This window comes from Elephas maximus, chromosome 15, assembly GCF_024166365.1.
Source record: "Elephas maximus indicus isolate mEleMax1 chromosome 15, mEleMax1 primary haplotype, whole genome shotgun sequence".
NCBI classification, from domain to species: domain Eukaryota; kingdom Metazoa; phylum Chordata; class Mammalia; order Proboscidea; family Elephantidae; genus Elephas; species Elephas maximus.
This window is the reverse complement of record NC_064833.1, coordinates 93554562-93626650: the sequence shown is the minus strand read 5'-3', so window position 1 is coordinate 93626650 and position 72089 is coordinate 93554562.

Sequence of the window (72089 nt, the reverse complement as noted above, 5' to 3'; positions counted from 1 at the left end):
CGTTTCATCTCCATTTGGCTCTATTCGCCTCTATACAACTCTATTCTGCTTTACTCTATTCTACTCTACTCTATTCTATCGTATTCTTCCTGTTCAGTTCTATTTTACTCTATTCTATTTTTCTCCCCTCCCCTCCCCTCCCCTACTCTATTCCATTGGATTCGACTTGACACATTTCGACACGATTCGACGCGATTCAGCTCAAATACAATTCGATTTGATTCGATGCAATTCGACACGATTTGACGGGATGCGACAGGATTCTCCGTGATACAATACGATTAGGCACAATTCGGCTCGATTTGTCTCGTTTCGCCTTGATTCAGCTCCGTTCGGCTCCATTCGGCTCTAATCAGCTCTATTTGGCTCTTTTCGACTCTATTCAACTCCACTCTTCCCTATTCTACTCTCTGCTATGCTTTCTATCGTGTTCTGTTCTGTTCTATGCCGTTCTATTCTACCCTCCCCTCCCCTACTCTGTCCAACTCTAATCTACTCGATTCGACTCTTTTCAATTCTCTTCTCTTCCCTTCTATTCTTCTACTCTCTATTCCACCCTATGCCACCCTACCCTACCCTAATCTATTCTATTTGACTCTACAGTACCCTACTCAATTCTACCCTGCCCTACCCTCTTCTGTTCCTTTCAGTTCTGTTCTATGCCGTTCTGGTCTATTCTATTCCTTTCTATTCTATCCTGCCCTTCCCTACTCTAATCTATTCTATTGCATGTGATTTAATGCGATTCCACGAAATTTGATACAATGCGACTCTATTCTCTTTTATTCTATTCATTTCTATTCTACCCTATCCTACCCTACCGTACACTAATCTATCCTTTTCTATTCTGCTCTGGTCTGTTCTATTCTAGTCTTCTATTCTCTCTATTCCAACCTACCCTACCCTAATCGATTCCATTCTATTCTGTTCTGTTCTACTCTATTCTATTCTGTTGTTTCCTACTCTATTCTATTCTGTACTACCCTATCCTACCGTCATCTATTCTATTCTATTCTGTTCTGTTGTATTGTATTGTATTGTATTCTACTCTTTCCTGTCCAATTCTATTCTCTCCTACCGTACCCTGCTCTAATAGACTCTATTCAATGCGATTCGACATGATTTGATGATATTCGGTGCAACTCGAGGCAATTCAACTCTATTCTCTTCTCTTCTATTCTTCTACTGTCTCTATTCCACCCTTGGCTCCCCTACCCTACGCTACCCCACATTACCCTACTCTTGTCTACTCATCTAGGCTACTAGCCTAGGGTAATAGTCTAGACCTCTAGTCTAGTTTACTCTAGTCTACTCTAGTCCACCGTAGTCTACCCTACCCAAACTTACCCTACCTGACTCCATTCGAATCTATTCCATTGGTTCCGATTCAAAGCCATTCAATCTGATTGGGCGGCATTTGATGGGAATCGACAGGATTCGACAGGTATCGAAGCGATTCAACACGATTTGACACGATTAGAGGCAATCCGACAGGATTCAACGTGATTCGACAAGATTCGATGGGGTTCCATGCCATTCGACTTGATTCGACCCAATTCGACGGCACTCGACTTTGTTTGAAGGGATTCAATGCAACATGACACAGATTGACACGATTTAACAAATTGAATGAGATGCGACGGGATGTGACAGGAATCGACCCGATCAGATGCCAATCGAAGCCATTTGATGCGATTCAGTGGAATTCAACGGGTTTGGAACCGACTTGAAGCGATTCGATGCCATTGATGCAATTTGACAGGATTCAAAGCACTTCGACGTGTTCTGATGGAACTCAATATGATTTGACATGATTCGACAAGAATCGACAGGGTTCAACGGGGTTTGAAGAGATTCGTCGGGATTTGACGGAATTCAATGCAATTCAAAGGGGTGTGACGGGATTCGATGTGATTTGTTGGAATTTGTTGGGATTCAATGCCATTCAACGAGACTCGTTCGAGCTGATTCGAGCCGGTTGGAATCGGATGGAAGCGGTTGGATTCGCTTGGAATAGGAGGGTTCAGGTGGGATCTGGTTGGATCCAGATGGACCCGATAGCAACCAGTTGGAACTGGATGGAACGGGATGGATCCAGTTGGAACCGGATGGAACCAATTGGAACCTGTTCGATCTGGTTGGAACTGTTTGGAGACAGATGGATACGGTTGGAGCTGGATGGATCCGGTTGGAAGCGTATGGATCCGCATGGAACCGGTTGGAACCAGATGGATCCAGTTGGAACCGGTTGGATGCAGCTGGAACCAGTTGAAACCTGATGGATCAGGCTGGATCCGGTTGGAAGCGGATGGATCTGGATGAAACCGGTTGGAAGAGGAACGTTCCGGAAGGAACCGGTTGGAACCGGATGGATCCATTTGGAACCAGCTGGAACCGGTGGCATCCAGCTGGAACCACTTGAAACCTGAGTGATCCGGCAAAATCCGGATGCACCCGGTTGGAAGCTGATTGATCCGGATGGAGCCGGTTGGAACCTGATCGATCCGGATGCAACCGGTTGGAACCGCAGAGTTCCGGAAGGAACCGGTGGTATCGGATGGATCCAGGTCGAACCGGCTGGAACCCGTTGGATTCTGCGAGAACCACTTGAAACCTGATGGATCCGGCTGGGTCCACATGGAACCAGTTGGAACCGGACGAGTCCGGTTCCAATGTTTTGGATCCGGTTGGAACCAGATGGGAAAGATTGGAACCGGATGGATCCTGTTGGAACCGGTTGGGACTGGTTGGATCCAGGTGTATCTGTTTAGAACGGGTTGAATCCATTCGGATCTGACTGGATCCTTTTATGTCTGGCTGGATCCGGTTCTATTCGGCTGGATCTGCTTCTATCCACCTGGATTCGATTGGATCCGCTTGGATACAGTTAGGCCCGGTTGGATCTGGCTTGATCCGGCTGGGTCTACTTAGATCTGGTTTGATGTGGTTATGCCCGGCTGGATCTGGTCATGCCCGGCTTGGTCTGACTGGGTCCCATTTGATCCTTGCCTTGCCTTGCCTTGCCTTGCCTCGCTCCATTCAGGTCCTTTCGGCTCGAATCGTGTGGATTCAGCTTGTTTAGGCTCGATTCGGCTGGATTCGGCTCCATTCAGGTTGATTCAGCTCAGTTAGGCTCGATTCGACTCACATTGGCTCGATTCGGCCTTATTCAGCCCTATTCCGCTCTATTTGGCTCTATTCGACTTTGTCCGTATCTATTCCGCTCCATTTGACTCCACTCCCAACAAGTCCACTCTAGTCCACACGATCCTACTCTATTCCTTTCTGCCCTACCCTAACCAACTCTAATCGGTTCGATTCTATTTGACGCGATTTGTCTTATTTCCTATCCATTTGGATTGATTCGGCTCGATTCGGCTCTATCGGACTCTATTCTACTCTACACTACTCTGCTCTACTCTCCTTACCCTATTCTGTTGTATTCTGTCCCGTTCTATTCTCTTCTCTTCTACCCTAACCTACCCTACTCTATTCAATTCCATTTGTCGCATTTCAACATTATTCGACGCGATTCGATGTGACTAGGCTCGAATTGGCTCCAACGGGGTCCATTCGGTTCAAATCGGTTTGATTTGGCTCAGTTCAGCTCCATTTGGCTGTATTGGCTCTAATCAGCTCTATTCGACTCGATTTCTGTATTCGATGCCATTCGACTCCATTCAAAAACATTCAGCTCCACTCCAGCATTCTACTCCATTCTAATCTCTTCTACTCTATTCTATTGTAATCTACTCTACCCTATCCTCCTCTGCTATAATCCATTCTAATAGATTTGATTCGATGCAACACGATTCAACACGAATTGCAGGGATTCGACGCGATTCAAAGTGATTCGACACCATACGATGAGATTTGGCACAATTTGTCTCCATTTGGTTCTACTCGTCTCTATTCGACTCCACTCTACTCTTTCTGTTTTCTTCTGTCCTGTTCTATTCTATTCTGCTCTACCCTACCTTAACCTACCCTACTCTAATCTATTCCATTTCATTTGACAGATTTTGACGCGATTCGGCACCATTCGGTTCAAATCAGCTCAATTTGGCTCAGTTCGGCTCGATTAGGCTCGATTTGGTGGGATTTGGCTCGATTCGGCCCTATTCTGCCCTATTTGGCTCTAGTCAAGTCTTTTTTACTCTATTCATCATTATTCGACTCCATTCGATTCCATGCCACTCCATTCTGGGCTATTCTATTCTACCTGACCCTACCCTGCTCTAGTTCACTCTAATAGATTCTATTCGACGCAATTCAAAGCCATTTGTCTCGTTTCATCTCCATTTGGCTCTATTCGCCTCTATACAACTCTATTCTGCTTTACTCTATTCTACTCTACTCTATTCTATCGTATTCTTCCTGTTCAGTTCTATTTTACTCTATTCTATTTTTCTCCCCTCCCCTCCCCTCCCCTACTCTATTCCATTGGATTCGACTTGACACATTTCGACACGATTCGACGCGATTCAGCTCAAATACAATTCGATTTGATTCGATGCAATTCGACACGATTTGACGGGATGCGACAGGATTCTCCGTGATACAATACGATTAGGCACAATTCGGCTCGATTTGTCTCGTTTCGCCTTGATTCAGCTCCGTTCGGCTCCATTCGGCTCTAATCAGCTCTATTTGGCTCTTTTCGACTCTATTCAACTCCACTCTTCCCTATTCTACTCTCTGCTATGCTTTCTATCGTGTTCTGTTCTGTTCTATGCCGTTCTATTCTACCCTCCCCTCCCCTACTCTGTCCAACTCTAATCTATTCGATTCGACTCTTTTCAATTCTCTTCTCTTCCCTTCTATTCTTCTACTCTCTATTCCACCCTATGCCACCCTACCCTACCCTAATCTATTCTATTTGACTCTACAGTACCCTACTCAATTCTACCCTGCCCTACCCTCTTCTGTTCCTTTCAGTTCTGTTCTATGCCGTTCTGGTCTATTCTATTCCTTTCTATTCTATCCTACCCTTCCCTACTCTAATCTATTCTATTGCATGTGATTTAATGCGATTCCACGAAATTTGATACAATGCGACTCTATTCTCTTTTATTCTATTCATTTCTATTCTACCCTATCCTACCCTACCGTACACTAATCTATCCTTTTCTATTCTGCTCTGGTCTGTTCTATTCTAGTCTTCTATTCTCTCTATTCCAACCTACCCTACCCTAATCGATTCCATTCTATTCTGTTCTGTTCTACTCTATTCTATTCTGTTGTTTCCTACTCTATTCTATTCTGTACTACCCTATCCTACCGTCATCTATTCTATTCTATTCTGTTCTGTTGTATTGTATTGTATTGTATTCTACTCTTTCCTGTCCAATTCTATTCTATCCTACCCTACCCTGCTCTAATAGACTCTATTCAATGCGATTCGACATGATTTGATGATATTCGGTGCAACTCGAGGCAATTCAACTCTATTCTCTTCTCTTCTATTCTTCTACTGTCTCTATTCCACCCTTGGCTCCCCTACCCTACGCTACCCCACATTACCCTACTCTTGTCTACTCATCTAGGCTACTAGCCTAGGGTAATAGTCTAGACCTCTAGTCTAGTTTACTCTAGTCTACTCTAGTCCACCGTAGTCTACCCTACCCAAACTTACCCTACCTGACTCCATTCGAATCTATTCCATTGGTTCCGATTCAAAGCCATTCAATCTGATTGGGCGGCATTTGATGGGAATCGACAGGATTCGACAGGTATCGAAGCGATTCAACACGATTTGACACGATTAGAGGCAATCCGACAGGATTCAACGTGATTCGACAAGATTCGATGGGGTTCCATGCCATTCGACTTGATTCGACCCAATTCGACGGCACTCGACTTTGTTTGAAGGGATTCAATGCAACATGACACAGATTGACACGATTTAACAAATTGAATGAGATGCGACGGGATGTGACAGGAATCGACCCGATCAGATGCCAATCGAAGCCATTTGATGCGATTCAGTGGAATTCAACGGGTTTGGAACCGACTTGAAGCGATTCGATGCCATTGATGCAATTTGACAGGATTCAAAGCACTTCGACGTGTTCTGATGGAACTCAATATGATTTGACATGATTCGACAAGAATCGACAGGGTTCAACGGGGTTTGAAGAGATTCGTCGGGATTTGACGGAATTCAATGCAATTCAAAGGGGTGTGACGGGATTCGATGTGATTTGTTGGAATTTGTTGGGATTCAATGCCATTCAACGAGACTCGTTCGAGCTGATTCGAGCCGGTTGGAATCGGATGGAAGCCGTTGGATTCGCTTGGAATAGGAGGGTTCAGGTGGGATCTGGTTGGATCCAGATGGACCCGATAGCAACCAGTTGGAACTGGATGGAACGGGATGGATCCAGTTGGAACCGGATGGAACCAATTGGAACCTGTTCGATCTGGTTGGAACTGTTTGGAGACAGATGGATACGGTTGGAGCTGGATGGATCCGGTTGGAAGCGTATGGATCCGCATGGAACCGGTTGGAACCAGATGGATCCAGTTGGAACCGGTTGGATGCAGCTGGAACCAGTTGAAACCTGATGGATCAGGCTGGATCCGGTTGGAAGCGGATGGATCTGGATGAAACCGGTTGGAAGAGGAACGTTCCGGAAGGAACCGGTTGGAACCGGATGGATCCATTTGGAACCAGCTGGAACCGGTGGCATCCAGCTGGAACCACTTGAAACCTGAGTGATCCGGCAAAATCCGGATGCACCCGGTTGGAAGCTGATTGATCCGGATGGAGCCGGTTGGAACCTGATCGATCCGGATGCAACCGGTTGGAACCGCAGAGTTCCGGAAGGAACCGGTGGTATCGGATGGATCCAGGTCGAACCGGCTGGAACCCGTTGGATTCTGCGAGAACCACTTGAAACCTGATGGATCCGGCTGGGTCCACATGGAACCAGTTGGAACCGGACGAGTCCGGTTCCAATGTTTTGGATCCGGTTGGAACCAGATGGGAAAGATTGGAACCGGATGGATCCTGTTGGAACCGGTTGGGACTGGTTGGATCCAGGTGTATCTGTTTAGAACGGGTTGAATCCATTCGGATCTGACTGGATCCTTTTATGTCTGGCTGGATCCGGTTCTATTCGGCTGGATCTGCTTCTATCCACCTGGATTCGATTGGATCCGCTTGGATACAGTTAGGCCCGGTTGGATCTGGCTTGATCCGGCTGGGTCTACTTAGATCTGGTTTGATGTGGTTATGCCCGGCTGGATCTGGTCATGCCCGGCTTGGTCTGACTGGGTCCCATTTGATCCTTGCCTTGCCTTGCCTTGCCTTGCCTCGCTCCATTCAGGTCCTTTCGGCTCGAATCGTGTGGATTCAGCTTGTTTAGGCTCGATTCGGCTGGATTCGGCTCCATTCAGGTTGATTCAGCTCAGTTAGGCTCGATTCGACTCACATTGGCTCGATTCGGCCTTATTCAGCCCTATTCCGCTCTATTTGGCTCTATTCGACTTTGTTCGTATCTATTCCGCTCCATTTGACTCCACTCCCAACAATTCCACTCTAGTCCACACGATCCTACTCTATTCCTTTCTGCCCTACCCTAACCAACTCTAATCGGTTCGATTCTATTTGACGCGATTTGTCTTATTTCCTATCCATTTGGATTGATTCGGCTCGATTCGGCTCTATCGGACTCTATTCTACTCTACACTACTCTGCTCTACTGTCCTTACCCTATTCTGTTGTATTCTGTCCCGTTCTATTCTCTTCTCTTCTACCCTAACCTACCCTACTCTATTCAATTCCATTTGTCGCATTTCAACATTATTCGACGCGATTCGATGTGACTAGGCTCGAATTGGCTCCAACGGGGTCCATTCGGTTCAAATCGGTTTGATTTGGCTCAGTTCAGCTCCATTTGGCTGTATTGGCTCTAATCAGCTCTATTCGACTCGATTTCTGTATTCGATGCCATTCGACTCCATTCAAAAACATTCAGCTCCACTCCAGCATTCTACTCCATTCTAATCTCTTCTACTCTATTCTATTGTAATCTACTCTACCCTATCCTCCTCTGCTATAATCCACTCTAATAGATTTGATTCGATGCAACACGATTCAACACGAATTGCAGGGATTCGACGCGATTCAAAGTGATTCGACACCATACGATGAGATTTGGCACAATTTGTCTCCATTTGGTTCTACTCGTCTCTATTCGACTCCACTCTACTCTTTCTGTTTTCTTCTGTCCTGTTCTATTCTATTCTGCTCTACCCTACCTTAACCTACCCTACTCTAATCTATTCCATTTCATTTGACAGATTTTGACGCGATTCGGCACCATTCGGTTCAAATCAGCTCAATTTGGCTCAGTTCGGCTCGATTAGGCTCGATTTGGTGGGATTTGGCTCGATTCGGCCCTATTCTGCCCTATTTGGCTCTAGTCAAGTCTTTTTTACTCTATTCATCATTATTCGACTCCATTCGATTCCATGCCACTCCATTCTGGGCTATTCTATTCTACCTGACCCTACCCTGCTCTAGTTCACTCTAATAGATTCTATTCGACGCAATTCAAAGCCATTTGTCTCGTTTCATCTCCATTTGGCTCTATTCGCCTCTATACAACTCTATTCTGCTTTACTCTATTCTACTCTACTCTATTCTATCGTATTCTTCCTGTTCAGTTCTATTTTACTCTATTCTATTTTTCTCCCCTCCCCTCCCCTCCCCTACTCTATTCCATTGGATTCGACTTGACACATTTCGACACGATTCGACGCGATTCAGCTCAAATACAATTCGATTTGATTCGATGCAATTCGACACGATTTGACGGGATGCGACAGGATTCTCCGTGATACAATACGATTAGGCACAATTCGGCTCGATTTGTCTCGTTTCGCCTTGATTCAGCTCCGTTCGGCTCCATTCGGCTCTAATCAGCTCTATTTGGCTCTTTTCGACTCTATTCAACTCCACTCTTCCCTATTCTACTCTCTGCTATGCTTTCTATCGTGTTCTGTTCTGTTCTATGCCGTTCTATTCTACCCTCCCCTCCCCTACTCTGTCCAACTCTAATCTACTCGATTCGACTCTTTTCAATTCTCTTCTCTTCCCTTCTATTCTTCTACTCTCTATTCCACCCTATGCCACCCTACCCTACCCTAATCTATTCTATTTGACTCTACAGTACCCTACTCAATTCTACCCTGCCCTACCCTCTTCTGTTCCTTTCAGTTCTGTTCTATGCCGTTCTGGTCTATTCTATTCCTTTCTATTCTATCCTGCCCTTCCCTACTCTAATCTATTCTATTGCATGTGATTTAATGCGATTCCACGAAATTTGATACAATGCGACTCTATTCTCTTTTATTCTATTCATTTCTATTCTACCCTATCCTACCCTACCGTACACTAATCTATCCTTTTCTATTCTGCTCTGGTCTGTTCTATTCTAGTCTTCTATTCTCTCTATTCCAACCTACCCTACCCTAATCGATTCCATTCTATTCTGTTCTGTTCTACTCTATTCTATTCTGTTGTTTCCTACTCTATTCTATTCTGTACTACCCTATCCTACCGTCATCTATTCTATTCTATTCTGTTCTGTTGTATTGTATTGTATTGTATTCTACTCTTTCCTGTCCAATTCTATTCTCTCCTACCGTACCCTGCTCTAATAGACTCTATTCAATGCGATTCGACATGATTTGATGATATTCGGTGCAACTCGAGGCAATTCAACTCTATTCTCTTCTCTTCTATTCTTCTACTGTCTCTATTCCACCCTTGGCTCCCCTACCCTACGCTACCCCACATTACCCTACTCTTGTCTACTCATCTAGGCTACTAGCCTAGGGTAATAGTCTAGACCTCTAGTCTAGTTTACTCTAGTCTACTCTAGTCCACCGTAGTCTACCCTACCCAAACTTACCCTACCTGACTCCATTCGAATCTATTCCATTGGTTCCGATTCAAAGCCATTCAATCTGATTGGGCGGCATTTGATGGGAATCGACAGGATTCGACAGGTATCGAAGCGATTCAACACGATTTGACACGATTAGAGGCAATCCGACAGGATTCAACGTGATTCGACAAGATTCGATGGGGTTCCATGCCATTCGACTTGATTCGACCCAATTCGACGGCACTCGACTTTGTTTGAAGGGATTCAATGCAACATGACACAGATTGACACGATTTAACAAATTGAATGAGATGCGACGGGATGTGACAGGAATCGACCCGATCAGATGCCAATCGAAGCCATTTGATGCGATTCAGTGGAATTCAACGGGTTTGGAACCGACTTGAAGCGATTCGATGCCATTGATGCAATTTGACAGGATTCAAAGCACTTCGACGTGTTCTGATGGAACTCAATATGATTTGACATGATTCGACAAGAATCGACAGGGTTCAACGGGGTTTGAAGAGATTCGTCGGGATTTGACGGAATTCAATGCAATTCAAAGGGGTGTGACGGGATTCGATGTGATTTGTTGGAATTTGTTGGGATTCAATGCCATTCAACGAGACTCGTTCGAGCTGATTCGAGCCGGTTGGAATCGGATGGAAGCGGTTGGATTCGCTTGGAATAGGAGGGTTCAGGTGGGATCTGGTTGGATCCAGATGGACCCGATAGCAACCAGTTGGAACTGGATGGAACGGGATGGATCCAGTTGGAACCGGATGGAACCAATTGGAACCTGTTCGATCTGGTTGGAACTGTTTGGAGACAGATGGATACGGTTGGAGCTGGATGGATCCGGTTGGAAGCGTATGGATCCGCATGGAACCGGTTGGAACCAGATGGATCCAGTTGGAACCGGTTGGATGCAGCTGGAACCAGTTGAAACCTGATGGATCAGGCTGGATCCGGTTGGAAGCGGATGGATCTGGATGAAACCGGTTGGAAGAGGAACGTTCCGGAAGGAACCGGTTGGAACCGGATGGATCCATTTGGAACCAGCTGGAACCGGTGGCATCCAGCTGGAACCACTTGAAACCTGAGTGATCCGGCAAAATCCGGATGCACCCGGTTGGAAGCTGATTGATCCGGATGGAGCCGGTTGGAACCTGATCGATCCGGATGCAACCGGTTGGAACCGCAGAGTTCCGGAAGGAACCGGTGGTATCGGATGGATCCAGGTCGAACCGGCTGGAACCCGTTGGATTCTGCGAGAACCACTTGAAACCTGATGGATCCGGCTGGGTCCACATGGAACCAGTTGGAACCGGACGAGTCCGGTTCCAATGTTTTGGATCCGGTTGGAACCAGATGGGAAAGATTGGAACCGGATGGATCCTGTTGGAACCGGTTGGGACTGGTTGGATCCAGGTGTATCTGTTTAGAACGGGTTGAATCCATTCGGATCTGACTGGATCCTTTTATGTCTGGCTGGATCCGGTTCTATTCGGCTGGATCTGCTTCTATCCACCTGGATTCGATTGGATCCGCTTGGATACAGTTAGGCCCGGTTGGATCTGGCTTGATCCGGCTGGGTCTACTTAGATCTGGTTTGATGTGGTTATGCCCGGCTGGATCTGGTCATGCCCGGCTTGTTCTGACTGGGTCCCGTTTGATCCTTGCCTTGCCTTGCCTTGCCTCGCTCCATTCAGGTCCTTTCGGCTCGAATCGTGTGGATTCAGCTTGTTTAGGCTCGATTCGGCTGGATTCGGCTCCATTCAGGTTGATTCAGCTCAGTTAGGCTCGATTCGACTCACATTGGCTCGATTCGGCCTTATTCAGCCCTATTCCGCTCTATTTGGCTCTATTCGACTTTGTTCGTATCTATTCCGCTCCATTTGACTCCACTCCCAACAATTCCACTCTAGTCCACACGATCCTACTCTATTCCTTTCTGCCCTACCCTAACCAACTCTAATCGGTTCGATTCTATTTGACGCGATTTGTCTTATTTCCTATCCATTTGGATTGATTCGGCTCGATTCGGCTCTATCGGACTCTATTCTACTCTACACTACTCTGCTCTACTCTCCTTACCCTATTCTGTTGTATTCTGTCCCGTTCTATTCTCTTCTCTTCTACCCTAACCTACCCTACTCTATTCAATTCCATTTGTCGCATTTCAACATTATTCGACGCGATTCGATGTGACTAGGCTCGAATTGGCTCCAACGGGGTCCATTCGGTTCAAATCGGTTTGATTTGGCTCAGTTCAGCTCCATTTGGCTGTATTGGCTCTAATCAGCTCTATTCGACTCGATTTCTGTATTCGATGCCATTCGACTCCATTCAAAAACATTCAGCTCCACTCCAGCATTCTACTCCATTCTAATCTCTTCTACTCTATTCTATTGTAATCTACTCTACCCTATCCTCCTCTGCTATAATCCATTCTAATAGATTTGATTCGATGCAACACGATTCAACACGAATTGCAGGGATTCGACGCGATTCAAAGTGATTCGACACCATACGATGAGATTTGGCACAATTTGTCTCCATTTGGTTCTACTCGTCTCTATTCGACTCCACTCTACTCTTTCTGTTTTCTTCTGTCCTGTTCTATTCTATTCTGCTCTACCCTACCTTAACCTACCCTACTCTAATCTATTCCATTTCATTTGACAGATTTTGACGCGATTCGGCACCATTCGGTTCAAATCAGCTCAATTTGGCTCAGTTCGGCTCGATTAGGCTCGATTTGGTGGGATTTGGCTCGATTCGGCCCTATTCTGCCCTATTTGGCTCTAGTCAAGTCTTTTTTACTCTATTCATCATTATTCGACTCCATTCGATTCCATGCCACTCCATTCTGGGCTATTCTATTCTACCTGACCCTACCCTGCTCTAGTTCACTCTAATAGATTCTATTCGACGCAATTCAAAGCCATTTGTCTCGTTTCATCTCCATTTGGCTCTATTCGCCTCTATACAACTCTATTCTGCTTTACTCTATTCTACTCTACTCTATTCTATCGTATTCTTCCTGTTCAGTTCTATTTTACTCTATTCTATTTTTCTCCCCTCCCCTCCCCTCCCCTACTCTATTCCATTGGATTCGACTTGACACATTTCGACACGATTCGACGCGATTCAGCTCAAATACAATTCGATTTGATTCGATGCAATTCGACACGATTTGACGGGATGCGACAGGATTCTCCGTGATACAATACGATTAGGCACAATTCGGCTCGATTTGTCTCGTTTCGCCTTGATTCAGCTCCGTTCGGCTCCATTCGGCTCTAATCAGCTCTATTTGGCTCTTTTCGACTCTATTCAACTCCACTCTTCCCTATTCTACTCTCTGCTATGCTTTCTATCGTGTTCTGTTCTGTTCTATGCCGTTCTATTCTACCCTCCCCTCCCCTACTCTGTCCAACTCTAATCTATTCGATTCGACTCTTTTCAATTCTCTTCTCTTCCCTTCTATTCTTCTACTCTCTATTCCACCCTATGCCACCCTACCCTACCCTAATCTATTCTATTTGACTCTACAGTACCCTACTCAATTCTACCCTGCCCTACCCTCTTCTGTTCCTTTCAGTTCTGTTCTATGCCGTTCTGGTCTATTCTATTCCTTTCTATTCTATCCTACCCTTCCCTACTCTAATCTATTCTATTCCATGTGATTTAATGCGATTCCACGAAATTTGATACAATGCGACTCTATTCTCTTTTATTCTATTCATTTCTATTCTACCCTATCCTACCCTACCGTACACTAATCTATCCTTTTCTATTCTGCTCTGGTCTGTTCTATTCTAGTCTTCTATTCTCTCTATTCCAACCTACCCTACCCTAATCGATTCTATTCTATTCTGTTCTGTTCTACTCTATTCTATTCTGTTGTTTCCTACTCTATTCTATTCTGTACTACCCTATCCTACCGTCATCTATTCTATTCTATTCTGTTCTGTTGTATTGTATTGTATTGTATTCTACTCTTTCCTGTCCAATTCTATTCTATCCTACCCTACCCTGCTCTAATAGACTCTATTCAATGCGATTCGACATGATTTGATGATATTCGGTGCAACTCGAGGCAATTCAACTCTATTCTCTTCTCTTCTATTCTTCTACTGTCTCTATTCCACCCTTGGCTCCCCTACCCTACGCTACCCCACATTACCCTACTCTTGTCTACTCATCTAGGCTACTAGCCTAGGGTAATAGTCTAGACCTCTAGTCTAGTTTACTCTAGTCTACTCTAGTCCACCGTAGTCTACCCTACCCAAACTTACCCTACCTGACTCCATTCGAATCTATTCCATTGGTTCCGATTCAAAGCCATTCAATCTGATTGGGCGGCATTTGATGGGAATCGACAGGATTCGACAGGTATCGAAGCGATTCAACACGATTTGACACGATTAGAGGCAATCCGACAGGATTCAACGTGATTCGACAAGATTCGATGGGGTTCCATGCCATTCGACTTGATTCGACCCAATTCGACGGCACTCGACTTTGTTTGAAGGGATTCAATGCAACATGACACAGATTGACACGATTTAACAAATTGAATGAGATGCGACGGGATGTGACAGGAATCGACCCGATCAGATGCCAATCGAAGCCATTTGATGCGATTCAGTGGAATTCAACGGGTTTGGAACCGACTTGAAGCGATTCGATGCCACTGATGCAATTTGACAGGATTCAAAGCACTTCGACGTGTTCTGATGGAACTCAATATGATTTGACATGATTCGACAAGAATCGACAGGGTTCAACGGGGTTTGAAGAGATTCGTCGGGATTTGACGGAATTCAATGCAATTCAAAGGGGTGTGACGGGATTCGATGTGATTTGTTGGAATTTGTTGGGATTCAATGGCATTCAACGAGACTCGTTCGAGCTGATTCGAGCCGGTTGGAATCGGATGGAAGCGGTTGGATTCGCTTGGAATAGGAGGGTTCAGGTGGGATCTGGTTGGATCCAGATGGAACCGATAGCAACCAGTTGGAACTGGATGGAACGGGATGGATCCAGTTGGAACCGGATGGAACCAATTGGAACCTGTTCGATCTGGTTGGAACTGTTTGGAGACAGATGGATACGGTTGGAGCTGGATGGATCCGGTTGGAAGCGTATGGATCCGCATGGAACCGGTTGGAACCAGATGGATCCAGTTGGAACCGGTTGGATGCAGCTGGAACCAGTTGAAACCTGATGGATCAGGCTGGATCCGGTTGGAAGCGGATGGATCTGGATGAAACCGGTTGGAAGAGGAACGTTCCGGAAGGAACCGGTTGGAACCGGATGGATCCATTTGGAACCAGCTGGAACCGGTGGCATCCAGCTGGAACCACTTGAAACCTGAGTGATCCGGCAAAATCCGGATGCACCCGGTTGGAAGCTGATTGATCCGGATGGAGCCGGTTGGAACCTGATCGATCCGGATGCAACCGGTTGGAACCGCAGAGTTCCGGAAGGAACCGGTGGTATCGGATGGATCCAGGTCGAACCGGCTGGAACCCGTTGGATTCTGCGAGAACCACTTGAAACCTGATGGATCCGGCTGGGTCCACATGGAACCAGTTGGAACCGGACGAGTCCGGTTCCAATGTTTTGGATCCGGTTGGAACCAGATGGGAAAGATTGGAACCGGATGGATCCTGTTGGAACCGGTTGGGACTGGTTGGATCCAGGTGTATCTGTTTAGAACGGGTTGAATCCATTCGGATCTGACTGGATCCTTTTATGTCTGGCTGGATCCGGTTCTATTCGGCTGGATCTGCTTCTATCCACCTGGATTCGATTGGATCCGCTTGGATACAGTTAGGCCCGGTTGGATCTGGCTTGATCCGGCTGGGTCTACTTAGATCTGGTTTGATGTGGTTATGCCCGGCTGGATCTGGTCATGCCCGGCTTGGTCTGACTGGGTCCCATTTGATCCTTGCCTTGCCTTGCCTTGCCTTGCCTCGCTCCATTCAGGTCCTTTCGGCTCGAATCGTGTGGATTCAGCTTGTTTAGGCTCGATTCGGCTGGATTCGGCTCCATTCAGGTTGATTCAGCTCAGTTAGGCTCGATTCGACTCACATTGGCTCGATTCGGCCTTATTCAGCCCTATTCCGCTCTATTTGGCTCTATTCGACTTTGTTCGTATCTATTCCGCTCCATTTGACTCCACTCCCAACAAGTCCACTCTAGTCCACACGATCCTACTCTATTCCTTTCTGCCCTACCCTAACCAACTCTAATCGGTTCGATTCTATTTGACGCGATTTGTCTTATTTCCTATCCATTTGGATTGATTCGGCTCGATTCGGCTCTATCGGACTCTATTCTACTCTACACTACTCTGCTCTACTCTCCTTACCCTATTCTGTTGTATTCTGTCCCGTTCTATTCTCTTCTCTTCTACCCTAACCTACCCTACTCTATTCAATTCCATTTGTCGCATTTCAACATTATTCGACGCGATTCGATGTGACTAGGCTCGAATTGGCTCCAACGGGGTCCATTCGGTTCAAATCGGTTTGATTTGGCTCAGTTCAGCTCCATTTGGCTGTATTGGCTCTAATCAGCTCTATTCGACTCGATTTCTGTATTCGATGCCATTCGACTCCATTCAAAAACATTCAGCTCCACTCCAGCATTCTACTCCATTCTAATCTCTTCTACTCTATTCTATTGTAATCTACTCTACCCTATCCTCCTCTGCTATAATCCATTCTAATAGATTTGATTCGATGCAACACGATTCAACACGAATTGCAGGGATTCGACGCGATTCAAAGTGATTCGACACCATACGATGAGATTTGGCACAATTTGTCTCCATTTGGTTCTACTCGTCTCTATTCGACTCCACTCTACTCTTTCTGTTTTCTTCTGTCCTGTTCTATTCTATTCTGCTCTACCCTACCTTAACCTACCCTACTCTAATCTATTCCATTTCATTTGACAGATTTTGACGCGATTCGGCACCATTCGGTTCAAATCAGCTCAATTTGGCTCAGTTCGGCTCGATTAGGCTCGATTTGGTGGGATTTGGCTCGATTCGGCCCTATTCTGCCCTATTTGGCTCTAGTCAAGTCTTTTTTACTCTATTCATCATTATTCGACTCCATTCGATTCCATGCCACTCCATTCTGGGCTATTCTATTCTACCTGACCCTACCCTGCTCTAGTTCACTCTAATAGATTCTATTCGACGCAATTCAAAGCCATTTGTCTCGTTTCATCTCCATTTGGCTCTATTCGCCTCTATACAACTCTATTCTGCTTTACTCTATTCTACTCTACTCTATTCTATCGTATTCTTCCTGTTCAGTTCTATTTTACTCTATTCTATTTTTCTCCCCTCCCCTCCCCTCCCCTACTCTATTCCATTGGATTCGACTTGACACATTTCGACACGATTCGACGCGATTCAGCTCAAATACAATTCGATTTGATTCGATGCAATTCGACACGATTTGACGGGATGCGACAGGATTCTCCGTGATACAATACGATTAGGCACAATTCGGCTCGATTTGTCTCGTTTCGCCTTGATTCAGCTCCGTTCGGCTCCATTCGGCTCTAATCAGCTCTATTTGGCTCTTTTCGACTCTATTCAACTCCACTCTTCCCTATTCTACTCTCTGCTATGCTTTCTATCGTGTTCTGTTCTGTTCTATGCCGTTCTATTCTACCCTCCCCTCCCCTACTCTGTCCAACTCTAATCTATTCGATTCGACTCTTTTCAATTCTCTTCTCTTCCCTTCTATTCTTCTACTCTCTATTCCACCCTATGCCACCCTACCCTACCCTAATCTATTCTATTTGACTCTACAGTACCCTACTCAATTCTACCCTGCCCTACCCTCTTCTGTTCCTTTCAGTTCTGTTCTATGCCGTTCTGGTCTATTCTATTCCTTTCTATTCTATCCTGCCCTTCCCTACTCTAATCTATTCTATTCCATGTGATTTAATGCGATTCCACGAAATTTGATACAATGCGACTCTATTCTCTTTTATTCTATTCATTTCTATTCTACCCTATCCTACCCTACCGTACACTAATCTATCCTTTTCTATTCTGCTCTGGTCTGTTCTATTCTAGTCTTCTATTCTCTCTATTCCAACCTACCCTACCCTAATCGATTCTATTCTATTCTGTTCTGTTCTACTCTATTCTATTCTGTTGTTTCCTACTCTATTCTATTCTGTACTACCCTATCCTACCGTCATCTATTCTATTCTATTCTGTTCTGTTGTATTGTATTGTATTGTATTCTACTCTTTCCTGTCCAATTCTATTCTATCCTACCCTACCCTGCTCTAATAGACTCTATTCAATGCGATTCGACATGATTTGATGATATTCGGTGCAACTCGAGGCAATTCAACTCTATTCTCTTCTCTTCTATTCTTCTACTGTCTCTATTCCACCCTTGGCTCCCCTACCCTACGCTACCCCACATTACCCTACTCTTGTCTACTCATCTAGGCTACTAGCCTAGGGTAATAGTCTAGACCTCTAGTCTAGTTTACTCTAGTCTACTCTAGTCCACCGTAGTCTACCCTACCCAAACTTACCCTACCTGACTCCATTCGAATCTATTCCATTGGTTCCGATTCAAAGCCATTCAATCTGATTGGGCGGCATTTGATGGGAATCGACAGGATTCGACAGGTATCGAAGCGATTCAACACGATTTGACACGATTAGAGGCAATCCGACAGGATTCAACGTGATTCGACAAGATTCGATGGGGTTCCATGCCATTCGACTTGATTCGACCCAATTCGACGGCACTCGACTTTGTTTGAAGGGATTCAATGCAACATGACACAGATTGACACGATTTAACAAATTGAATGAGATGCGACGGGATGTGACAGGAATCGACCCGATCAGATGCCAATCGAAGCCATTTGATGCGATTCAGTGGAATTCAACGGGTTTGGAACCGACTTGAAGCGATTCGATGCCACTGATGCAATTTGACAGGATTCAAAGCACTTCGACGTGTTCTGATGGAACTCAATATGATTTGACATGATTCGACAAGAATCGACAGGGTTCAACGGGGTTTGAAGAGATTCGTCGGGATTTGACGGAATTCAATGCAATTCAAAGGGGTGTGACGGGATTCGATGTGATTTGTTGGAATTTGTTGGGATTCAATGGCATTCAACGAGACTCGTTCGAGCTGATTCGAGCCGGTTGGAATCGGATGGAAGCGGTTGGATTCGCTTGGAATAGGAGGGTTCAGGTGGGATCTGGTTGGATCCAGATGGAACCGATAGCAACCAGTTGGAACTGGATGGAACGGGATGGATCCAGTTGGAACCGGATGGAACCAATTGGAACCTGTTCGATCTGGTTGGAACTGTTTGGAGACAGATGGATACGGTTGGAGCTGGATGGATCCGGTTGGAAGCGTATGGATCCGCATGGAACCGGTTGGAACCAGATGGATCCAGTTGGAACCGGTTGGATGCAGCTGGAACCAGTTGAAACCTGATGGATCAGGCTGGATCCGGTTGGAAGCGGATGGATCTGGATGAAACCGGTTGGAAGAGGAACGTTCCGGAAGGAACCGGTTGGAACCGGATGGATCCATTTGGAACCAGCTGGAACCGGTGGCATCCAGCTGGAACCACTTGAAACCTGAGTGATCCGGCAAAATCCGGATGCACCCGGTTGGAAGCTGATTGATCCGGATGGAGCCGGTTGGAACCTGATCGATCCGGATGCAACCGGTTGGAACCGCAGAGTTCCGGAAGGAACCGGTGGTATCGGATGGATCCAGGTCGAACCGGCTGGAACCCGTTGGATTCTGCGAGAACCACTTGAAACCTGATGGATCCGGCTGGGTCCACATGGAACCAGTTGGAACCGGACGAGTCCGGTTCCAATGTTTTGGATCCGGTTGGAACCAGATGGGAAAGATTGGAACCGGATGGATCCTGTTGGAACCGGTTGGGACTGGTTGGATCCAGGTGTATCTGTTTAGAACGGGTTGAATCCATTCGGATCTGACTGGATCCTTTTATGTCTGGCTGGATCCGGTTCTATTCGGCTGGATCTGCTTCTATCCACCTGGATTCGATTGGATCCGCTTGGATACAGTTAGGCCCGGTTGGATCTGGCTTGATCCGGCTGGGTCTACTTAGATCTGGTTTGATGTGGTTATGCCCGGCTGGATCTGGTCATGCCCGGCTTGGTCTGACTGGGTCCCGTTTGATCCTTGCCTTGCCTTGCCTCGCTCCATTCAGGTCCTTTCGGCTCGAATCGTGTGGATTCAGCTTGTTTAGGCTCGATTCGGCTGGATTCGGCTCCATTCAGGTTGATTCAGCTCAGTTAGGCTCGATTCGACTCACATTGGCTCGATTCGGCCTTATTCAGCCCTATTCCGCTCTATTTGGCTCTATTCGACTTTGTCCGTATCTATTCCGCTCCATTTGACTCCACTCCCAACAAGTCCACTCTAGTCCACACGATCCTACTCTATTCCTTTCTGCCCTACCCTAACCAACTCTAATCGGTTCGATTCTATTTGACGCGATTTGTCTTATTTCCTATCCATTTGGATTGATTCGGCTCGATTCGGCTCTATCGGACTCTATTCTACTCTACACTACTCTGCTCTACTCTCCTTACCCTATTCTGTTGTATTCTGTCCCGTTCTATTCTCTTCTCTTCTACCCTAACCTACCCTACTCTATTCAATTCCATTTGTCGCATTTCAACATTATTCGACGCGATTCGATGTGACTAGGCTCGAATTGGCTCCAACGGGGTCCATTCGGTTCAAATCGGTTTGATTTGGCTCAGTTCAGCTCCATTTGGCTGTATTGGCTCTAATCAGCTCTATTCGACTCGATTTCTGTATTCGATGCCATTCGACTCCATTCAAAAACATTCAGCTCCACTCCAGCATTCTACTCCATTCTAATCTCTTCTACTCTATTCTATTGTAATCTACTCTACCCTATCCTCCTCTGCTATAATCCATTCTAATAGATTTGATTCGATGCAACACGATTCAACACGAATTGCAGGGATTCGACGCGATTCAAAGTGATTCGACACCATACGATGAGATTTGGCACAATTTGTCTCCATTTGGTTCTACTCGTCTCTATTCGACTCCACTCTACTCTTTCTGTTTTCTTCTGTCCTGTTCTATTCTATTCTGCTCTACCCTACCTTAACCTACCCTACTCTAATCTATTCCATTTCATTTGACAGATTTTGACGCGATTCGGCACCATTCGGTTCAAATCAGCTCAATTTGGCTCAGTTCGGCTCGATTAGGCTCGATTTGGTGGGATTTGGCTCGATTCGGCCCTATTCTGCCCTATTTGGCTCTAGTCAAGTCTTTTTTACTCTATTCATCATTATTCGACTCCATTCGATTCCATGCCACTCCATTCTGGGCTATTCTATTCTACCTGACCCTACCCTGCTCTAGTTCACTCTAATAGATTCTATTCGACGCAATTCAAAGCCATTTGTCTCGTTTCATCTCCATTTGGCTCTATTCGCCTCTATACAACTCTATTCTGCTTTACTCTATTCTACTCTACTCTATTCTATCGTATTCTTCCTGTTCAGTTCTATTTTACTCTATTCTATTTTTCTCCCCTCCCCTCCCCTCCCCTACTCTATTCCATTGGATTCGACTTGACACATTTCGACACGATTCGACGCGATTCAGCTCAAATACAATTCGATTTGATTCGATGCAATTCGACACGATTTGACGGGATGCGACAGGATTCTCCGTGATACAATACGATTAGGCACAATTCGGCTCGATTTGTCTCGTTTCGCCTTGATTCAGCTCCGTTCGGCTCCATTCGGCTCTAATCAGCTCTATTTGGCTCTTTTCGACTCTATTCAACTCCACTCTTCCCTATTCTACTCTCTGCTATGCTTTCTATCGTGTTCTGTTCTGTTCTATGCCGTTCTATTCTACCCTCCCCTCCCCTACTCTGTCCAACTCTAATCTATTCGATTCGACTCTTTTCAATTCTCTTCTCTTCCCTTCTATTCTTCTACTCTCTATTCCACCCTATGCCACCCTACCCTACCCTAATCTATTCTATTTGACCCTACAGTACCCTACTCAATTCTACCCTGCCCTACCCTCTTCTGTTCCTTTCAGTTCTGTTCTATGCCGTTCTGGTCTATTCTATTCCTTTCTATTCTATCCTGCCCTTCCCTACTCTAATCTATTCTATTCCATGTGATTTAATGCGATTCCACGAAATTTGATACAATGCGACTCTATTCTCTTTTATTCTATTCATTTCTATTCTACCCTATCCTACCCTACCGTACACTAATCTATCCTTTTCTATTCTGCTCTGGTCTGTTCTATTCTAGTCTTCTATTCTCTCTATTCCAACCTACCCTACCCTAATCGATTCCATTCTATTCTGTTCTGTTCTACTCTATTCTATTCTGTTGTTTCCTACTCTATTCTATTCTGTACTACCCTATCCTACCGTCATCTATTCTATTCTATTCTGTTCTGTTGTATTGTATTGTATTGTATTCTACTCTTTCCTGTCCAATTCTATTCTATCCTACCCTACCCTGCTCTAATAGACTCTATTCAATGCGATTCGACATGATTTGATGATATTCGGTGCAACTCGAGGCAATTCAACTCTATTCTCTTCTCTTCTATTCTTCTACTGTCTCTATTCCACCCTTGGCTCCCCTACCCTACGCTACCCCACATTACCCTACTCTTGTCTACTCATCTAGGCTACTAGCCTAGGGTAATAGTCTAGACCTCTAGTCTAGTTTACTCTAGTCTACTCTAGTCCACCGTAGTCTACCCTACCCAAACTTACCCTACCTGACTCCATTCGAATCTATTCCATTGGTTCCGACTCAAAGCCATTCAATCTGATTGGGCGGCATTTGATGGGAATCGACAGGATTCGACAGGTATCGAAGCGATTCAACACGATTTGACACGATTAGAGGCAATCCGACAGGATTCAACGTGATTCGACAAGATTCGATGGGGTTCCATGCCATTCGACTTGATTCGACCCAATTCGACGGCACTCGACTTTGTTTGAAGGGATTCAATGCAACATGACACAGATTGACACGATTTAACAAATTGAATGAGATGCGACGGGATGTGACAGGAATCGACCCGATCAGATGCCAATCGAAGCCATTTGATGCGATTCAGTGGAATTCAACGGGTTTGGAACCGACTTGAAGCGATTCGATGCCATTGATGCAATTTGACAGGATTCAAAGCACTTCGACGTGTTCTGATGGAACTCAATATGATTTGACATGATTCGACAAGAATCGACAGGGTTCAACGGGGTTTGAAGAGATTCGTCGGGATTTGACGGAATTCAATGCAATTCAAAGGGGTGTGACGGGATTCGATGTGATTTGTTGGAATTTGTTGGGATTCAATGGCATTCAACGAGACTCGTTCGAGCTGATTCGAGCCGGTTGGAATCGGATGGAAGCGGTTGGATTCGCTTGGAATAGGAGGGTTCAGGTGGGATCTGGTTGGATCCAGATGGAACCGATAGCAACCAGTTGGAACTGGATGGAACGGGATGGATCCAGTTGGAACCGGATGGAACCAATTGGAACCTGTTCGATCTGGTTGGAACTGTTTGGAGACAGATGGATACGGTTGGAGCTGGATGGATCCGGTTGGAAGCGTATGGATCCGCATGGAACCGGTTGGAACCAGATGGATCCAGTTGGAACCGGTTGGATGCAGCTGGAACCAGTTGAAACCTGATGGATCAGGCTGGATCCGGTTGGAAGCGGATGGATCTGGATGAAACCGGTTGGAAGAGGAACGTTCCGGAAGGAACCGGTTGGAACCGGATGGATCCATTTGGAACCAGCTGGAACCGGTGGCATCCAGCTGGAACCACTTGAAACCTGAGTGATCCGGCAAAATCCGGATGCACCCGGTTGGAAGCTGATTGATCCGGATGGAGCCGGTTGGAACCTGATCGATCCGGATGCAACCGGTTGGAACCGCAGAGTTCCGGAAGGAACCGGTGGTATCGGATGGATCCAGGTCGAACCGGCTGGAACCCGTTGGATTCTGCGAGAACCACTTGAAACCTGATGGATCCGGCTGGGTCCACATGGAACCAGTTGGAACCGGACGAGTCCGGTTCCAATGTTTTGGATCCGGTTGGAACCAGATGGGAAAGATTGGAACCGGATGGATCCTGTTGGAACCGGTTGGGACTGGTTGGATCCAGGTGTATCTGTTTAGAACGGGTTGAATCCATTCGGATCTGACTGGATCCTTTTATGTCTGGCTGGATCCGGTTCTATTCGGCTGGATCTGCTTCTATCCACCTGGATTCGATTGGATCCGCTTGGATACAGTTAGGCCCGGTTGGATCTGGCTTGATCCGGCTGGGTCTACTTAGATCTGGTTTGATGTGGTTATGCCCGGCTGGATCTGGTCATGCCCGGCTTGGTCTGACTGGGTCCCATTTGATCCTTGCCTTGCCTTGCCTTGCCTTGCCTCGCTCCATTCAGGTCCTTTCGGCTCGAATCGTGTGGATTCAGCTTGTTTAGGCTCGATTCGGCTGGATTCGGCTCCATTCAGGTTGATTCAGCTCAGTTAGGCTCGATTCGACTCACATTGGCTCGATTCGGCCTTATTCAGCCCTATTCCGCTCTATTTGGCTCTATTCGACTTTGTCCGTATCTATTCCGCTCCATTTGACTCCACTCCCAACAAGTCCACTCTAGTCCACACGATCCTACTCTATTCCTTTCTGCCCTACCCTAACCAACTCTAATCGGTTCGATTCTATTTGACGCGATTTGTCTTATTTCCTATCCATTTGGATTGATTCGGCTCGATTCGGCTCTATCGGACTCTATTCTACTCTACACTACTCTGCTCTACTCTCCTTACCCTATTCTGTTGTATTCTGTCCCGTTCTATTCTCTTCTCTTCTACCCTAACCTACCCTACTCTATTCAATTCCATTTGTCGCATTTCAACATTATTCGACGCGATTCGATGTGACTAGGCTCGAATTGGCTCCAACGGGGTCCATTCGGTTCAAATCGGTTTGATTTGGCTCAGTTCAGCTCCATTTGGCTGTATTGGCTCTAATCAGCTCTATTCGACTCGATTTCTGTATTCGATGCCATTCGACTCCATTCAAAAACATTCAGCTCCACTCCAGCATTCTACTCCATTCTAATCTCTTCTACTCTATTCTATTGTAATCTACTCTACCCTATCCTCCTCTGCTATAATCCATTCTAATAGATTTGATTCGATGCAACACGATTCAACACGAATTGCAGGGATTCGACGCGATTCAAAGTGATTCGACACCATACGATGAGATTTGGCACAATTTGTCTCCATTTGGTTCTACTCGTCTCTATTCGACTCCACTCTACTCTTTCTGTTTTCTTCTGTCCTGTTCTATTCTATTCTGCTCTACCCTACCTTAACCTACCCTACTCTAATCTATTCCATTTCATTTGACAGATTTTGACGCGATTCGGCACCATTCGGTTCAAATCAGCTCAATTTGGCTCAGTTCGGCTCGATTAGGCTCGATTTGGTGGGATTTGGCTCGATTCGGCCCTATTCTGCCCTATTTGGCTCTAGTCAAGTCTTTTTTACTCTATTCATCATTATTCGACTCCATTCGATTCCATTCCACTCCATTCTGGGCTATTCTATTCTACCTGACCCTACCCTGCTCTAGTTCACTCTAATAGATTCTATTCGACGCAATTCAAAGCCATTTGTCTCGTTTCATCTCCATTTGGCTCTATTCGCCTCTATACAACTCTATTCTGCTTTACTCTATTCTACTCTACTCTATTCTATCGTATTCTTCCTGTTCAGTTCTATTTTACTCTATTCTATTTTTCTCCCCTCCCCTCCCCTCCCCTACTCTATTCCATTGGATTCGACTTGACACATTTCGACACGATTCGACGCGATTCAGCTCAAATACAATTCGATTTGATTCGATGCAATTCGACACGATTTGACGGGATGCGACAGGATTCTCCGTGATACAATACGATTAGGCACAATTCGGCTCGATTTGTCTCGTTTCGCCTTGATTCAGCTCCGTTCGGCTCCATTCGGCTCTAATCAGCTCTATTTGGCTCTTTTCGACTCTATTCAACTCCACTCTTCCCTATTCTACTCTCTGCTATGCTTTCTATCGTGTTCTGTTCTGTTCTATGCCGTTCTATTCTACCCTCCCCTCCCCTACTCTGTCCAACTCTAATCTATTCGATTCGACTCTTTTCAATTCTCTTCTCTTCCCTTCTATTCTTCTACTCTCTATTCCACCCTATGCCACCCTACCCTACCCTAATCTATTCTATTTGACCCTACAGTACCCTACTCAATTCTACCCTGCCCTACCCTCTTCTGTTCCTTTCAGTTCTGTTCTATGCCGTTCTGGTCTATTCTATTCCTTTCTATTCTATCCTGCCCTTCCCTACTCTAATCTATTCTATTCCATGTGATTTAATGCGATTCCACGAAATTTGATACAATGCGACTCTATTCTCTTTTATTCTATTCATTTCTATTCTACCCTATCCTACCCTACCGTACACTAATCTATCCTTTTCTATTCTGCTCTGGTCTGTTCTATTCTAGTCTTCTATTCTCTCTATTCCAACCTACCCTACCCTAATCGATTCCATTCTATTCTGTTCTGTTCTACTCTATTCTATTCTGTTGTTTCCTACTCTATTCTATTCTGTACTACCCTATCCTACCGTCATCTATTCTATTCTATTCTGTTCTGTTGTATTGTATTGTATTGTATTCTACTCTTTCCTGTCCAATTCTATTCTATCCTACCCTACCCTGCTCTAATAGACTCTATTCAATGCGATTCGACATGATTTGATGATATTCGGTGCAACTCGAGGCAATTCAACTCTATTCTCTTCTCTTCTATTCTTCTACTGTCTCTATTCCACCCTTGGCTCCCCTACCCTACGCTACCCCACATTACCCTACTCTTGTCTACTCATCTAGGCTACTAGCCTAGGGTAATAGTCTAGACCTCTAGTCTAGTTTACTCTAGTCTACTCTAGTCCACCGTAGTCTACCCTACCCAAACTTACCCTACCTGACTCCATTCGAATCTATTCCATTGGTTCCGACTCAAAGCCATTCAATCTGATTGGGCGGCATTTGATGGGAATCGACAGGATTCGACAGGTATCGAAGCGATTCAACACGATTTGACACGATTAGAGGCAATCCGACAGGATTCAACGTGATTCGACAAGATTCGATGGGGTTCCATGCCATTCGACTTGATTCGACCCAATTCGACGGCACTCGACTTTGTTTGAAGGGATTCAATGCAACATGACACAGATTGACACGATTTAACAAATTGAATGAGATGCGACGGGATGTGACAGGAATCGACCCGATCAGATGCCAATCGAAGCCATTTGATGCGATTCAGTGGAATTCAACGGGTTTGGAACCGACTTGAAGCGATTCGATGCCATTGATGCAATTTGACAGGATTCAAAGCACTTCGACGTGTTCTGATGGAACTCAATATGATTTGACATGATTCGACAAGAATCGACAGGGTTCAACGGGGTTTGAAGAGATTCGTCGGGATTTGACGGAATTCAATGCAATTCAAAGGGGTGTGACGGGATTCGATGTGATTTGTTGGAATTTGTTGGGATTCAATGGCATTCAACGAGACTCGTTCGAGCTGATTCGAGCCGGTTGGAATCGGATGGAAGCGGTTGGATTCGCTTGGAATAGGAGGGTTCAGGTGGGATCTGGTTGGATCCAGATGGAACCGATAGCAACCAGTTGGAACTGGATGGAACGGGATGGATCCAGTTGGAACCGGATGGAACCAATTGGAACCTGTTCGATCTGGTTGGAACTGTTTGGAGACAGATGGATACGGTTGGAGCTGGATGGATCCGGTTGGAAGCGTATGGATCCGCATGGAACCGGTTGGAACCAGATGGATCCAGTTGGAACCGGTTGGATGCAGCTGGAACCAGTTGAAACCTGATGGATCAGGCTGGATCCGGTTGGAAGCGGATGGATCTGGATGAAACCGGTTGGAAGAGGAACGTTCCGGAAGGAACCGGTTGGAACCGGATGGATCCATTTGGAACCAGCTGGAACCGGTGGCATCCAGCTGGAACCACTTGAAACCTGAGTGATCCGGCAAAATCCGGATGCACCCGGTTGGAAGCTGATTGATCCGGATGGAGCCGGTTGGAACCTGATCGATCCGGATGCAACCGGTTGGAACCGCAGAGTTCCGGAAGGAACCGGTGGTATCGGATGGATCCAGGTCGAACCGGCTGGAACCCGTTGGATTCTGCGAGAACCACTTGAAACCTGATGGATCCGGCTGGGTCCACATGGAACCAGTTGGAACCGGACGAGTCCGGTTCCAATGTTTTGGATCCGGTTGGAACCAGATGGGAAAGATTGGAACCGGATGGATCCTGTTGGAACCGGTTGGGACTGGTTGGATCCAGGTGTATCTGTTTAGAACGGGTTGAATCCATTCGGATCTGACTGGATCCTTTTATGTCTGGCTGGATCCGGTTCTATTCGGCTGGATCTGCTTCTATCCACCTGGATTCGATTGGATCCGCTTGGATACAGTTAGGCCCGGTTGGATCTGGCTTGATCCGGCTGGGTCTACTTAGATCTGGTTTGATGTGGTTATGCCCGGCTGGATCTGGTCATGCCCGGCTTGGTCTGACTGGGTCCCATTTGATCCTTGCCTTGCCTTGCCTTGCCTTGCCTCGCTCCATTCAGGTCCTTTCGGCTCGAATCGTGTGGATTCAGCTTGTTTAGGCTCGATTCGGCTGGATTCGGCTCCATTCAGGTTGATTCAGCTCAGTTAGGCTCGATTCGACTCACATTGGCTCGATTCGGCCTTATTCAGCCCTATTCCGCTCTATTTGGCTCTATTCGACTTTGTCCGTATCTATTCCGCTCCATTTGACTCCACTCCCAACAAGTCCACTCTAGTCCACACGATCCTACTCTATTCCTTTCTGCCCTACCCTAACCAACTCTAATCGGTTCGATTCTATTTGACGCGATTTGTCTTATTTCCTATCCATTTGGATTGATTCGGCTCGATTCGGCTCTATCGGACTCTATTCTACTCTACACTACTCTGCTCTACTCTCCTTACCCTATTCTGTTGTATTCTGTCCCGTTCTATTCTCTTCTCTTCTACCCTAACCTACCCTACTCTATTCAATTCCATTTGTCACATTTCAACATTATTCGACGCGATTCGATGTGACTAGGCTCGAATTGGCTCCAACGGGGTCCATTCGGTTCAAATCGGTTTGATTTGGCTCAGTTCAGCTCCATTTGGCTGTATTGGCTCTAATCAGCTCTATTCGACTCGATTTCTGTATTCGATGCCATTCGACTCCATTCAAAAACATTCAGCTCCACTCCAGCATTCTACTCCATTCTAATCTCTTCTACTCTATTCTATTGTAATCTACTCTACCCTATCCTCCTCTGCTATAATCCATTCTAATAGATTTGATTCGATGCAACACGATTCAACACGAATTGCAGGGATTCGACGCGATTCAAAGTGATTCGACACCATACGATGAGATTTGGCACAATTTGTCTCCATTTGGTTCTACTCGTCTCTATTCGACTCCACTCTACTCTTTCTGTTTTCTTCTGTCCTGTTCTATTCTATTCTGCTCTACCCTACCTTAACCTACCCTACTCTAATCTATTCCATTTCATTTGACAGATTTTGACGCGATTCGGCACCATTCGGTTCAAATCAGCTCAATTTGGCTCAGTTCGGCTCGATTAGGCTCGATTTGGTGGGATTTGGCTCGATTCGGCCCTATTCTGCCCTATTTGGCTCTAGTCAAGTCTTTTTTACTCTATTCATCATTATTCGACTCCATTCGATTCCATTCCACTCCATTCTGGGCTATTCTATTCTACCTGACCCTACCCTGCTCTAGTTCACTCTAATAGATTCTATTCGACGCAATTCAAAGCCATTTGTCTCGTTTCATCTCCATTTGGCTCTATTCGCCTCTATACAACTCTATTCTGCTTTACTCTATTCTACTCTACTCTATTCTATCGTATTCTTCCTGTTCAGTTCTATTTTACTCTATTCTATTTTTCTCCCCTCCCCTCCCCTCCCCTACTCTATTCCATTGGATTCGACTTGACACATTTCGACACGATTCGACGCGATTCAGCTCAAATACAATTCGATTTGATTCGATGCAATTCGACACGATTTGACGGGATGCGACAGGATTCTCCGTGATACAATACGATTAGGCACAATTCGGCTCGATTTGTCTCGTTTCGCCTTGATTCAGCTCCGTTCGGCTCCATTCGGCTCTAATCAGCTCTATTTGGCTCTTTTCGACTCTATTCAACTCCACTCTTCCCTATTCTACTCTCTGCTATGCTTTCTATCGTGTTCTGTTCTGTTCTATGCCGTTCTATTCTACCCTCCCCTCCCCTACTCTGTCCAACTCTAATCTATTCGATTCGACTCTTTTCAATTCTCTTCTCTTCCCTTCTATTCTTCTACTCTCTATTCCACCCTATGCCACCCTACCCTACCCTAATCTATTCTATTTGACCCTACAGTACCCTACTCAATTCTACCCTGCCCTACCCTCTTCTGTTCCTTTCAGTTCTGTTCTATGCCGTTCTGGTCTATTCTATTCCTTTCTATTCTATCCTGCCCTTCCCTACTCTAATCTATTCTATTCCATGTGATTTAATGCGATTCCACGAAATTTGATACAATGCGACTCTATTCTCTTTTATTCTATTCATTTCTATTCTACCCTATCCTACCCTACCGTACACTAATCTATCCTTTTCTATTCTGCTCTGGTCTGTTCTATTCTAGTCTTCTATTCTCTCTATTCCAACCTACCCTACCCTAATCGATTCCATTCTATTCTGTTCTGTTCTACTCTATTCTATTCTGTTGTTTCCTACTCTATTCTATTCTGTACTACCCTATCCTACCGTCATCTATTCTATTCTGTTCTGTTGTATTGTATTGTATTGTATTCTACTCTTTCCTGTCCAATTCTATTCTATCCTACCCTACCCTGCTCTAATAGACTCTATTCAATGCGATTCGACATGATTTGATGATATTCGGTGCAACTCGAGGCAATTCAACTCTATTCTCTTCTCTTCTATTCTTCTACTGTCTCTATTCCACCCTTGGCTCCCCTACCCTACGCTACCCCACATTACCCTACTCTTGTCTACTCATCTAGGCTACTAGCCTAGGGTAATAGTCTAGACCTCTAGTCTAGTTTACTCTAGTCTACTCTAGTCCACCGTAGTCTACCCTACCCAAACTTACCCTACCTGACTCCATTCGAATCTATTCCATTGGTTCCGACTCAAAGCCATTCAATCTGATTGGGCGGCATTTGATGGGAATCGACAGGATTCGACAGGTATCGAAGCGATTCAACACGATTTGACACGATTAGAGGCAATCCGACAGGATTCAACGTGATTCGACAAGATTCGATGGGGTTCCATGCCATTCGACTTGATTCGACCCAATTCGACGGCACTCGACTTTGTTTGAAGGGATTCAATGCAACATGACACAGATTGACACGATTTAACAAATTGAATGAGATGCGACGGGATGTGACAGGAATCGACCCGATCAGATGCCAATCGAAGCCATTTGATGCGATTCAGTGGAATTCAACGGGTTTGGAACCGACTTGAAGCGATTCGATGCCATTGATGCAATTTGACAGGATTCAAAGCACTTCGACGTGTTCTGATGGAACTCAATATGATTTGACATGATTCGACAAGAATCGACAGGGTTCAACGGGGTTTGAAGAGATTCGTCGGGATTTGACGGAATTCAATGCAATTCAAAGGGGTGTGACGGGATTCGATGTGATTTGTTGGAATTTGTTGGGATTCAATGGCATTCAACGAGACTCGTTCGAGCTGATTCGAGCCGGTTGGAATCGGATGGAAGCGGTTGGATTCGCTTGGAATAGGAGGGTTCAGGTGGGATCTGGTTGGATCCAGATGGAACCGATAGCAACCAGTTGGAACTGGATGGAACGGGATGGATCCAGTTGGAACCGGATGGAACCAATTGGAACCTGTTCGATCTGGTTGGAACTGTTTGGAGACAGATGGATACGGTTGGAGCTGGATGGATCCGGTTGGAAGCGTATGGATCCGCATGGAACCGGTTGGAACCAGATGGATCCAGTTGGAACCGGTTGGATGCAGCTGGAACCAGTTGAAACCTGATGGATCAGGCTGGATCCGGTTGGAAGCGGATGGATCTGGATGAAACCGGTTGGAAGAGGAACGTTCCGGAAGGAACCGGTTGGAACCGGATGGATCCATTTGGAACCAGCTGGAACCGGTGGCATCCAGCTGGAACCACTTGAAACCTGAGTGATCCGGCAAAATCCGGATGCACCCGGTTGGAAGCTGATTGATCCGGATGGAGCCGGTTGGAACCTGATCGATCCGGATGCAACCGGTTGGAACCGCAGAGTTCCGGAAGGAACCGGTGGTATCGGATGGATCCAGGTCGAACCGGCTGGAACCCGTTGGATTCTGCGAGAACCACTTGAAACCTGATGGATCCGGCTGGGTCCACATGGAACCAGTTGGAACCGGACGAGTCCGGTTCCAATGTTTTGGATCCGGTTGGAACCAGATGGGAAAGATTGGAACCGGATGGATCCTGTTGGAACCGGTTGGGACTGGTTGGATCCAGGTGTATCTGTTTAGAACGGGTTGAATCCATTCGGATCTGACTGGATCCTTTTATGTCTGGCTGGATCCGGTTCTATTCGGCTGGATCTGCTTCTATCCACCTGGATTCGATTGGATCCGCTTGGATACAGTTAGGCCCGGTTGGATCTGGCTTGATCCGGCTGGGTCTACTTAGATCTGGTTTGATGTGGTTATGCCCGGCTGGATCTGGTCATGCCCGGCTTGGTCTGACTGGGTCCCATTTGATCCTTGCCTTGCCTTGCCTTGCCTTGCCTCGCTCCATTCAGGTCCTTTCGGCTCGAATCGTGTGGATTCAGCTTGTTTAGGCTCGATTCGGCTGGATTCGGCTCCATTCAGGTTGATTCAGCTCAGTTAGGCTCGATTCGACTCACATTGGCTCGATTCGGCCTTATTCAGCCCTATTCCGCTCTATTTGGCTCTATTCGACTTTGTCCGTATCTATTCCGCTCCATTTGACTCCACTCCCAACAAGTCCACTCTAGTCCACACGATCCTACTCTATTCCTTTCTGCCCTACCCTAACCAACTCTAATCGGTTCGATTCTATTTGACGCGATTTGTCTTATTTCCTATCCATTTGGATTGATTCGGCTCGATTCGGCTCTATCGGACTCTATTCTACTCTACACTACTCTGCTCTACTCTCCTTACCCTATTCTGTTGTATTCTGTCCCGTTCTATTCTCTTCTCTTCTACCCTAACCTACCCTACTCTATTCAATTCCATTTGTCGCATTTCAACATTATTCGACGCGATTCGATGTGACTAGGCTCGAATTGGCTCCAACGGGGTCCATTCGGTTCAAATCGGTTTGATTTGGCTCAGTTCAGCTCCATTTGGCTGTATTGGCTCTAATCAGCTCTATTCGACTCGATTTCTGTATTCGATGCCATTCGACTCCATTCAAAAACATTCAGCTCCACTCCAGCATTCTACTCCATTCTAATCTCTTCTACTCTATTCTATTGTAATCTACTCTACCCTATCCTCCTCTGCTATAATCCATTCTAATAGATTTGATTCGATGCAACACGATTCAACACGAATTGCAGGGATTCGACGCGATTCAAAGTGATTCGACACCATACGATGAGATTTGGCACAATTTGTCTCCATTTGGTTCTACTCGTCTCTATTCGACTCCACTCTACTCTTTCTGTTTTCTTCTGTCCTGTTCTATTCTATTCTGCTCTACCCTACCTTAACCTACCCTACTCTAATCTATTCCATTTCATTTGACAGATTTTGACGCGATTCGGCACCATTCGGTTCAAATCAGCTCAATTTGGCTCAGTTCGGCTCGATTAGGCTCGATTTGGTGGGATTTGGCTCGATTCGGCCCTATTCTGCCCTATTTGGCTCTAGTCAAGTCTTTTTTACTCTATTCATCATTATTCGACTCCATTCGATTCCATGCCACTCCATTCTGGGCTATTCTATTCTACCTGACCCTACCCTGCTCTAGTTCACTCTAATAGATTCTATTCGACGCAATTCAAAGCCATTTGTCTCGTTTCATCTCCATTTGGCTCTATTCGCCTCTATACAACTCTATTCTGCTTTACTCTATTCTACTCTACTCTATTCTATCGTATTCTTCCTGTTCAGTTCTATTTTACTCTATTCTATTTTTCTCCCCTCCCCTCCCCTCCCCTACTCTATTCCATTGGATTCGACTTGACACATTTCGACACGATTCGACGCGATTCAGCTCAAATACAATTCGATTTGATTCGATGCAATTCGACACGATTTGACGGGATGCGACAGGATTCTCCGTGATACAATACGATTAGGCACAATTCGGCTCGATTTGTCTCGTTTCGCCTTGATTCAGCTCCGTTCGGCTCCATTCGGCTCTAATCAGCTCTATTTGGCTCTTTTCGACTCTATTCAACTCCACTCTTCCCTATTCTACTCTCTGCTATGCTTTCTATCGTGTTCTGTTCTGTTCTATGCCGTTCTATTCTACCCTCCCCTCCCCTACTCTGTCCAACTCTAATCTATTCGATTCGACTCTTTTCAATTCTCTTCTCTTCCCTTCTATTCTTCTACTCTCTATTCCACCCTATGCCACCCTACCCTACCCTAATCTATTCTATTTGACCCTACAGTACCCTACTCAATTCTACCCTGCCCTACCCTCTTCTGTTCCTTTCAGTTCTGTTCTATGCCGTTCTGGTCTATTCTATTCCTTTCTATTCTATCCTACCCTTCCCTACTCTAATCTATTCTATTCCATGTGATTTAATGCGATTCCACGAAATTTGATACAATGCGACTCTATTCTCTTTTATTCTATTCATTTCTATTCTACCCTATCCTACCCTACCGTACACTAATCTATCCTTTTCTATTCTGCTCTGGTCTGTTCTATTCTAGTCTTCTATTCTCTCTATTCCAACCTACCCTACCCTAATCGATTCCATTCTATTCTGTTCTGTTCTACTCTATTCTATTCTGTTGTTTCCTACTCTATTCTATTCTGTACTACCCTATCCTACCGTCATCTATTCTATTCTATTCTGTTCTGTTGTATTGTATTGTATTCTACTCTTTCCTGTCCAATTCTATTCTATCCTACCCTACCCTGCTCTAATAGACTCTATTCAATGCGATTCGACATGATTTGATGATATTCGGTGCAACTCGAGGCAATTCAACTCTATTCTCTTCTCTTCTATTCTTCTACTGTCTCTATTCCACCCTTGGCTCCCCTACCCTACGCTACCCCACATTACCCTACTCTTGTCTACTCATCTAGGCTACTAGCCTAGGGTAATAGTCTAGACCTCTAGTCTAGTTTACTCTAGTCTACTCTAGTCCACCGTAGTCTACCCTACCCAAACTTACCCTACCTGACTCCATTCGAATCTATTCCATTGGTTCCGATTCAAAGCCATTCAATCTGATTGGGCGGCATTTGATGGGAATCGACAGGATTCGACAGGTATCGAAGCGATTCAACACGATTTGACACGATTAGAGGCAATCCGACAGGATTCAACGTGATTCGACAAGATTCGATGGGGTTCCATGCCATTCGACTTGATTCGACCCAATTCGACGGCACTCGACTTTGTTTGAAGGGATTCAATGCAACATGACACAGATTGACACGATTTAACAAATTGAATGAGATGCGACGGGATGTGACAGGAATCGACCCGATCAGATGCCAATCGAAGCCATTTGATGCGATTCAGTGGAATTCAACGGGTTTGGAACCGACTTGAAGCGATTCGATGCCATTGATGCAATTTGACAGGATTCAAAGCACTTCGACGTGTTCTGATGGAACTCAATATGATTTGACATGATTCGACAAGAATCGACAGGGTTCAACGGGGTTTGAAGAGATTCGTCGGGATTTGACGGAATTCAATGCAATTCAAAGGGGTGTGACGGGATTCGATGTGATTTGTTGGAATTTGTTGGGATTCAATGGCATTCAACGAGACTCGTTCGAGCTGATTCGAGCCGGTTGGAATCGGATGGAAGCGGTTGGATTCGCTTGGAATAGGAGGGTTCAGGTGGGATCTGGTTGGATCCAGATGGAACCGATAGCAACCAGTTGGAACTGGATGGAACGGGATGGATCCAGTTGGAACCGGATGGAACCAATTGGAACCTGTTCGATCTGGTTGGAACTGTTTGGAGACAGATGGATACGGTTGGAGCTGGATGGATCCGGTTGGAAGCGTATGGATCCGCATGGAACCGGTTGGAACCAGATGGATCCAGTTGGAACCGGTTGGATGCAGCTGGAACCAGTTGAAACCTGATGGATCAGGCTGGATCCGGTTGGAAGCGGATGGATCTGGATGAAACCGGTTGGAAGAGGAACGTTCCGGAAGGAACCGGTTGGAACCGGATGGATCCATTTGGAACCAGCTGGAACCGGTGGCATCCAGCTGGAACCACTTGAAACCTGAGTGATCCGGCAAAATCCGGATGCACCCGGTTGGAAGCTGATTGATCCGGATGGAGCCGGTTGGAACCTGATCGATCCGGATGCAACCGGTTGGAACCGCAGAGTTCCGGAAGGAACCGGTGGTATCGGATGGATCCAGGTCGAACCGGCTGGAACCCGTTGGATTCTGCGAGAACCACTTGAAACCTGATGGATCCGGCTGGGTCCACATGGAACCAGTTGGAACCGGACGAGTCCGGTTCCAATGTTTTGGATCCGGTTGGAACCAGATGGGAAAGATTGGAACCGGATGGATCCTGTTGGAACCGGTTGGGACTGGTTGGATCCAGGTGTATCTGTTTAGAACGGGTTGAATCCATTCGGATCTGACTGGATCCTTTTATGTCTGGCTGGATCCGGTTCTATTCGGCTGGATCTGCTTCTATCCACCTGGATTCGATTGGATCCGCTTGGATACAGTTAGGCCCGGTTGGATCTGGCTTGATCCGGCTGGGTCTACTTAGATCTGGTTTGATGTGGTTATGCCCGGCTGGATCTGGTCATGCCCGGCTTGGTCTGACTGGGTCCCATTTGATCCTTGCCTTGCCTTGCCTTGCCTCGCTCCATTCAGGTCCTTTCGGCTCGAATCGTGTGGATTCAGCTTGTTTAGGCTCGATTCGGCTGGATTCGGCTCCATTCAGGTTGATTCAGCTCAGTTAGGCTCGATTCGACTCACATTGGCTCGATTCGGCCTTATTCAGCCCTATTCCGCTCTATTTGGCTCTATTCGACTTTGTTCGTATCTATTCCGCTCCATTTGACTCCACTCCCAACAATTCCACTCTAGTCCACACGATCCTACTCTATTCCTTTCTGCCCTACCCTAACCAACTCTAATCGGTTCGATTCTATTTGACGCGATTTGTCTTATTTCCTATCCATTTGGATTGATTCGGCTCGATTCGGCTCTATCGGACTCTATTCTACTCTACACTACTCTGCTCTACTCTCCTTACCCTATTCTGTTGTATTCTGTCCCGTTCTATTCTCTTCTCTTCTACCCTAACCTACCCTACTCTATTCAATTCCATTTGTCGCATTTCAACATTATTCGACGCGATTCGATGTGACTAGGCTCGAATTGGCTCCAACGGGGTCCATTCGGTTCAAATCGGTTTGATTTGGCTCAGTTCAGCTCCATTTGGCTGTATTGGCTCTAATCAGCTCTATTCGACTCGATTTCTGTATTCGATGCCATTCGACTCCATTCAAAAACATTCAGCTCCACTCCAGCATTCTACTCCATTCTAATCTCTTCTACTCTATTCTATTGTAATCTACTCTACCCTATCCTCCTCTGCTATAATCCATTCTAATAGATTTGATTCGATGCAACACGATTCAACACGAATTGCAGGGATTCGACGCGATTCAAAGTGATTCGACACCATACGATGAGATTTGGCACAATTTGTCTCCATTTGGTTCTACTCGTCTCTATTCGACTCCACTCTACTCTTTCTGTTTTCTTCTGTCCTGTTCTATTCTATTCTGCTCTACCCTACCTTAACCTACCCTACTCTAATCTATTCCATTTCATTTGACAGATTTTGACGCGATTCGGCACCATTCGGTTCAAATCAGCTCAATTTGGCTCAGTTCGGCTCGATTAGGCTCGATTTGGTGGGATTTGGCTCGATTCGGCCCTATTCTGCCCTATTTGGCTCTAGTCAAGTCTTTTTTACTCTATTCATCATTATTCGACTCCATTCGATTCCATGCCACTCCATTCTGGGCTATTCTATTCTACCTGACCCTACCCTGCTCTAGTTCACTCTAATAGATTCTATTCGACGCAATTCAAAGCCATTTGTCTCGTTTCATCTCCATTTGGCTCTATTCGCCTCTATACAACTCTATTCTGCTTTACTCTATTCTACTCTACTCTATTCTATCGTATTCTTCCTGTTCAGTTCTATTTTACTCTATTCTATTTTTCTCCCCTCCCCTCCCCTCCCCTACTCTATTCCATTGGATTCGACTTGACACATTTCGACACGATTCGACGCGATTCAGCTCAAATACAATTCGATTTGATTCGATGCAATTCGACACGATTTGACGGGATGCGACAGGATTCTCCGTGATACAATACGATTAGGCACAATTCGGCTCGATTTGTCTCGTTTCGCCTTGATTCAGCTCCGTTCGGCTCCATTCGGCTCTAATCAGCTCTATTTGGCTCTTTTCGACTCTATTCAACTCCACTCTTCCCTATTCTACTCTCTGCTATGCTTTCTATCGTGTTCTGTTCTGTTCTATGCCGTTCTATTCTACCCTCCCCTCCCCTACTCTGTCCAACTCTAATCTATTCGATTCGACTCTTTTCAATTCTCTTCTCTTCCCTTCTATTCTTCTACTCTCTATTCCACCCTATGCCACCCTACCCTACCCTAATCTATTCTATTTGACCCTACAGTACCCTACTCAATTCTACCCTGCCCTACCCTCTTCTGTTCCTTTCAGTTCTGTTCTATGCCGTTCTGGTCTATTCTATTCCTTTCTATTCTATCCTACCCTTCCCTACTCTAATCTATTCTATTCCATGTGATTTAATGCGATTCCACGAAATTTGATACAATGCGACTCTATTCTCTTTTATTCTATTCATTTCTATTCTACCCTATCCTACCCTACCGTACACTAATCTATCCTTTTCTATTCTGCTCTGGTCTGTTCTATTCTAGTCTTCTATTCTCTCTATTCCAACCTACCCTACCCTAATCGATTCCATTCTATTCTGTTCTGTTCTACTCTATTCTATTCTGTTGTTTCCTACTCTATTCTATTCTGTACTACCCTATCCTACCGTCATCTATTCTATTCTATTCTGTTCTGTTGTATTGTATTGTATTCTACTCTTTCCTGTCCAATTCTATTCTATCCTACCCTACCCTGCTCTAATAGACTCTATTCAATGCGATTCGACATGATTTGATGATATTCGGTGCAACTCGAGGCAATTCAACTCTATTCTCTTCTCTTCTATTATTCTACTGTCTCTATTCCACCCTTGGCTCCCCTACCCTACGCTACCCCACATTACCCTACTCTTGTCTACTCATCTAGGCTACTAGCCTAGGGTAATAGTCTAGACCTCTAGTCTAGTTTACTCTAGTCTACTCTAGTCCACCGTAGTCTACCCTACCCAAACTTACCCTACCTGACTCCATTCGAATCTATTCCATTGGTTCCGACTCAAAGCCATTCAATCTGATTGGGCGGCATTTGATGGGAATCGACAGGATTCGACAGGTATCGAAGCGATTCAACACGATTTGACACGATTAGAGGCAATCCGACAGGATTCAACGTGATTCGACAAGATTCGATGGGGTTCCATGCCATTCGACTTGATTCGACCCAATTCGACGGCACTCGACTTTGTTTGAAGGGATTCAATGCAACATGACACAGATTGACACGATTTAACAAATTGAATGAGATGCGACGGGATGTGACAGGAATCGACCCGATCAGATGCCAATCGAAGCCATTTGATGCGATTCAGTGGAATTCAACGGGTTTGGAACCGACTTGAAGCGATTCGATGCCATTGATGCAATTTGACAGGATTCAAAGCACTTCGACGTGTTCTGATGGAACTCAATATGATTTGACATGATTCGACAAGAATCGACAGGGTTCAACGGGGTTTGAAGAGATTCGTCGGGATTTGACGGAATTCAATGCAATTCAAAGGGGTGTGACGGGATTCGATGTGATTTGTTGGAATTTGTTGGGATTCAATGGCATTCAACGAGACTCGTTCGAGCTGATTCGAGCCGGTTGGAATCGGATGGAAGCGGTTGGATTCGCTTGGAATAGGAGGGTTCAGGTGGGATCTGGTTGGATCCAGATGGAACCGATAGCAACCAGTTGGAACTGGATGGAACGGGATGGATCCAGTTGGAACCGGATGGAACCAATTGGAACCTGTTCGATCTGGTTGGAACTGTTTGGAGACAGATGGATACGGTTGGAGCTGGATGGATCCGGTTGGAAGCGTATGGATCCGCATGGAACCGGTTGGAACCAGATGGATCCAGTTGGAACCGGTTGGATGCAGCTGGAACCAGTTGAAACCTGATGGATCAGGCTGGATCCGGTTGGAAGCGGATGGATCTGGATGAAACCGGTTGGAAGAGGAACGTTCCGGAAGGAACCGGTTGGAACCGGATGGATCCATTTGGAACCAGCTGGAACCGGTGGCATCCAGCTGGAACCACTTGAAACCTGAGTGATCCGGCAAAATCCGGATGCACCCGGTTGGAAGCTGATTGATCCGGATGGAGCCGGTTGGAACCTGATCGATCCGGATGCAACCGGTTGGAACCGCAGAGTTCCGGAAGGAACCGGTGGTATCGGGTGGATCCAGGTCGAACCGGCTGGAACCCGTTGGATTCTGCGAGAACCACTTGAAACCTGATGGATCCGGCTGGGTCCACATGGAACCAGTTGGAACCGGACGAGTCCGGTTCCAATCTTTTGGATCCGGTTGGAACCAGATGGGAAAGATTGGAACCGGATGGATCCTGTTGGAACCGGTTGGGACTGGTTGGATCCAGGTGTATCTGTTTAGAACGGGTTGAATCCATTCGGATCTGACTGGATCCTTTTATGTCTGGCTGGATCCGGTTCTATTCGGCTGGATCTGCTTCTATCCACCTGGATTCGATTGGATCCGCTTGGATACAGTTAGGCCCGGTTGGATCTGGCTTGATCCGGCTGGGTCTACTTAGATCTGGTTTGATGTGGTTATGCCCGGCTGGATCTGGTCATGCCCGGCTTGGTCTGACTGGGTCCCATTTGATCCTTGCCTTGCCTTGCCTTGCCTTGCCTCGCTCCATTCAGGTCCTTTCGGCTCGAATCGTGTGGATTCAGCTTGTTTAGGCTCGATTCGGCTGGATTCGGCTCCATTCAGGTTGATTCAGCTCAGTTAGGCTCGATTCGACTCACATTGGCTCGATTCGGCCTTATTCAGCCCTATTCCGCTCTATTTGGCTCTATTCGACTTTGTTCGTATCTATTCCGCTCCATTTGACTCCACTCCCAACAATTCCACTCTAGTCCACACGATCCTACTCTATTCCTTTCTGCCCTACCCTAACCAACTCTAATCGGTTCGATTCTATTTGACGCGATTTGTCTTATTTCCTATCCATTTGGATTGATTCGGCTCGATTCGGCTCTATCGGACTCTATTCTACTCTACACTACTCTGCTCTACTCTCCTTACCCTATTCTGTTGTATTCTGTCCCGTTCTATTCTCTTCTCTTCTACCCTAACCTACCCTACTCTATTCAATTCCATTTGTCGCATTTCAACATTATTCGACGCGATTCGATGTGACTAGGCTCGAATTGGCTCCAACGGGGTCCATTCGGTTCAAATCGGTTTGATTTGGCTCAGTTCAGCTCCATTTGGCTGTATTGGCTCTAATCAGCTCTATTCGACTCGATTTCTGTATTCGATGCCATTCGACTCCATTCAAAAACATTCAGCTCCACTCCAGCATTCTACTCCATTCTAATCTCTTCTACTCTATTCTATTGTAATCTACTCTACCCTATCCTCCTCTGCTATAATCCATTCTAATAGATTTGATTCGATGCAACAAGATTCAACACGAATTGCAGGGATTCGACGCGATTCAAAGTGATTCGACACCATACGATGAGATTTGGCACAATTTGTCTCCATTTGGTTCTACTCGTCTCTATTCGACTCCACTCTACTCTTTCTGTTTTCTTCTGTCCTGTTCTATTCTATTCTGCTCTACCCTACCTTAACCTACCCTACTCTAATCTATTCCATTTCATTTGACAGATTTTGACGCGATTCGGCACCATTCGGTTCAAATCAGCTCAATTTGGCTCAGTTCGGCTCGATTAGGCTCGATTTGGTGGGATTTGGCTCGATTCGGCCCTATTCTGCCCTATTTGGCTCTAGTCAAGTCTTTTTTACTCTATTCATCATTATTCGACTCCATTCGATTCCATGCCACTCCATTCTGGGCTATTCTATTCTACCTGACCCTACCCTGCTCTAGTTCACTCTAATAGATTCTATTCGACGCAATTCAAAGCCATTTGTCTCGTTTCATCTCCATTTGGCTCTATTCGCCTCTATACAACTCTATTCTGCTTTACTCTATTCTACTCTACTCTATTCTATCGTATTCTTCCTGTTCAGTTCTATTTTACTCTATTCTATTTTTCTCCCCTCCCCTCCCCTCCCCTACTCTATTCCATTGGATTCGACTTGACACATTTCGACACGATTCGACGCGATTCAGCTCAAATACAATTCGATTTGATTCGATGCAATTCGACACGATTTGACGGGATGCGACAGGATTCTCCGTGATACAATACGATTAGGCACAATTCGGCTCGATTTGTCTCGTTTCGCCTTGATTCAGCTCCGTTCGGCTCCATTCGGCTCTAATCAGCTCTATTTGGCTCTTTTCGACTCTATTCAACTCCACTCTTCCCTATTCTACTCTCTGCTATGCTTTCTATCGTGTTCTGTTCTGTTCTATGCCGTTCTATTCTACCCTCCCCTCCCCTACTCTGTCCAACTCTAATCTATTCGATTCGACTCTTTTCAATTCTCTTCTCTTCCCTTCTATTCTTCTACTCTCTATTCCACCCTATGCCACCCTACCCTACCCTAATCTATTCTATTTGACTCTACAGTACCCTACTCAATTCTACCCTGCCCTACCCTCTTCTGTTCCTTTCAGTTCTGTTCTATGCCGTTCTGGTCTATTCTATTCCTTTCTATTCTATCCTACCCTTCCCTACTCTAATCTATTCTATTCCATGTGATTTAATGCGATTCCACGAAATTTGATACAATGCGACTCTATTCTCTTTTATTCTATTCATTTCTATTCTACCCTATCCTACCCTACCGTACACTAATCTATCCTTTTCTATTCTGCTCTGGTCTGTTCTATTCTAGTCTTCTATTCTCTCTATTCCAACCTACCCTACCCTAATCGATTCTATTCTATTCTGTTCTGTTCTACTCTATTCTATTCTGTTGTTTCCTACTCTATTCTATTCTGTACTACCCTATCCTACCGTCATCTATTCTATTCTGTTCTCTTGTATTGCATTCTATTCTACTCTTTCCTGTCCAATTCTATTCTATCCTACCCTACCCTGCTCTAATAGACTCTATTCAATGCGATTCGACATGATTTGATGATATTCGGTGCAACTCGAGGCAATTCAACTCTCTTCTCTTCTCTTCTCTTCTTCTACAGTCTCTATTCCACCCTTTGCTCCCCTACCCTACGCTACCCCACATTACCCTACTCTTGTCTACTCATCTAGGCTACTAGCCTAGGGTAATAGTCTAGACCTCTAGTCTAGTTTACTCTAGTCTACTCTAGTCCACCGTAGTCTACCCTACCCAAACTTACCCTACCTTACTCCATTCGAATCTATTCCATTGGTTCCGATTCAAAGCCATTCAATCTGATTGGGCGGCATTTGATGGGAATCGGCAGGATTCGACAGGTATCGAAGCGATTCAACACAATTTGACACGATTAGAGGCAATCCGACAGGATTCAACGTGATTCGACAAGATTCGATGGGGTTCCATGCCATTCGACTTGATTCGACCCAATTCGACGGCACTCGACTTTGTTTGAAGGGATTCAATGCAACATGACACAGATTGACACGATTTAACAAATTGAATGAGATGCGACGGGATGTGACAGGAATCGACCCGATCAGACGCCAATCGAAGCCATTTGATGCGATTCAGTGGAATTCAACGGGTTTGGAACCGACTTGAAGCGATTCGATGCCATTGATGCAATTTGACAGGATTCAAAGCATTTCGACGTGTTCTGATGGAACTCAATATGATTTGACATGATTCGACAAGAATCGACAGGGTTCAACGGGGTTTGAAGAGATTCGTCGGGATTTGACGGAATTCAATGCAATTCAAAGGGGTGTGACGGGATTCGATGTGATTTGTTGGAATTTGTTGGGATTCAATGGCATTCAACGAGACTCGTTCGAGCTGATTCGAGCCGGTTGGAATCGGATGGAAGCGGTTGGATTCGCTTGGAATAGGAGGGATCAGGTGGGATCTGGTTGGATCCAGATGGAACCGACAGCAACCAGTTGGAACTGGATGGAAAGGGATGGATCCAGTCGGAACCGGATGGAACCAATTGGAACCTGTTCGATCTGGTTGGAACTGTTTGGAGACAGATGGATACGGTTGGAGCTGGATGGATCCGGTTGGAAGCGTATGGATCCGCATGGAACCGGTTGGATGCAGCTGGAACCAGTTGAAACCTGATGGATCAGGCTGGATCCGGTTGGAAGCGGATGGATCTGGATGAAACCGGTTGGAAGAGGAACGTTCCGGAAGGAACCGGTTGGAACCGGATGGATCCATTTGGAACCGGCTGGAACCGGTTGCATCCAGCTGGAACCACTTGAAACCTGATTGATCCGGCAAAATCCGGATGCACCCGGTTGGAAGCTGATTGATCCGGATGGAGCCGCTTGGAACCTGATCGATCCGGATGCAACCGGTTGGAACCGCAGAGTTCCGGAAGGAACCGGTGGAATCGGGTGGATCTTGTTCGAACCGGCTGGAACCCGTTGGATTCTGCTAGAACCAGTTGAAACCTGATGGATCCGGCTGGGTCCACATGGAACCAGTTGGAACCGGACGAGTCCGGTTCCAGTGTTTTGGATCCGGTTGGAACCAGATGGGAAAGATTGGAACCGGATGGATCCTGTTGGAACCGGTTGGGACTGGTTGGATCCAGGTGTATCTGTTTAGAACGGGTTGAATCCATTCGGATCTGACTGGATCCTTTTATGTCTGGCTGGATCCGGTTCTATTCGGCTGGATCTGCTTCTATCCACCTGGATTCGATTGGATCCGCTTGGATACAGTTAGGCCCGGTTGGATCTGGCTTGATCCGGTTGGGTCTAGTTAGATCTGGTTTGATGTGGTTATGCCCGGCTGGATCTGGTCATGCCCGGCTTGGTCTGACTGGGTCCCGTTTGATCCTTGCCTTGCCTTGCCTTTCTCCATTCAGGTCCTTTCGGCTCGAATCATGTGGATTCAGCTTGTTTAGGCTCGATTCGGCTGGATTCGGCTCCATTCAGGTTGATTCAGCTCAGTTAGGCTCGATTCGACTCACATTGGCTCGATTCGGCCTTATTCAGCCCTATTCCGCTCTATTTGGCTCTATTCGACTTTGTCCGTATCTATTCCGCTCCATTTGACTCCACTCCCAACAATTCCACTCTAGTCCACACTATCCTACTCTATTCCTTTCTGCCCTACCCTAACCAACTCTAATCGGTTCGATTCTATTTGACGCGATTTGTCTTATTTCCTATCCATTTGGATTGATTCGGCTCGATTCGGCTCTATCGGACTCTATTCTACTCTACACTACTCTGCTCTACTCTCCTTACCCTATTCTGTTGTATTCTGTCCCGTTCTATTCTCTTCTCTTCTACCCTAACCTACCCTACTCTATTCAATTCCATTTGTCGCATTTCAACATTATTCGACGCGATTCGATGTGACTAGGCTCGAATTGGCTCCAACGGGGTCCATTCAGTTCAAATCGGTTTGATTTGGCTCAGTTCAGCTCCATTTGGCTGTATTGGCTCTAGTCAGCTCTATTCGACTCGATTTCTGTATTCGATGCCATTCGACTCCATTCAAAAACATTCAGCTCCACTCCAGCTTTCTACTCCATTCTAATCTCTTCTACTCTATTCTATTGTAATCTACTCTACCCTATCCTCCTCTACTATAATCCATTCTAATAGATTTGATTCGATGCAACACGATTCAACACGAATTGCAGGGATTCGACGCGATTCAAAGTGATTCGACACCATATGATGAGATTTGGCACAATTTGTCTCCATTTGGTTCTACTCGTCTCTATTCGACTCCACTCTACTCTTTCTGTTTTCTTCTGTCCTGTTCTATTCTATTCTACTCTACCCTACCTTAACCTGCCCTACTCTAATCTATTCCATTTCCTTTGACAGATTTTGACGCGATTCGGCACCCTTCGGTTCAAATCAGCTCAATTTGGCTCAGTTCGGCTCGATTAGGCTCGATTTGGTGGGATTTGGCTCGATTCGGTCCTATTCTGCCCTATTTGGCTCTAGTCAAGTCTTTCCTACTCTATTCATCATTATACGACTCCATTCGACTCCATTCGATTCCATTCCACTCCATTCTGGGCTATTCTATTCTACCTTACCCTACCCTGCTCTAGTTCACTCTAATAGATTCTATTCGATGCAATTCAATTTGTCTCGTTTCATCTCCATTTGGCTCTATTCGCCTCTATACAACTCTATTCTGCTTTACTCTATTCTACTCTACTCTATTCTTTCGTATTCTTCCTGTTCAGTTCTATTTTACTCTATTCTATTTTTCTCCCCTTCCCTCCCCTCCCCTACTCTATTCCATTGGATTCGACTTGACACATTTCGACACGATTCGACGCGATTCAGCTCAAATACAATTCGATTTGATTCGATGCAATTCGACACGATTTGACGGAATGCGACAGGATTCTCCGTGATACAATGCGATTAGGCACAATTCGGCTCGATTTGTCTCGATTCGTCTCGTTTCGTCTTGATTCAGCTCCGTTTGGCTCCATTCGGCTCTAATCAGCTCTATTTGGCTCTTTTCGACTCTATTCAACTCCACTCTTCCCTATTCTACTCTCTGCTCTGCTTTCTATCGTGTTCTGTTCTGTTCTATGCCATTCTATTCTACCCTCCCCTCCCCTACTCTGTCCAACTCTAATCTATTCGATTCGACTCTTTTCAATTCTCTTCTCTTCTCTTCCCTTCTATTCTTCTACTCTCTATTCCACCCTATGCTACCCTACCCTACCCTAATCTATTCTATTTGACTCTACAGTACCCTACTCAATTCTACCCTGCCCTACCCTCTTCTGTTCCTTTCAGTTCTGTTCTATGCCATTCTGGTCTATTCTATTCCTTTCTATTCTATCCTGCCCTTCCCTACTCTAATCTATTCTATTCCATGTGATTTAATGCGATTCCACGAAATTTGATACAATGCGACTCTATTCTCTTTTATTCTATTCATTTCTATTCTACCCTATCCTACCCTACCGTACACGAATCTCTCCTTTTCTATTCTGCTCTGTTCTGTTCTATTCTAGTCTTCTATTCTCTCTATTCCAACCTACCCTACCCTAATCGATTCTATTCTGTTCTGTTCTACTCTATTCTATTCTGTTGTTTCCTACTCTATTCTATTCTGTACTACCCTATCCTACCGTCATCTATTCTATTCTGTTCTCTTGTATTGCATTCTATTCTACTCTTTCCTGTCCAATTCTATTCTATCCTACCCTACCCTGCTCTAATAGACTCTATTCAATGCGATTCGACATGATTTGATGATATTCGGTGCAACTCGAGGCAATTCAACTCTCTTCTCTTCTCTTCTCTTCTTCTACAGTCTCTATTCCACCCTTTGCTCCCCTACCCTACGCTACCCCACATTACCCTACTCTTGTCTACTCATCTAGGCTACTAGCCTAGGGTAATAGTCTAGACCTCTAGTCTAGTTTACTCTAGTCTACTCTAGTCCACCGTAGTCTACCCTACCCAAACTTACCCTACCTTACTCCATTCGAATCTATTCCATTGGTTCCGATTCAAAGCCATTCAATCTGATTGGGCGGCATTTGATGGGAATCGGCAGGATTCGACAGGTATCGAAGCGATTCAACACAATTTGACACGATTAGAGGCAATCCGACAGGATTCAACGTGATTCGACAAGATTCGATGGGGTTCCATGCCATTCGACTTGATTCGACCCAATTCGACGGCACTCGACTTTGTTTGAAGGGATTCAATGCAACATGACACAGATTGACACGATTTAACAAATTGAATGAGATGCGACGGGATGTGACAGGAATCGACCCGATCAGACGCCAATCGAAGCCATTTGATGCGATTCAGTGGAATTCAACGGGTTTGGAACCGACTTGAAGCGATTCGATGCCATTGATGCAATTTGACAGGATTCAAAGCATTTCGACGTGTTCTGATGGAACTCAATATGATTTGACATGATTCGACAAGAATCGACAGGGTTCAACGGGGTTTGAAGAGATTCGTCGGGATTTGACGGAATTCAATGCAATTCAAAGGGGTGTGACGGGATTCGATGTGATTTGTTGGAATTTGTTGGGATTCAATGGCATTCAACGAGACTCGTTCGAGCTGATTCGAGCCGGTTGGAATCGGATGGAAGCGGTTGGATTCGCTTGGAATAGGAGGGATCAGGTGGGATCTGGTTGGATCCAGATGGAACCGACAGCAACCAGTTGGAACTGGATGGAAAGGGATGGATCCAGTCGGAACCGGATGGAACCAATTGGAACCTGTTCGATCTGGTTGGAACTGTTTGGAGACAGATGGATACGGTTGGAGCTGGATGGATCCGGTTGGAAGCGTATGGATCCGCATGGAACCGGTTGGATGCAGCTGGAACCAGTTGAAACCTGATGGATCAGGCTGGATCCGGTTGGAAGCGGATGGATCTGGATGAAACCGGTTGGAAGAGGAACGTTCCGGAAGGAACCGGTTGGAACCGGATGGATCCATTTGGAACCGGCTGGAACCGGTTGCATCCAGCTGGAACCACTTGAAACCTGATTGATCCGGCAAAATCCGGATGCACCCGGTTGGAAGCTGATTGATCCGGATGGAGCCGCTTGGAACCTGATCGATCCGGATGCAACCGGTTGGAACCGCAGAGTTCCGGAAGGAACCGGTGGAATCGGGTGGATCTTGTTCGAACCGGCTGGAACCCGTTGGATTCTGCTAGAACCAGTTGAAACCTGATGGATCCGGCTGGGTCCACATGGAACCAGTTGGAACCGGACGAGTCCGGTTCCAATGTTTTGGATCCGGTTGGAACCAGATGGGAAAGATTGGAACCGGATGGATCCTGTTGGAACCGGTTGGGACTGGTTGGATCCAGGTGTATCTGTTTAGAACGGGTAGAATCCATTCGGATCTGACTGGATCCTTTTATGTCTGGCTGGATCCGGTTCTATTCGGCTGGATCTGCTTCTATCCACCTGGATTCGATTGGATCCGCTTGGATACAGTTAGGCCCGGTTGGATCTGGCTTGATCCGGTTGGGTCTAGTTAGATCTGGTTTGATGTGGTTATGCCCGGCTGGATCTGGTCATGCCCGGCTTGGTCTGACTGGGTCCCGTTTGATCCTTGCCTTGCCTTGCCTTTCTCCATTCAGGTCCTTTCGGCTCGAATCATGTGGATTCAGCTTGTTTAGGCTCGATTCGGCTGGATTCGGCTCCATTCAGGTTGATTCAGCTCAGTTAGGCTCGATTCGACTCACATTGGCTCGATTCGGCCTTATTCAGCCCTATTCCGCTCTATTTGGCTCTATTCGACTTTGTCCGTATCTATTCCGCTCCATTTGACTCCACTCCCAACAATTCCACTCTAGTCCACACTATCCTACTCTATTCCTTTCTGCCCTACCCTAACCAACTCTAATCGGTTCGATTCTATTTGACGCGATTTGTCTTATTTCCTATCCATTTGGATTGATTCGGCTCGATTCGGCTCTATCGGACTCTATTCTACTCTACACTACTCTGCTCTACTCTCCTTACCCTATTCTGTTGTATTCTGTCCCGTTCTATTCTCTTCTCTTCTACCCTAACCTACCCTACTCTATTCAATTCCATTTGTCGCATTTCAACATTATTCGACGCGATTCGATGTGACTAGGCTCGAATTGGCTCCAACGGGGTCCATTCGGTTCAAATCGGTTTGATTTGGCTCAGTTCAGCTCGATTTGGCTGTATTGGCTCTAGTCAGCTCTATTCGACTCGATTTCTGTATTCGATGCCATTCGACTCCATTCAAAAACATTCAGCTCCACTCCAGCATTCTACTCCATTCTAATCTCTTCTACTCTATTCTATTGTAATCTACTCTACCCTATCCTCCTCTACTATAATCCATTCTAATAGATTTGATTCGATGCAACACGATTCAACACGAATTGCAGGGATTCGACGCGATTCAAAGTGATTCGACACCATATGATGAGATTTGGCACAATTTGTCTCCATTTGGTTCTACTCGTCTCTATTCGACTCCACTCTACTCTTTCTGTTTTCTTCTGTCCTGTTCTATTCTATTCTACTCTACCCTACCTTAACCTACCCTACTCTAATCTATTCCATTTCATTTGACAGATTTTGACGCGATTCGGCACCCTTCGGTTCAAATCAGCTCAATTTGGCTCAGTTCGGCTCGATTAGGCTCGATTTGGTGGGATTTGGCTCGATTCGGTCCTATTCTGCCCTATTTGGCTCTAGTCAAGTCTTTCCTACTCTATTCATCATTATACGACTCCATTCGACTCCATTCGATTCCATTCCACTCCATTCTGGGCTATTCTATTCTACCTTACCCTACCCTGCTCTAGTTCACTCTAATAGATTCTATTCGATGCAATTCAATTTGTCTCGTTTCATCTCCATTTGGCTCTATTCGCCTCTATACAACTCTATTCTGCTTTACTCTATTCTACTCTACTCTATTCTTTCGTATTCTTCCTGTTCAGTTCTATTTTACTCTATTCTATTTTTCTCCCCTTCCCTCCCCTCCCCTACTCTATTCCATTGGATTCGACTTGACACATTTCGACACGATTCGACGCGATTCAGCTCAAATACAATTCGATTTGATTCGATGCAATTCGACACGATTTGACGGAATGCGACAGGATTCTCCGTGATACAATGCGATTAGGCACAATTCGGCTCGATTTGTCTCGATTCGTCTCGTTTCGTCTTGATTCAGCTCCGTTTGGCTCCATTCGGCTCTAATCAGCTCTATTTGGCTCTTTTCGACTCTATTCAACTCCACTCTTCCCTATTCTACTCTCTGCTATGCTTTCTATCGTGTTCTGTTCTGTTCTATGCCATTCTATTCTACCCTCCACTCCCCTACTCTGTCCAACTCTAATCTATTCGATTCGACTCTTTTCAATTCTCTTCTCTTCTCTTCCCTTCTATTCTTCTACTCTCTATTCCACCCTATGCTACCCTACCCTACCCTAATGTATTCTATTTGACTCTACAGTACCCTACTCAATTCTACCCTGCCCTACCCTCTTCTGTTCCTTTCAGTTCTGTTCTATGCCATTCTGGTCTATTCTATTCCTTTCTATTCTATCCTGCCCTTCCCTACTCTAATCTATTCTATTCCATGTGATTTAATGCGATTCCACGAAATTTGATACAATGCGACTCTATTCTCTTTTATTCTATTCATTTCTATTCTACCCTATCCTACCCTACCGTACACGAATCTCTCCTTTTCTATTCTGCTCTGTTCTGTTCTATTCTAGTCTTCTATTCTCTCTATTCCAACCTACCCTACCCTAATCGATTCTATTCTGTTCTGTTCTACTCTATTCTATTCTGTTGTTTCCTACTCTATTCTATTCTGTACTACCCTATCCTACCGTCATCTATTCTATTCTGTTCTGTTGTATTGTATTCTATTCTACTCTTTCCTGTCCAATTCTATTCTATCCTACCCTACCCTGCTCTAATAGACTCTATTCAATGCGATTCGACATGATTTGATGATATTCGGTGCAACTCGAGGCAATTCAACTCTCTTCTCTTCTCTTCTCTTCTTCTACAGTCTCTATTCCACCCTTTGCTCCCCTACCCTACGCTACCCCACATTACCCTACTCTTGTCTACTCATCTAGGCTACTAGCCTAGGGTAATAGTCTAGACCTCTAGTCTAGTTTACTCTAGTCTACTCTAGTCCACCGTAGTCTACCCTACCCAAACTTACCCTACCTTACTCCATTCGAATCTATTCCATTGGTTCCGATTCAAAGCCATTCAATCTGATTGGGCGGCATTTGATGGGAATCGACAGGATTCGACAGGTATCGAAGCGATTCAACACAATTTGACACGATTAGAGGCAATCCGACAGGATTCAACGTGATTCGACAAGATTCGATGGGGTTCCATGCCATTCGACTTGATTCGACCCAATTCGACGGCACTCGACTTTGTTTGAAGGGATTCAATGCAACATGACACAGATTGACACGATTTAACAAATTGAATGAGATGCGACGGGATGTGACAGGAATCGACCCGATCAGACGCCAATCGAAGCCATTTGATGCGATTCAGTGGAATTCAACGGGTTTGGAACCGACTTGAAGCGATTCGATGCCATTGATGCAATTTGACAGGATTCAAAGCATTTCGACGTGTTCTGATGGAACTCAATATGATTTGACATGATTCGACAAGAATCGACAGGGTTCAACGGGGTTTGAAGAGATTCGTCGGGATTTGACGGAATTCAATGCAATTCAAAGGGGTGTGACGGGATTCGATGTGATTTGTTGGAATTTGTTGGGATTCAATGGCATTCAACGAGACTCGTTCGAGCTGATTCGAGCCGGTTGGAATCGGATGGAAGCGGTTGGATTCGCTTGGAATAGGAGGGATCAGGTGGGATCTGGTTGGATCCAGATGGAACCGACAGCAACCAGTTGGAACTGGATGGAAAGGGATGGATCCAGTCGGAACCGGATGGAACCAATTGGAACCTGTTCGATCTGGTTGGAACTGTTTGGAGACAGATGGATACGGTTGGAGCTGGATGGATCCGGTTGGAAGCGTATGGATCCGCATGGAACCGGTTGGATGCAGCTGGAACCAGTTGAAACCTGATGGATCAGGCTGGATCCGGTTGGAAGCGGATGGATCTGGATGAAACCGGTTGGAAGAGGAACGTTCCGGAAGGAACCGGTTGGAACCGGATGGATCCATTTGGAACCGGCTGGAACCGGTTGCATCCAGCTGGAACCACTTGAAACCTGATTGATCCGGCAAAATCCGGATGCACCCGGTTGGAAGCTGATTGATCCGGATGGAGCCGCTTGGAACCTGATCGATCCGGATGCAACCGGTTGGAACCGCAGAGTTCCGGAAGGAACCGGTGGAATCGGGTGGATCTTGTTCGAACCGGCTGGAACCCGTTGGATTCTGCTAGAACCAGTTGAAACCTGATGGATCCGGCTGGGTCCACATGGAACCAGTTGGAACCGGACGAGTCCGGTTCCAATGTTTTGGATCCGGTTGGAACCAGATGGGAAAGATTGGAACCGGATGGATCCTGTTGGAACCGGTTGGGACTGGTTGGATCCAGGTGTATCTGTTTAGAACGGGTAGAATCCATTCGGATCTGACTGGATCCTTTTATGTCTGGCTGGATCCGGTTCTATTCGGCTGGATCTGCTTCTATCCACCTGGATTCGATTGGATCCGCTTGGATACAGTTAGGCCCGGTTGGATCTGGCTTGATCCGGTTGGGTCTAGTTAGATCTGGTTTGATGTGGTTATGCCCGGCTGGATCTGGTCATGCCCGGCTTGGTCTGACTGGGTCCCGTTTGATCCTTGCCTTGCCTTGCCTTTCTCCATTCAGGTCCTTTCGGCTCGAATCATGTGGATTCAGCTTGTTTAGGCTCGATTCGGCTGGATTCGGCTCCATTCAGGTTGATTCAGCTCAGTTAGGCTCGATTCGACTCACATTGGCTCGATTCGGCCTTATTCAGCCCTATTCCGCTCTATTTGGCTCTATTCGACTTTGTCCGTATCTATTCCGCTCCATTTGACTCCACTCCCAACAATTCCACTCTAGTCCACACTATCCTACTCTATTCCTTTCTGCCCTACCCTAACCAACTCTAATCGGTTCGATTCTATTTGACGCGATTTGTCTTATTTCCTATCCATTTGGATTGATTCGGCTCGATTCGGCTCTATCGGACTCTATTCTACTCTACACTACTCTGCTCTACTCTCCTTACCCTATTCTGTTGTATTCTGTCCCGTTCTATTCTCTTCTCTTCTACCCTAACCTACCCTACTCTATTCAATTCCATTTGTCGCATTTCAACATTATTCGACGCGATTCGATGTGACTAGGCTCGAATTGGCTCCAACGGGGTCCATTCGGTTCAAATCGGTTTGATTTGGCTCAGTTCAGCTCCATTTGGCTGTATTGGCTCTAGTCAGCTCTATTCGACTCGATTTCTGTATTCGATGCCATTCGACTCCATTCAAAAACATTCAGCTCCACTCCAGCATTCTACTCCATTCTAATCTCTTCTACTCTATTCTATTGTAATCTACTCTACCCTATCCTCCTCTACTATAATCCATTCTAATAGATTTGATTCGATGCAACACGATTCAACACGAATTGCAGGGATTCGACGCGATTCAAAGTGATTCGACACCATATGATGAGATTTGGCACAATTTGTCTCCATTTGGTTCTACTCGTCTCTATTCGACTCCACTCTACTCTTTCTGTTTTCTTCTGTCCTGTTCTATTCTATTCTACTCTACCCTACCTTAACCTACCCTACTCTAATCTATTCCATTTCATTTGACAGATTTTGACGCGATTCGGCACCCTTCGGTTCAAATCAGCTCAATTTGGCTCAGTTCGGCTCGATTAGGCTCGATTTGGTGGGATTTGGCTCGATTCGGTCCTATTCTGCCCTATTTGGCTCTAGTCAAGTCTTTCCTACTCTATTCATCATTATACGACTCCATTCGACTCCATTCGATTCCATTCCACTCCATTCTGGGCTATTCTATTCTACCTTACCCTCCCCTGCTCTAGTTCACTCTAATAGATTCTATTCGATGCAATTCAATTTGTCTCGTTTCATCTCCATTTGGCTCTATTCGCCTCTATACAACTCTATTCTGCTTTACTCTATTCTACTCTACTCTATTCTTTCGTATTCTTCCTGTTCAGTTCTATTTTACTCTATTCTATTTTTCTCCCCTTCCCTCCCCTCCCCTACTCTATTCCATTGGATTCGACTTGACACATTTCGACACGATTCGACGCGATTCAGCTCAAATACAATTCGATTTGATTCGATGCAATTCGACACGATTTGACGGAATGCGACAGGATTCTCCGTGATACAATGCGATTAGGCACAATTCGGCTCGATTTGTCTCGATTCGTCTCGTTTCGTCTTGATTCAGCTCCGTTTGGCTCCATTCGGCTCTAATCAGCTCTATTTGGCTCTTTTCGACTCTATTCAACTCCACTCTTCCCTATTCTACTCTCTGCTATGCTTTCTATCGTGTTCTGTTCTGTTCTATGCCATTCTATTCTACCCTCCCCTCCCCTACTCTGTCCAACTCTAATCTATTCGATTCGACTCTTTTCAATTCTCTTCTCTTCTCTTCCCTTCTATTCTTCTACTCTCTATTCCACCCTATGCTACCCTACCCTACCCTAATGTATTCTATTTGACTCTACAGTACCCTACTCAATTCTACCCTGCCCTACCCTCTTCTGTTCCTTTCAGTTCTGTTCTATGCCATTCTGGTCTATTCTATTCCTTTCTATTCTATCCTGCCCTTCCCTACTCTAATCTATTCTATTCCATGTGATTTAATGCGATTCCACGAAATTTGATACAATGCGACTCTATTCTCTTTTATTCTATTCATTTCTATTCTACCCTATCCTACCCTACCGTACACGAATCTCTCCTTTTCTATTCTGCTCTGTTCTGTTCTATTCTAGTCTTCTATTCTCTCTATTCCAACCTACCCTACCCTAATCGATTCTATTCTGTTCTGTTCTACTCTATTCTATTCTGTTGTTTCCTACTCTATTCTATTCTGTACTACCCTATCCTACCGTCATCTATTCTATTCTGTTCTCTTGTATTGCATTCTATTCTACTCTTTCCTGTCCAATTCTATTCTATCCTACCCTACCCTGCTCTAATAGACTCTATTCAATGCGATTCGACATGATTTGATGATATTCGGTGCAACTCGAGGCAATTCAACTCTCTTCTCTTCTCTTCTATTCTTCTACAGTCTCTATTCCACCCTTTGCTCCCCTACCCTACGCTACCCCACATTACCCTACTCTTGTCTACTCATCTAGGCTACTAGCCTAGGGTAATAGTCTAGACCTCTAGTCTAGTTTACTCTAGTCTACTCTAGTCCACCGTAGTCTACCCTACCCAAACTTACCCTACCTTACTCCATTCGAATCTATTCCATTGGTTCCGATTCAAAGCCATTCAATCTGATTGGGCGGCATTTGATGGGAATCGGCAGGATTCGACAGGTATCGAAGCGATTCAACACAATTTGACACGATTAGAGGCAATCCGACAGGATTCAACGTGATTCGACAAGATTCGATGGGGTTCCATGCCATTCGACTTGATTCGACCCAATTCGACGGCACTCGACTTTGTTTGAAGGGATTCAATGCAACATGACACAGATTGACACGATTTAACAAATTGAATGAGATGCGACGGGATGTGACAGGAATCGACCCGATCAGACGCCAATCGAAGCCATTTGATGCGATTCAGTGGAATTCAACGGGTTTGGAACCGACTTGAAGCGATTCGATGCCATTGATGCAATTTGACAGGATTCAAAGCATTTCGACGTGTTCTGATGGAACTCAATATGATTTGACATGATTCGACAAGAATCGACAGGGTTCAACGGGGTTTGAAGAGATTCGTCGGGATTTGACGGAATTCAATGCAATTCAAAGGGGTGTGACGGGATTCGATGTGATTTGTTGGAATTTGTTGGGATTCAATGGCATTCAACGAGACTCGTTCGAGCTGATTCGAGCCGGTTGGAATCGGATGGAAGCGGTTGGATTCGCTTGGAATAGGAGGGATCAGGTGGGATCTGGTTGGATCCAGATGGAACCGATAGCAACCAGTTGGAACTGGATGGAAAGGGATGGATCCAGTCGGAACCGGATGGAACCAATTGGAACCTGTTCGATCTGGTTGGAACTGTTTGGAGACAGATGGATACGGTTGGAGCTGGATGGATCCGGTTGGAAGCGTATGGATCCGCATGGAACCGGTTGGATGCAGCTGGAACCAGTTGAAACCTGATGGATCAGGCTGGATCCAGTTGGAAGCGGATGGATCTGGATGAAACCGGTTGGAAGAGGAACGTTCCGGAAGGAACCGGTTGGAACCGGATGGATCCATTTGGAACCGGCTGGAACCGGTTGCATCCAGCTGGAACCACTTGAAACCTGATTGATCCGGCAAAATCCGGATGCACCCGGTTGGAAGCTGATTGATCCGGATGGAGCCGCTTGGAACCTGATCGATCCGGATGCAACCGGTTGGAACCGCAGAGTTCCGGAAGGAACCGGTGGAATCGGGTGGATCTTGTTCGAACCGGCTGGAACCCGTTGGATTCTGCTAGAACCAGTTGAAACCTGATGGATCCGGCTGGGTCCACATGGAACCAGTTGGAACCGGACGAGTCCGGTTCCAATGTTTTGGATCCGGTTGGAACCAGATGGGAAAGATTGGAACCGGATGGATCCTGTTGGAACCGGTTGGGACTGGTTGGATCCAGGTGTATCTGTTTAGAACGGGTTGAATCCATTCGGATCTGACTGGATCCTTTTATGTCTGGCTGGATCCGGTTCTATTCGGCTGGATCTGCTTCTATCCACCTGGATTCGATTGGATCCGCTTGGATACAGTTAGGCCCGGTTGGATCTGGCTTGATCCGGTTGGGTCTAGTTAGATCTGGTTTGATGTGGTTATGCCCGGCTGGATCTGGTCATGCCCGGCTTGGTCTGACTGGGTCCCGTTTGATCCTTGCCTTGCCTTGCCTTTCTCCATTCAGGTCCTTTCGGCTCGAATCATGTGGATTCAGCTTGTTTAGGCTCGATTCGGCTGGATTCGGCTCCATTCAGGTTGATTCAGCTCAGTTAGGCTCGATTCGACTCACATTGGCTCGATTCGGCCTTATTCAGCCCTATTCCGCTCTATTTGGCTCTATTCGACTTTGTCCGTATCTATTCCGCTCCATTTGACTCCACTCCCAACAATTCCACTCTAGTCCACACTATCCTACTCTATTCCTTTCTGCCCTACCCTAACCAACTCTAATCGGTTCGATTCTATTTGACGCGATTTGTCTTATTTCCTATCCATTTGGATTGATTCGGCTCGATTCGGCTCTATCGGACTCTATTCTACTCTACACTACTCTGCTCTACTCTCCTTACCCTATTCTGTTGTATTCTGTCCCGTTCTATTCTCTTCTCTTCTACCCTAACCTACCCTACTCTATTCAATTCCATTTGTCGCATTTCAACATTATTCGACGCGATTCGATGTGACTAGGCTCGAATTGGCTCCAACGGGGTCCATTCGGTTCAAATCGGTTTGATTTGGCTCAGTTCAGCTCCATTTGGCTGTATTGGCTCTAGTCAGCTCTATTCGACTCGATTTCTGTATTCGATGCCATTCGACTCCATTCAAAAACATTCAGCTCCACTCCAGCTTTCTACTCCATTCTAATCTCTTCTACTCTATTCTATTGTAATCTACTCTACCCTATCCTCCTCTACTATAATCCATTCTAATAGATTTGATTCGATGCAACACGATTCAACACGAATTGCAGGGATTCGACGCGATTCAAAGTGATTCGACACCATATGATGAGATTTGGCACAATTTGTCTCCATTTGGTTCTACTCGTCTCTATTCGACTCCACTCTACTCTTTCTGTTTTCTTCTGTCCTGTTCTATTCTATTCTACTCTACCCTACCTTAACCTACCGTACTCTAATCTATTCCATTTCATTTGACAGATTTTGACGCGATTCGGCACCCTTCGGTTCAAATCAGCTCAATTTGGCTCAGTTCGGCTCGATTAGGCTCGATTTGGTGGGATTTGGCTCGATTCGGTCCTATTCTGCCCTATTTGGCTCTAGTCAAGTCTTTCCTACTCTATTCATCATTATACGACTCCATTCGACTCCATTCGATTCCATTCCACTCCATTCTGGGCTATTCTATTCTACCTTACCCTCCCCTGCTCTAGTTCACTCTAATAGATTCTATTCGATGCAATTCAATTTGTCTCGTTTCATCTCCATTTGGCTCTATTCGCCTCTATACAACTCTATTCTGCTTTACTCTATTCTACTCTACTCTATTCTTTCGTATTCTTCCTGTTCAGTTCTATTTTACTCTATTCTATTTTTCTCCCCTTCCCTCCCCTCCCCTACTCTATTCCATTGGATTCGACTTGACACATTTCGACACGATTCGACGCGATTCAGCTCAAATACAATTCGATTTGATTCGATGCAATTCGACACGATTTGACGGAATGCGACAGGATTCTCCGTGATACAATGCGATTAGGCACAATTCGGCTCGATTTGTCTCGATTCGTCTCGTTTCGTCTTGATTCAGCTCCGTTTGGCTCCATTCGGCTCTAATCAGCTCTATTTGGCTCTTTTCGACTCTATTCAACTCCACTCTTCCCTATTCTACTCTCTGCTCTGCTTTCTATCGTGTTCTGTTCTGTTCTATGCCATTCTATTCTACCCTCCCCTCCCCTACTCTGTCCAACTCTAATCTATTCGATTCGACTCTTTTCAATTCTCTTCTCTTCTCTTCCCTTCTATTCTTCTACTCTCTATTCCACCCTATGCTACCCTACCCTACCCTAATCTATTCTATTTGACTCTACAGTACCCTACTCAATTCTACCCTGCCCTACCCTCTTCTGTTCCTTTCAGTTCTGTTCTATGCCATTCTGGTCTATTCTATTCCTTTCTATTCTATCCTGCCCTTCCCTACTCTAATCTATTCTATTCCATGTGATTTAATGCGATTCCACGAAATTTGATACAATGCGACTCTATTCTCTTTTATTCTATTCATTTCTATTCTACCCTATCCTACCCTACCGTACACGAATCTCTCCTTTTCTATTCTGCTCTGTTCTGTTCTATTCTAGTCTTCTATTCTCTCTATTCCAACCTACCCTACCCTAATCGATTCTATTCTGTTCTACTCTATTCTATTCTGTTGTTTCCTACTCTATTCTATTCTGTACTACCCTATCCTACCGTCATCTATTCTATTCTGTTCTCTTGTATTGCATTCTATTCTACTCTTTCCTGTCCAATTCTATTCTATCCTACCCTACCCTGCTCTAATAGACTCTATTCAATGCGATTCGACATGATTTGATGATATTCGGTGCAACTCGAGGCAATTCAACTCTCTTCTCTTCTCTTCTATTCTTCTACAGTCTCTATTCCACCCTTTGCTCCCCTACCCTACGCTACCCCACATTACCCTACTCTTGTCTACTCATCTAGGCTACTAGCCTAGGGTAATAGTCTAGACCTCTAGTCTAGTTTACTCTAGTCTACTCTAGTCCACCGTAGTCTACCCTACCCAAACTTACCCTACCTTACTCCATTCGAATCTATTCCATTGGTTCCGATTCAAAGCCATTCAATCTGATTGGGCGGCATTTGATGGGAATCGGCAGGATTCGACAGGTATCGAAGCGATTCAACACAATTTGACACGATTAGAGGCAATCCGACAGGATTCAACGTGATTCGACAAGATTCGATGGGGTTCCATGCCATTCGACTTGATTCGACCCAATTCGACGGCACTCGACTTTGTTTGAAGGGATTCAATGCAACATGACACAGATTGACACGATTTAACAAATTGAATGAGATGCGACGGGATGTGACAGGAATCGACCCGATCAGACGCCAATCGAAGCCATTTGATGCGATTCAGTGGAATTCAACGGGTTTGGAACCGACTTGAAGCGATTCGATGCCATTGATGCAATTTGACAGGATTCAAAGCATTTCGACGTGTTCTGATGGAACTCAATATGATTTGACATGATTCGACAAGAATCGACAGGGTTCAACGGGGTTTGAAGAGATTCGTCGGGATTTGACGGAATTCAATGCAATTCAAAGGGGTGTGACGGGATTCGATGTGATTTGTTGGAATTTGTTGGGATTCAATGGCATTCAACGAGACTCGTTCGAGCTGATTCGAGCCGGTTGGAATCGGATGGAAGCGGTTGGATTCGCTTGGAATAGGAGGGATCAGGTGGGATCTGGTTGGATCCAGATGGAACCGATAGCAACCAGTTGGAACTGGATGGAAAGGGATGGATCCAGTCGGAACCGGATGGAACCAATTGGAACCTGTTCGATCTGGTTGGAACTGTTTGGAGACAGATGGATACGGTTGGAGCTGGATGGATCCGGTTGGAAGCGTATGGATCCGCATGGAACCGGTTGGATGCAGCTGGAACCAGTTGAAACCTGATGGATCAGGCTGGATCCAGTTGGAAGCGGATGGATCTGGATGAAACCGGTTGGAAGAGGAACGTTCCGGAAGGAACCGGTTGGAACCGGATGGATCCATTTGGAACCGGCTGGAACCGGTTGCATCCAGCTGGAACCACTTGAAACCTGATTGATCCGGCAAAATCCGGATGCACCCGGTTGGAAGCTGATTGATCCGGATGGAGCCGCTTGGAACCTGATCGATCCGGATGCAACCGGTTGGAACCGCAGAGTTCCGGAAGGAACCGGTGGAATCGGGTGGATCTTGTTCGAACCGGCTGGAACCCGTTGGATTCTGCTAGAACCAGTTGAAACCTGATGGATCCGGCTGGGTCCACATGGAACCAGTTGGAACCGGACGAGTCCGGTTCCAATGTTTTGGATCCGGTTGGAACCAGATGGGAAAGATTGGAACCGGATGGATCCTGTTGGAACCGGTTGGGACTGGTTGGATCCAGGTGTATCTGTTTAGAACGGGTTGAATCCATTCGGATCTGACTGGATCCTTTTATGTCTGGCTGGATCCGGTTCTATTCGGCTGGATCTGCTTCTATCCACCTGGATTCGATTGGATCCGCTTGGATACAGTTAGGCCCGGTTGGATCTGGCTTGATCCGGTTGGGTCTAGTTAGATCTGGTTTGATGTGGTTATGCCCGGCTGGATCTGGTCATGCCCGGCTTGGTCTGACTGGGTCCCGTTTGATCCTTGCCTTGCCTTGCCTTTCTCCATTCAGGTCCTTTCGGCTCGAATCATGTGGATTCAGCTTGTTTAGGCTCGATTCGGCTGGATTCGGCTCCATTCAGGTTGATTCAGCTCAGTTAGGCTCGATTCGACTCACATTGGCTCGATTCGGCCTTATTCAGCCCTATTCCGCTCTATTTGGCTCTATTCGACTTTGTCCGTATCTATTCCGCTCCATTTGACTCCACTCCCAACAATTCCACTCTAGTCCACACTATCCTACTCTATTCCTTTCTGCCCTACCCTAACCAACTCTAATCGGTTCGATTCTATTTGACGCGATTTGTCTTATTTCCTATCCATTTGGATTGATTCGGCTCGATTCGGCTCTATCGGACTCTATTCTACTCTACACTACTCTGCTCTACTCTCCTTACCCTATTCTGTTGTATTCTGTCCCGTTCTATTCTCTTCTCTTCTACCCTAACCTACCCTACTCTATTCAATTCCATTTGTCGCATTTCAACATTATTCGACGCGATTCGATGTGACTAGGCTCGAATTGGCTCCAACGGGGTCCATTCGGTTCAAATCGGTTTGATTTGGCTCAGTTCAGCTCCATTTGGCTGTATTGGCTCTAGTCAGCTCTATTCGACTCGATTTCTGTATTCGATGCCATTCGACTCCATTCAAAAACATTCAGCTCCACTCCAGCTTTCTACTCCATTCTAATCTCTTCTACTCTATTCTATTGTAATCTACTCTACCCTATCCTCCTCTACTATAATCCATTCTAATAGATTTGATTCGATGCAACACGATTCAACACGAATTGCAGGGATTCGACGCGATTCAAAGTGATTCGACACCATATGATGAGATTTGGCACAATTTGTCTCCATTTGGTTCTACTCGTCTCTATTCGACTCCACTCTACTCTTTCTGTTTTCTTCTGTCCTGTTCTATTCTATTCTACTCTACCCTACCTTAACCTACCGTACTCTAATCTATTCCATTTCATTTGACAGATTTTGACGCGATTCGGCACCCTTCGGTTCAAATCAGCTCAATTTGGCTCAGTTCGGCTCGATTAGGCTCGATTTGGTGGGATTTGGCTCGATTCGGTCCTATTCTGCCCTATTTGGCTCTAGTCAAGTCTTTCCTACTCTATTCATCATTATACGACTCCATTCGACTCCATTCGATTCCATTCCACTCCATTCTGGGCTATTCTATTCTACCTTACCCTCCCCTGCTCTAGTTCACTCTAATAGATTCTATTCGATGCAATTCAATTTGTCTCGTTTCATCTCCATTTGGCTCTATTCGCCTCTATACAACTCTATTCTGCTTTACTCTATTCTACTCTACTCTATTCTTTCGTATTCTTCCTGTTCAGTTCTATTTTACTCTATTCTATTTTTCTCCCCTTCCCTCCCCTCCCCTACTCTATTCCATTGGATTCGACTTGACACATTTCGACACGATTCGACGCGATTCAGCTCAAATACAATTCGATTTGATTCGATGCAATTCGACACGATTTGACGGAATGCGACAGGATTCTCCGTGATACAATGCGATTAGGCACAATTCGGCTCGATTTGTCTCGATTCGTCTCGTTTCGTCTTGATTCAGCTCCGTTTGGCTCCATTCGGCTCTAATCAGCTCTATTTGGCTCTTTTCGACTCTATTCAACTCCACTCTTCCCTATTCTACTCTCTGCTCTGCTTTCTATCGTGTTCTGTTCTGTTCTATGCCATTCTATTCTACCCTCCCCTCCCCTACTCTGTCCAACTCTAATCTATTCGATTCGACTCTTTTCAATTCTCTTCTCTTCTCTTCCCTTCTATTCTTCTACTCTCTATTCCACCCTATGCTACCCTACCCTACCCTAATCTATTCTATTTGACTCTACAGTACCCTACTCAATTCTACCCTGCCCTACCCTCTTCTGTTCCTTTCAGTTCTGTTCTATGCCATTCTGGTCTATTCTATTCCTTTCTATTCTATCCTGCCCTTCCCTACTCTAATCTATTCTATTCCATGTGATTTAATGCGATTCCACGAAATTTGATACAATGCGACTCTATTCTCTTTTATTCTATTCATTTCTATTCTACCCTATCCTACCCTACCGTACACGAATCTCTCCTTTTCTATTCTGCTCTGTTCTGTTCTATTCTAGTCTTCTATTCTCTCTATTCCAACCTACCCTACCCTAATCGATTCTATTCTGTTCTACTCTATTCTATTCTGTTGTTTCCTACTCTATTCTATTCTGTACTACCCTATCCTACCGTCATCTATTCTATTCTGTTCTGTTGTATTGTATTCTATTCTACTCTTTCCTGTCCAATTCTATTCTATCCTACCCTACCCTGCTCTAATAGACTCTATTCAATGCGATTCGACATGATTTGATGATATTCGGTGCAACTCGAGGCAATTCAACTCTCTTCTCTTCTCTTCTTCTACAGTCTCTATTCCACCCTTTGCTCCCCTACCCTACGCTACCCCACATTACCCTACTCTTGTCTACTCATCTAGGCTACTAGCCTAGGGTAATAGTCTAGACCTCTAGTCTAGTTTACTCTAGTCTACTCTAGTCCACCATAGTCTACCCTACCCAAACTTACCCTACCTTACTCCATTCGAATCTATTCCATTGGTTCCGATTCAAAGCCATTCAATCTGATTGGGCGGCATTTGATGGGAATCGACAGGATTCGACAGGTATCGAAGCGATTCAACACAATTTGACACGATTAGAGGCAATCCGACAGGATTCCACGTGATTCGACAAGATTCGATGGGGTTCCATGCCATTCGACTTGATTCGACCCAATTCGACGGCACTCGACTTTGTTTGAAGGGATTCAATGCAACATGACACAGATTGACACGATTTAACAAATTGAATGAGATGCGACGGGATGTGACAGGAATCGACCCGATCAGACGCCAATCGAAGCCATTTGATGCGATTCAGTGGAATTCAACGGGTTTGGAACCGACTTGAAGCGATTCGATGCCATTGATGCAATTTGACAGGATTCAAAGCATTTCGACGTGTTCTGATGGAACTCAATATGATTTGACATGATTCGACAAGAATCGACAGGGTTCAACGGGGTTTGAAGAGATTCGTCGGGATTTGACGGAATTCAATGCAATTCAAAGGGGTGTGACGGGATTCGATGTGATTTGTTGGAATTTGTTGGGATTCAATGGCATTCAACGAGACTCGTTCGAGCTGATTTGAGCCGGTTGGAATCGGATGGAAGCGGTTGGATTCGCTTGGAATAGGAGGGATCAGGTGGGATCTGGTTGGATCCAGATGGAACCGATAGCAACCAGTTGGAACTGGATGGAAAGGGATGGATCCAGTCGGAACCGGATGGAACCAATTGGAACCTGTTCGATCTGGTTGGAACTGTTTGGAGACAGATGGATACGGTTGGAGCTGGATGGATCCGGTTGGAAGCGTATGGATCCGCATGGAACCGGTTGGATGCAGCTGGAACCAGTTGAAACCTGATGGATCAGGCTGGATCCAGTTGGAAGCGGATGGATCTGGATGAAACCGGTTGGAAGAGGAACGTTCCGGAAGGAACCGGTTGGAACCGGATGGATCCATTTGGAACCGGCTGGAACCGGTTGCATCCAGCTGGAACCACTTGAAACCTGATTGATCCGGCAAAATCCGGATGCACCCGGTTGGAAGCTGATTGATCCGGATGGAGCCGCTTGGAACCTGATCGATCCGGATGCAACCGGTTGGAACCGCAGAGTTCCGGAAGGAACCGGTGGAATCGGGTGGATCTTGTTCGAACCGGCTGGAACCCGTTGGATTCTGCTAGAACCAGTTGAAACCTGATGGATCCGGCTGGGTCCACATGGAACCAGTTGGAACCGGACGAGTCCGGTTCCAATGTTTTGGATCCGGTTGGAACCAGATGGGAAAGATTGGAACCGGATGGATCCTGTTGGAACCGGTTGGGACTGGTTGGATCCAGGTGTATCTGTTTAGAACGGGTTGAATCCATTCGGATCTGACTGGATCCTTTTATGTCTGGCTGGATCCGGTTCTATTCGGCTGGATCTGCTTCTATCCACCTGGATTCGATTGGATCCGCTTGGATACAGTTAGGCCCGGTTGGATCTGGCTTGATCCGGTTGGGTCTAGTTAGATCTGGTTTGATGTGGTTATGCCCGGCTGGATCTGGTCATGCCCGGCTTGGTCTGACTGGGTCCCGTTTGATCCTTGCCTTGCCTTGCCTTTCTCCATTCAGGTCCTTTCGGCTCGAATCATGTGGATTCAGCTTGTTTAGGCTCGATTCGGCTGGATTCGGCTCCATTCAGGTTGATTCAGCTCAGTTAGGCTCGATTCGACTCACATTGGCTCGATTCGGCCTTATTCAGCCCTATTCCGCTCTATTTGGCTCTATTCGACTTTGTCCGTATCTATTCCGCTCCATTTGACTCCACTCCCAACAATTCCACTCTAGTCCACACTATCCTACTCTATTCCTTTCTGCCCTACCCTAACCAACTCTAATCGGTTCGATTCTATTTGACGCGATTTGTCTTATTTCCTATCCATTTGGATTGATTCGGCTCGATTCGGCTCTATCGGACTCTATTCTACTCTACACTACTCTGCTCTACTCTCCTTACCCTATTCTGTTGTATTCTGTCCCGTTCTATTCTCTTCTCTTCTACCCTAACCTACCCTACTCTATTCAATTCCATTTGTCGCATTTCAACATTATTCGACGCGATTCGATGTGACTAGGCTCGAATTGGCTCCAACGGGGTCCATTCGGTTCAAATCGGTTTGATTTGGCTCAGTTCAGCTCGATTTGGCTGTATTGGCTCTAGTCAGCTCTATTCGACTCGATTTCTGTATTCGATGCCATTCGACTCCATTCAAAAACATTCAGCTCCACTCCAGCATTCTACTCCATTCTAATCTCTTCTACTCTATTCTATTGTAATCTACTCTACCCTATCCTCCTCTACTATAATCCATTCTAATAGATTTGATTCGATGCAACACGATTCAACACGAATTGCAGGGATTCGACGCGATTCAAAGTGATTCGACACCATATGATGAGATTTGGCACAATTTGTCTCCATTTGGTTCTACTCGTCTCTATTCGACTCCACTCTACTCTTTCTGTTTTCTTCTGTCCTGTTCTATTCTATTCTACTCTACCCTACCTTAACCTACCCTACTCTAATCTATTCCATTTCATTTGACAGATTTTGACGCGATTCGGCACCCTTCGGTTCAAATCAGCTCAATTTGGCTCAGTTCGGCTCGATTAGGCTCGATTTGGTGGGATTTGGCTCGATTCGGTCCTATTCTGCCCTATTTGGCTCTAGTCAAGTCTTTCCTACTCTATTCATCATTATACGACTCCATTCGACTCCATTCGATTCCATTCCACTCCATTCTGGGCTATTCTATTCTACCTTACCCTACCCTGCTCTAGTTCACTCTAATAGATTCTATTCGATGCAATTCAATTTGTCTCGTTTCATCTCCATTTGGCTCTATTCGCCTCTATACAACTCTATTCTGCTTTACTCTATTCTACTCTACTCTATTCTTTCGTATTCTTCCTGTTCAGTTCTATTTTACTCTATTCTATTTTTCTCCCCTTCCCTCCCCTCCCCTACTCTATTCCATTGGATTCGACTTGACACATTTCGACACGATTCGACGCGATTCAGCTCAAATACAATTCGATTTGATTCGATGCAATTCGACACGATTTGACGGAATGCGACAGGATTCTCCGTGATACAATGCGATTAGGCACAATTCGGCTCGATTTGTCTCGATTCGTCTCGTTTCGTCTTGATTCAGCTCCGTTTGGCTCCATTCGGCTCTAATCAGCTCTATTTGGCTCTTTTCGACTCTATTCAACTCCACTCTTCCCTATTCTACTCTCTGCTATGCTTTCTATCGTGTTCTGTTCTGTTCTATGCCATTCTATTCTACCCTCCCCTCCCCTACTCTGTCCAACTCTAATCTATTCGATTCGACTCTTTTCAATTCTCTTCTCTTCCCTTCTATTCTTCTACTCTCTATTCCACCCTATGCTACCCTACCCTACCCTAATGTATTCTATTTGACTCTACAGTACCCTACTCAATTCTACCCTGCCCTACCCTCTTCTGTTCCTTTCAGTTCTGTTCTATGCCATTCTGGTCTATTCTATTCCTTTCTATTCTATCCTGCCCTTCCCTACTCTAATCTATTCTATTCCATGTGATTTAATGCGATTCCACGAAATTTGATACAATGCGACTCTATTCTCTTTTATTCTATTCATTTCTATTCTACCCTATCCTACCCTACCGTACACGAATCTCTCCTTTTCTATTCTGCTCTGTTCTGTTCTATTCTAGTCTTCTATTCTCTCTATTCCAACCTACCCTACCCTAATCGATTCTATTCTGTTCTGTTCTACTCTATTCTATTCTGTTGTTTCCTACTCTATTCTATTCTGTACTACCCTATCCTACCGTCATCTATTCTATTCTGTTCTCTTGTATTGCATTCTATTCTACTCTTTCCTGTCCAATTCTATTCTATCCTACCCTACCCTGCTCTAATAGACTCTATTCAATGCGATTCGACATGATTTGATGATATTCGGTGCAACTCGAGGCAATTCAACTCTCTTCTCTTCTCTTCTATTCTTCTACAGTCTCTATTCCACCCTTTGCTCCCCTACCCTACGCTACCCCACATTACCCTACTCTTGTCTACTCATCTAGGCTACTAGCCTAGGGTAATAGTCTAGACCTCTAGTCTAGTTTACTCTAGTCTACTCTAGTCCACCGTAGTCTACCCTACCCAAACTTACCCTACCTTACTCCATTCGAATCTATTCCATTGGTTCCGATTCAAAGCCATTCAATCTGATTGGGCGGCATTTGATGGGAATCGGCAGGATTCGACAGGTATCGAAGCGATTCAACACAATTTGACACGATTAGAGGCAATCCGACAGGATTCCACGTGATTCGACAAGATTCGATGGGGTTCCATGCCATTCGACTTGATTCGACCCAATTCGACGGCACTCGACTTTGTTTGAAGGGATTCAATGCAACATGACACAGATTGACACGATTTAACAAATTGAATGAGATGCGACGGGATGTGACAGGAATCGACCCGATCAGACGCCAATCGAAGCCATTTGATGCGATTCAGTGGAATTCAACGGGTTTGGAACCGACTTGAAGCGATTCGATGCCATTGATGCAATTTGACAGGATTCAAAGCATTTCGACGTGTTCTGATGGAACTCAATATGATTTGACATGATTCGACAAGAATCGACAGGGTTCAACGGGGTTTGAAGAGATTCGTCGGGATTTGACGGAATTCAATGCAATTCAAAGGGGTGTGACGGGATTCGATGTGATTTGTTGGAATTTGTTGGGATTCAATGGCATTCAACGAGACTCGTTCGAGCTGATTCGAGCCGGTTGGAATCGGATGGAAGCGGTTGGATTCGCTTGGAATAGGAGGGATCAGGTGGGATCTGGTTGGATCCAGATGGAACCGATAGCAACCAGTTGGAACTGGATGGAAAGGGATGGATCCAGTCGGAACCGGATGGAACCAATTGGAACCTGTTCGATCTGGTTGGAACTGTTTGGAGACAGATGGATACGGTTGGAGCTGGATGGATCCGGTTGGAAGCGTATGGATCCGCATGGAACCGGTTGGATGCAGCTGGAACCAGTTGAAACCTGATGGATCAGGCTGGATCCAGTTGGAAGCGGATGGATCTGGATGAAACCGGTTGGAAGAGGAACGTTCCGGAAGGAACCGGTTGGAACCGGATGGATCCATTTGGAACCGGCTGGAACCGGTTGCATCCAGCTGGAACCACTTGAAACCTGATTGATCCGGCAAAATCCGGATGCACCCGGTTGGAAGCTGATTGATCCGGATGGAGCCGCTTGGAACCTGATCGATCCGGATGCAACCGGTTGGAACCGCAGAGTTCCGGAAGGAACCGGTGGAATCGGGTGGATCTTGTTCGAACCGGCTGGAACCCGTTGGATTCTGCTAGAACCAGTTGAAACCTGATGGATCCGGCTGGGTCCACATGGAACCAGTTGGAACCGGACGAGTCCGGTTCCAATGTTTTGGATCCGGTTGGAACCAGATGGGAAAGATTGGAACCGGATGGATCCTGTTGGAACCGGTTGGGACTGGTTGGATCCAGGTGTATCTGTTTAGAACGGGTTGAATCCATTCGGATCTGACTGGATCCTTTTATGTCTGGCTGGATCCGGTTCTATTCGGCTGGATCTGCTTCTATCCACCTGGATTCGATTGGATCCACTTGGATACAGTTAGGCCCGGTTGGATCTGGCTTGATCCGGTTGGGTCTAGTTAGATCTGGTTTGATGTGGTTATGCCCGGCTGGATCTGGTCATGCCCGGCTTGGTCTGACTGGGTCCCGTTTGATCCTTGCCTTGCCTTGCCTTTCTCCATTCAGGTCCTTTCGGCTCGAATCATGTGGATTCAGCTTGTTTAGGCTCGATTCGGCTGGATTCGGCTCCATTCAGGTTGATTCAGCTCAGTTAGGCTCGATTCGACTCACATTGGCTCGATTCGGCCTTATTCAGCCCTATTCCGCTCTATTTGGCTCTATTCGACTTTGTCCGTATCTATTCCGCTCCATTTGACTCCACTCCCAACAATTCCACTCTAGTCCACACTATCCTACTCTATTCCTTTCTGCCCTACCCTAACCAACTCTAATCGGTTCGATTCTATTTGACGCGATTTGTCTTATTTCCTATCCATTTGGATTGATTCGGCTCGATTCGGCTCTATCGGACTCTATTCTACTCTACACTACTCTGCTCTACTCTCCTTACCCTATTCTGTTGTATTCTGTCCCGTTCTATTCTCTTCTCTTCTACCCTAACCTACCCTACTCTATTCAATTCCATTTGTCGCATTTCAACATTATTCGACGCGATTCGATGTGACTAGGCTCGAATTGGCTCCAACGGGGTCCATTCGGTTCAAATCGGTTTGATTTGGCTCAGTTCAGCTCCATTTGGCTGTATTGGCTCTAGTCAGCTCTATTCGACTCGATTTCTGTATTCGATGCCATTCGACTCCATTCAAAAACATTCAGCTCCACTCCAGCTTTCTACTCCATTCTAATCTCTTCTACTCTATTCTATTGTAATCTACTCTACCCTATCCTCCTCTACTATAATCCATTCTAATAGATTTG